Below are 72,089 nucleotides of genomic sequence, written 5' to 3'. Positions count from 1 at the left end.
CTGGGTCATTGATCAGGAAATTGATGGATCAAGTCTGTCTTTGAGAGACATCTGGCTTTGTGTTTCTGTATTGCTCAAGTATTATAGCAAATGTTTTCTCCAAAGAAGAAATTTGGAGCCATCAAAAAGTATTGATTTTGATGAACAACTTATCTACATAAAGTCTCAAGCAAAACTCCCTCTAAGTATTCGGTCTGACATGTTTGTCCTTATGAGTTTTAGGAGAAACATTTTAGACAAAGTAGAAACTATATATATATATATATATATATATATATATATATATATATATATATATATATATATATATATATATATATATATATACATATATATATATATAACATGTTATTCTGGGAAGTGGTGAAGTGGTTGTTTTGTAATCTATCGGCATACAGCACACTTGCACAGCCGACATAAAGTCTAATCAAACAGTATATGAGCCTGAGGCAATTTCACATGCAACGGAAGAAATAAATGCTCGGGAGCAGAGTAAAGAGTGTGTTGGCTACTACTTACGCATTCAGGCGGTCAGTAATGCTTTGCCACGCTTTTTGTCTTAGTTGAATAACTGTGGCGGTGTCTCCTCTGTTTTTAATTACATGTTTTACCTCCTCATACCCCTCCATGAGGATTTCCTGCTCCGATGGGGGGAAAAAGCCGCTATCATTGTCATGGTGAATCAGTGATTCTGTCATCAATTGTGGGGTCTGTTTAAAGAATCACGTGTGTGCACTGATCCAGGATTGGTTTCACCTGGCTTGGGGAATCCATGTGCTCTCATCCTTGCTTGGTCTTTTGTGCAACTAAATAAGTCTGAATCCCTTGTTTTGGATTCGATGAGCCAGGCTTAATCATAAAGCCCGGATGTCTGAATCCCACTTTTGTGCAACAGGCCCCTGGACAGGAAGTGAAGTAACCTGAAACAAGAGGAAAAACATAATTATGAAATAAAACCAGACATGACAAAAAAGGACAAGACTGATGGAAAAAGGTGAAACTTAACATAAGTGACAAGACGTGATGGACAAATCAGTACAGATATGTTTTTTTTCTCTTTGGTCTTTTCTTTTTTGGGGAGGGGATTGTCTGTTTTTAATTCACACTGAGTCACTGTGCCCTTGTGCCATGGAATGTTCAGTACTTCTAAAATCACTGCAGGTGGTTTTCTCCATCCAGGGTTGTCTATTGGCTCCTCTTCACTAAGACCGGAGAAAAAAGCCCAAACAGGTGGCAGCAGTGAGACTCATGAATGGAGAAAAGGAGCAGGACAGCCTGAGAGAGCAACCAGAGCTTCTGTTAGCGGACAAATAGTTTGAGGCTGGTGTTGAATCTCTGATCCACAGCCAACATGTCAATGTGAAATGGACCAACTCAGGAGAATACAGTCTGAAACTGGAATACTCTGTACACTGTGGTGGACTCAAAGTCCAATCAGGAACTGATACCCCAGGATCAGAGAGTCTGCAAAGGGAGAGACCCCAGGGACAGAGAGTTTACCCAGGAAGAAGAGTCCACACAGAGACAAAGAGTCCACACGAGAGCAGGGAGTTCACACAGGAACAAAGAGTCCACACAGGGACAAAGAGTCCACATGAGGACAGGGAGTTTACACGGGGGAAGAGAGTCCACACAGGGACAGAGAGTTTACTCAGGAAAAAGAGTCCACACAGGGACAAAGAGTCCACAAAGGGACAAAGAGTTTACTCTGGGGTCAAAGAGTCCACAAAGGGGCAAAAAGTCCACACAGGGTCAGGGAGACCACACAGGGACATAGAGTCAACACAGGGACAAAAAGTCCACACAGGGTCAGGGAGACCACACAGGGACAGAGCGTTTACCCAGGAAAAAGAGTCCACACAGGGGCAGAAAGTTAACAGAGGGTCAAAGAGTCCACACAGGGACCAAGAGTCCAAAAAGACACAAAGAGTCCACCTGGGACTGGTAGGCCACACAGAGACAAATAGTCCACACAAGAGCAGGGAGTTCACGCAAGGAAAAAGAGTCCACCAGGGACCAGGAGGACACACAGGGCAAAATGTCCACACAGGGGTTGAGAGTTAACCCAGGGACAAAGAGTCTACCAGGTACTGAGAGTCCACACAGGGACTGTGAGACCACACAGGGGCAAAGAGTCCACACAGGGACAGGGAGTCCACAGTAGGACACGGAGTTAACACAGGGACAAAGAGTCCACCAGGGACTGGTAGGCCACACAGGGACAAAGAGTCCACACAGGGACAGGGAGTCCACAGTAGGACACGGAGTTAACACAGGGACAAAGAGTCCACATGAGAACAGGGAGTCAACACATGGACAAAGAGTCCACCAGGGACTGGTAGGCCACACAGGGACAAAGAGTCCACACAGGGACAGGGAGCCCAAGCAAAGAGACACACTGTCCTTCAGACTGGATAATCAATCCAAAGACCTGAATGGTGAGCATCATAAACAAAAAACAGACAATGTGTGAAACATCAAAGCTCACTCAGTGATCATCTATGGTAAATGGTAAATGGACTTGAGCTTATATAGCGCTTTTCTAGTCATGGACCACTCAAAGCTGCTTTACACCACAGGTCACACTTACCCATCCACACCCATTCGCTCTCACATTCACACACTGATGGATCCAATCTTTACTGTGACAGCTATCCATCAGTACATCTAACACAGTCACACCCTTTCATACCCATTCACTCACCACTGACGCAGCAGTGGGAGCAACTTGGGGTTAATCTATCAGACCACACCTCTGATTTTCCTGTCTTCAGCTCCATCTAGTGGTCACACATGCTGCCTACAGATTAAGAAGATGTACACATAACAACAGGAGGAAAAACCAGCTGACTGTCAGAGACACAGAACAAAGGAAACCCACTCACCTGATGTTCACCTGACGCTGCTCTGGCTCTGGAGCAGGAAGTGGTCTTAGAGCGCATCACACTGACCGTCGGACTTAGCCATCACCACAAACACTCGCTGCAGCTCTTTTAGACTCCTTCCTGTAGAGGAAAACTCCACTGATGTTACTCAGAGTGAGTGATGGAGGTTCAACCACACACACACACACACACACACACACACACACACACACACACACACACACACACACACACACACACACACACACACACACATACACTGATCCTCACAGAGGGTTATTCAGGAAGATGGATTAATGAAGACAGGCTGTGTGGGCACTTATTTTACTGACTTAACTGACTATCTAGATCACCAACTAACTAACTAACAAGCTAGATCACCAACTAACTAACTGACTAGCTAGATCACCAATTAACTAACTAACTAACAAACTAATATAGTGACTGTGACTGACTGCATGACTGACTAATGAACTCACTAACTGACTAACGAACAAACATTGGGTATGACAGCACCATTGGCACTCTTAATTCTTATTATATTGTACTATTATAGTGAAATTAAACTTGACTTGTTTGAACAAGTTTCTTCCAGTTGTGGTTACCGGCCAAAGTAAAAGCATATCTAGACCATTGCGACTCCTTATTTGTAGGCCTTAGCCAGTCAGCTTTACGCCCTCTGCAGGTTGTCCACAATGCAGTAATCTTGGCCTTTATCTCTTTTATCTTTGTATCTTTTATCCCTTATATTTTTTTCCCTATCTGCTCTTTTACTTTTCTTTTGTTATTTTGTTCTTATTTTATTTCTGTTTTTATGAATATTTCATGTTTGGCTCATTTTTATTTATTTTTACTATGCTCTTTTTACTGTTTCTATTTTCATGACTGTTTTATAATCATTACTGGATTTTTAATACAAAGTGTATGAGAGATTATTTTGTACCCCTGCACAACACTTTGGTCAACCAAGGTTATTTTTAAACATGCTCTAAAAATAAACTTTGATTTGGCTTAGATATACACTGCTGCGTCCCCCCTCAGAGACACACTGCTGCGTCCCCCCTCAGAGACACACTGCTGCGTCCCCCCTCAGAGAGACACACTGCTGCGTCCCCCCTCAGAGACACACTGCTGCGTCCCCCCTCAGAGACACACTGCTGTGTCCCCCCTCAGAGACACACTGCTGCGTCCCCCTTCAGAGACACACTGCTGCGTCCCCCCTCAGAGACACACTGCTGCGTCCCCCTCAGAGACACACTGCTGCGTCCCCCCTCAGAGACACCCTGCTGCGTCCCCCTCAGAGACACACTGCTGCGTCCCCCTTCAGAGACACACTGCTGCGTCCCCCCTCAGAGACACACTGCTGCGTCCACCTCAGAGACACACTGCTGCGTCCCCCCTCAGAGACACACTGCTGCGTCCCCCCTCAGAGACACACTGCTGTGTCCCCCCTCAGAGACACACTGCTGCGTCCCCCTTCAGAGACACACTGCTGCGTCCCCCCTCAGAGACACACTGCTGCGTCCCCCTCAGAGACACACTGCTGCGTCCCCCCTCAGAGACACCCTGCTGCGTCCCCCTCAGAGACACACTGCTGCGTCCCCCTTCAGAGACACACTGCTGCGTCCCCCCTCAGAGACACACTGCTGCGTCCCCCTCAGAGACACACTGCTGCGTCCCCCTTCAGAGACACACTGCTGCGTCCCCCTTCAGAGACACACTGCTGCGTCCCCCTTCAGAGACACACTGCTGCGTCCCCCCTCAGAGACACACTGCTGCGTCCCCCTTCAGAGACACACTGCTGCGTCCACCCTAGGAGACACACTGCTGCGTCCCCCTCAGAGACACACTGCTGCGTCCCCCTTCAGAGACACACTGCTGCGTCCCCCTCAGAGACACACTGCTGCGTCCCCCTTCAGAGACACACTGCTGCGTCCCCCCTCAGAGACACACTGCTGCGTCCCCCTTCAGAGACACACTGCTGCGTCCACCCTAGGAGACACACTGCTGCGTCCCCCTCAGAGACACACTGCTGCGTCCCCCTTCAGAGACACACTGCTGCGTCCCCCCTCAGAGACACACTGCTGCGTCCCCCCTCAGGGACTGACATTAAGTCTGACATCAGAGATGTATTTAAGAGCTCAGCAGACAAACATGTCATTTCTTTTCATGAACATCATGTCTTATGAACTGAACCCTGCATGTTTCCTGTGTCCTCTCATGAACAGTTCACATTGAGCATTTTATTTTCCGACATCTGTTCAGTGGTACAATGAGCTGTACTTCAGAATCAACAGACAGTAAAGGGTTGATTCACTGAGTTATCGAATGATATAAAAACACAGGTGTTCAGTGTGTTCACAGCTGTCAGGTAATGTTTTACAACAGAGAGAGCACTGCATTAAACATTGTTGACTGTTGGTTATTTATACTGCCTCTCTTTATTCACCTTGCTGTCCTGTGTTTCAGATCACCATCACAGTATCTCCCCATGTCAGGACTCTGTGATTTTGACTCTTTGAAAACTGTTAAATATTAATGGACTACCTTTTGTTTTAGTTGTTTTTCTTTGATTTGTTTCTGTACTTGCATTTCTATATTTTTTAGGCTTAGTTAAATGTTATATTTTTACTTGCACTGTTAAATGTGGTCACTAGATGGCGTCCTCACTCAATTTTTATACAGTTCTAAGAAAGGGCTCACTGTGCATGCTGTTACTACACAGTAATAAGTAACCTATAGAATTTACCTGATAAATCTGAGGTAACAATTTGCATCAACTCTTTTGAGAAAGATGTAAATCCATGTTTTGAGTATAAAATAACTAAATAAAAGGCTATAAAGTAGTGAAATAAATTGGGTTAAATTTATCTTGCATGTACGTATTTCAGTCGGGAACACTCTCATCATAGATTGGACTATTTATTGCCAAATGGATAGAGTTAGAACTGTCATTAGAGCTCTGCTTTTCAGAGTGCTCCCTGGGTTAGCCGAGCAGCCTGCTCAAGCTTTTTTGGGAGTGCATAGCAAAACCCCATATGTACATACAGATTATAAGGATGCATACATATCAATTGGATACATACAGGGTCTTAATAGAAGGAGGCTTGGGTGGAGGAGAAATTATTAAGACTGCAGCAGCTGGGGTTAGAGATTAAACATCAGCCTGTCAGCTGATCACAGCTGGGCATATGACTTCCGTGTCCTGCATGAACTCACCCTACCTTCATTTCAGTCAGGAACACTCTTGTCATAGATTGAACCATTTATTGCCAAATGGATACAGTTAGAATTGGCTTTAAAGTTCTGTTTTTCAGAGTGCTACTTGGGTTAGCTGAGCAGCCTGCTTGAGCTTTCCAGAGAGTGCATTGCAAAACCCCTCTAACAGAGCCAAACACCAATTTGAATCGTATGCTGCAACGAATGGTGGAGGACTGATATGCGAGCGAGCATCCAGAAGGGAACTTGCAAAATGAGTAATATTAAACCTGTGACAGCAAACATACAGTAAACCCCCCAAAACCCCATGATGCAGCATGAATTCTAAATGGGTCATGCTACAGTTACCCGGCATAAGACTGGAATTATGTGTTACAGCAAGCATGTTGTAGACCTCTGCAAGATCTTGTGATGCAGTATGCATCCTACATAGGTCATGCTACCAATACCTGATTTGAGACTAGAATTATGTGTTACAGCGAGCATGCTGTAGACCTTTGCAAAATCCAAGATGCCAATGAAAATGTATCCTTAAGAGGTCATACTTCCAAAATCTGGTATGTAAATAATCAAAGTTATGCCCAGAAATAAATTACAGTGATTATAAATAAAACTCTTTAATACAGCAAATATGCTGTTGACCCTGAGAAAAAAAAAAATCATGCAGCCTGCATCTCATCAGGTCATATTAAATTTAAGTGATGTGAACATAAACTCTATGTGAAACATTAAGCGTGGTGTTAACCCAGAGAAATTTTATGATTCCAGCATGCTTCCTAAAGAGGTCATACTACCATAATCTGATATGTAAAAGATAAATGATATACAGGAACTATGTGAAAAACTAAAAATTGGATTTTCCAGTCCTTGACACATGTAATACGATACAGAGTTCAAGTAAGACTGCAGGGGGACCTCTAATCTAGGATGGTTTGGCTCAATGGTTGGCACCGCAAGCCTTGGGGTGCTGTGAAGGGTAGGAGGTCCCTGAACTCCTGGACTTTAAATCAGAATGAAGCATCTGTAATTTTATTATCGAGGCCTGGCACATGTGCTGCACAAAGGGTGAAATGACCACTTTTGTTACGATCGGCTCAAGAGCCACAACAAAAAGAGAGATGTGCACGCACAAATTAAAGTTTTTCATCTTACCCTGTGCAGGAGACAATTTGCTGCTAGCTTCCTCCTGTGCTCTATACAACCTGTAGCAAAATCCATTAACATAATCCAAAAGATTCTGGGGTTCTACCTCCTTACAATTATCCCACAGAAGGGCCAATGGACCCCTCACCTTATGCCCAAACACTAAGTAATTCGGACTGAATCCTGTGCTTTCCTGGACAACCTCCCAAGCAGCTAGTAACAGCCAGTGTAAGCCATCCTCCCAGTCTCCTATCATCTGAACACAATATGCCCGCAGCATAGATCCAAGTGCCTAATGAAAAAGCTCCAGGACACCCTGATGCTGAGCATGATATGCAGAGGACTGATTGTGGTGGATGTGTAACTGCTCAGGATCTGGGAAAACTGATGTGAGGAGAAGTTAGACCCTTGATCAGACTATACATTTCTGGGAACACCAAAGATGGCAATAAACTGTGACAAAGCACGCACCAACAACCTGGCGGTGATTGTGTGCAGGAGGTATGCAGACTGATACCTTGTGCTCTGGCACATCACAGTTAACAAATATTTAGCCCCTGACCTGGAAGGAGGCAAGGGCCCCACACAGTCAATGATAAGATGTTCAAAAGGCTGGCCTATTGCTGGTATTGGACACAGAGGCACAGGCTTCAAGCTTTGATTTGGCTTGCTTGTCAGCTGGTATGTATGACATGATTTAATGTATGCCGACACTTCTTTTTTCAACTTTGGCTAAAAGAAGTACCTCAATATACGGTTGTAAGTTTTCCGGACGCCCAAGTGACCCGACTCACCATGGGAAACCTGCAACACCAAGCTGCAAAAATTAGATGGCACTACCACCTGATAAACAGGATCACCAACATAATCATCCCATTGTGGCACCAACTTTCTCAGCAACACATTATTCTCAACGAAGTAACACTGAGAATGGTTTTTCACCTCACCAACAGGAAGAGCCATCTCCAGCAAATCCCCCAAGGACCCATCAGTCTGCTGCTCCTTCACCAACCCACAGAGGAACATGAGGAACAGACCAGGGAACATCAGGGCACATGACATCACTTTGATCTTGAGTATCAACTTTCACCTCAGATTTGGACTGCGCACGCATAACAGCACATGTGGCAAACACGTCAGGAAGCTCTGTCTCATTTACATCAGGTCTAATTCTAACCAGCAGGCCTGGTAACACAATAGCAGGAGGTGGACCCTCGAGCCAAACTCGACTCCCAGAAATGTCATTACCCAAAGTCATTGTTACCCCATCCAAGGGCAGAGCTGGACACACGCCAACTGTCACTTCCCCCTGAAACAGATCACAGGACAACATCATTTTATGCAAAGGAAAATGAAGAACTTTTAACCCCATACCTAGCACATGGATGAAGGAACCTGTGTAAGTGTCTTCTGAAAACAGTAATGCTGATGCTAGAATGAACGAACCAAATGCAGCAGTGTCACACAAAATTTTAATGTGCACTTTCTCATCGCTCCCAACTAAGGAAACCACACCTTCACAGATGAAAGGCTGAAAAGACCTGAGATCTGCACATGACACCTGTGGCTGCGCCTCACCACTTGATAACTAATCAGGAACAGGCACAACAAACATAGCCAGCTTGGAATCACCGGTGGGTCCAGCCTGCTTGGACCTGGATTTCAAAGCAAAGCAATCAGGCTTCCAAAGCCCCCAGTTTATGACAATATGCGCAACTTTTTGTCTGCCTCAGGAAACCCATGCCATTCATGCCTCAGCTTTAACTCACTCTGTTTTCATGAATGAACAGACCGCATGCCACTCTCCGAAGAACTGTCTCTGTGATTGCCTCCACTGCGCGCAACCAAACCACCCCCACCATGCACTAGAACAAGGTCGCCAGCCAAGGCAGCGGCCTCAGTTGCTCAGTTGCATACGCTCCGGCACAGAGTTTTTGAACTGCTCTAGAATGATTAAATTACGCAGACCTTCATGAGAATCAGCTCCTGCTGCACTACGCAAGCGATCAAAATGAGTGGACAGATCACTAACAAACTCTTAATGGGATTTCTCACCTTTTTTTCAGCTTCTAAACCGCTGACTGTACGCCTCAGGCACAAGCTTGTGAGCATTGAGAACAGCTGTTTTCACAAACATATAACTTTCACCCTCACTATTAGACAAAGAAGAATACACCTCCTGGGCCTTACCGGTCAAGACACACTGCAGCCACAATGGGCCCGTAGAGTCAGACCAACCACTAGCATCTGCCAGCCGCTAAAACATCACAAAAAACAAGTCTGGATCTCGCTTATTAAATTTGGGAACAAGTCTCAACTCACCTTAAACGTCACTACGAGGCCTCCCCGAAGGCCCAACTGAGGGCTCACCCGACACCGAAACATCAGCTAACTTACCTTCAGCAACCAGCTGCAACTTCTGCTTCTGCAGGGCCAAGGCCAGCTCTGCCTTGTCCTCGCTACGGACAATAACTGCTCTGTCTCCGACTGCATACAAGCTGCAACAATTCCTTCTGCTGCTCTAAGGACAAACTCGCCCTAGAATCCTGTAGAGGCGAACACGGGCCTCCATCAACTGCAGACATAACAGCAGACTCCTTAACTTGCACCACATTACTTTTAAACAAATTAACTTTAAATTTGCTTTTACCGTCTCCTTCATGCGCTTGTCGCCGACATCAGCTTTATAATCATCAGCTATCTTGAGCAACTGGTCCCTTGAACAGTCATCCAAATCCCTGCTAAGAGGGCTCAGCCACAAACAGACTTAGGCCTACCACTTCATCCATTTTAACTAATTTTAAAACCAAAACAAAGTTGAAGCTACTGAAGAATGTGATATGCTGGATCTGCTAGTGCACACCTAAGGAACAAGCAACCTCCACACTGAGTTTCCCCACTAGCTAGCTACCTTTTCAAGAAATCTGGCTACCTCACTCCCCCCTAGTCTTCATGAGGCGTAGCGGCAGGTAGTTATGCACTGCAGCCCGCTGGGTCGAGAGAAGCGACCGGAAACCTACCAGGGAAAACACGGACAGGTAACCCACACACACAGACAGATCAACACTCACCTTCCTCTGCTCCAACCCGAATCACAGCTGCAACAAGAACGGCTAAACAAACAGGAATATTAACCGTTGAGAAATTGAAACCTTAGCATGCTTACTACGCACCCTCCAGAGCACAACAATCTCACCACATAAGGTAATCTGCGTCACAAGGAAACCCTACACTTGACGTCACACAAGCAAGACAGCCATTTACCTTAAGAAAGGATTCCCACTGTGCAGTCACTCATTCAAAGTGACACACGCTTGTTGCCCCGCGAACACCGCACTGACAAGACTAACTTTTGTCATTACCAAATACTCATGAACTTACCAAATGATAAGCCCCCACTTTTGTTACCAGATGACAAGCCCCAACTTTTGTTACAAAAGGACGTGCCCTCACTTTTGTTATGACCGGCTGGAAAGCTGCAACAAAAAGGGAGATGCGCACCCACAAAGTAAAGTTTTACTGAACAAATTTTATTAATTAAATGTTAAAGAAAGAACAAATGGGGTGTGATTGACAGCATCAGTAGTGTGTGCGAGTGTATGGCTGCAGTGGATCATGTGTGGTGTACGTTGTCTGAGCAGAAACAAGAAAGAAGGAAAGAGTAGAGGAACGGCTGCTGCAGTTGACACCAGGGAGTGAGAACGAGAGTGAAAGAGCCCCAACGCCAGAGCAGTCTTATATCACCTGTGCACCGGCCAGGTACATCTAGTTACTAATCAGCACCTGAAAGAGTCAGACACACAGACGACCAGTAACCAGGGTAACTACAAACAGACCCAAAGACCCCCCCCATGGCCGTCACAGATGCAAGACCACGTGATGCAACAAAGTGATCTATCAATGAAATAAATTAAGGATGCCCTTTGATATTAACATTAAATGATATTGACCGTTGCCTCTTTATAGCAAAACTACAATCTGTTCCTAGACCAAAATATGTTGTTTTTTTTCCCATCGGACACATGCCACCATTAGATAAAGCTCCAGTAATGCTTTAGAATGCAAATCTGAGGGAAAAGACTGCAGCTCTTTTGGCCATGCACCTGCAAACCACTGGTGATAAAAAAATAAATAAAAAAAAAACGCTGAGGGAATGGTATCTGTATAAAAATTGAGGGTAATAGAAGTATCTACGATATCGATATAGAGAAAGAAATGCCATTCCAACTGTCACACAATATTGACCAGAATCTACACCCTTTATCCAGAATGACAACACAGTTCACTGTCTTAAGTAATGCCTAAGAATTCAGCAGATTTTTTTTCTTTTTTTTTTTTACCAATTGTTTTCTCAGGATAAATGGAGGACACTGAGTTTGTTAATAACGTCCTTAAGTGCACTGATGCAGCGATCTGGTTTAGACTGAGGGAAATCTACCACTAGAAAATCATCTAACAGATGGAGAACTAAAGGTAATTTGCAATTATTCAGTAGGATCCAAAACAGAGCTGCACAAAGAGAGTAAAAGAAGCATGGACTACTACAACAGCCTAATTGCTTCTTTCGCAGAAAAGGATTTATGATATTCAAAAACAGACTTCCGCCATAAGACATTGCCAAGTCAGAGATAATACTAAGTAATGTCCAGTTTAAATCTTCATTAAATTCACACTGATAACAGACAACAAGCCTTTATTGAAGGTACTGGGTCCAAAAACAGGAGTACCTCCTTTAGCTGCAGCCCGGATGCAGAGGTGGTCTCTGATCTTAGCAGGATACACATCTTCCTATTACTGCGAAAGATATAGGATGTGAAACACAGAAAGATCCTGTACTGTCAAAAGTGAAACAGTATGTGTTGTCAGGTTGGCCGAAGTATGTACCAGAGGAGGTGCTACAGCTGTATGTAATACGAAAGTTTGAACTGACGGTAGAGATGGACTGTCTTCTCTGGGGTTTCAGGGTTCTCATTCCAGAAAAGCCTCAAGACAGGTTATTGTCAGAGTTGCATGAAAATCACTGGGGAACGGTAAAAATGAAAGCACAGTCCAGAAGTTTGTTTTGGTGGCCAATACTTAATGAGGACATTGAGAGTGAAGTAAATCTGTGTGACATACTGTATGTAAATGTGATGGGGCCAGTTTTAACCTTTTTAGTGCATGGATTTTATTGAAGTTTGGTGTGTGTGTTTCCTGCAGGCCCTGAACGCATCCCCCTGATTTGGCTGCAGAGAGACCGGTGTGCAGGAGTAATCAAGACACCGGTGTGCACATTTAAGAAGTGCAGCAGTGGAGTCAATAGAGAATGAGAGGACAGGAGGAAGCAGCCTGGGTCGGAGGCAACAACTAAAGAGCAAGACGAAGCGTAGGACTGAGCTCCAGAGAGTGTCATGGAGCAGCAGACCGCGGGCAGTCTTTGGAGCAGCAGAACCGCTCACCAGGACGGATTGAGGGATCTGCAGCGGAGACGGCAGCGCGGCTGTGTGGAGAACCGACAGAGAAATGAGGGGACGCGCTGCTGTGAAGTAGAGGGGTGTAATTGTGATACACCCCTCTTCCAGTTAAGTAACCTCGGTTGACTTTAGTCGCGTTTCCACCAAGCAGTCCGGGTCGGTTCGTCTCGGTACGGTGCGCTTTTAGCGGCGTTACCACTGACTCATCCCGGGACGGATCCCTAAAAACCGAGACGAGCCGTCCCACTTTTTTGGGACCCTTTCGTATGGGTGCCAGACTGAACCGATCCGCTCTCGGGAGGTGGAGCAACACACTGCAGACGATTGATTGGTCAAAAGAATCACCACTTACCCCTACAGCGGCTGCATGTCTTCTGGTGGCACACAGTCTTCTCTGAAACAAAGCTTGATTGCACTTTGTAACAGAGAGTTACATGAAAATCCCAGAGAGGACGAAATGCTGCATGTCTTCCATCATTGCTCTTTGTTTACTGTGTCGTGTTTTCTTCTTTGTTGGATTTGATAGCGGGGTAAACTGTGTCACGCTGCTACGGCGTCGCGCTATTGTTTACCAGCTGTGGCTTCCAGCATCCAGCTTACACGCCGCCCACCACGAGAGGGCACAGTTTGCTGTGGAAACACAAACGGGATGAGACTTAACTGTCCCAAACCATCCTAAACCGTACTGAACCGTACTGAACCGACCCGTACTGCTTGGTGGAAATGCAGCTTTTGACCACTCTTATTTCCCTGCTCGAATAGAATTGTGAGTTGCCCTGAAAGTACCTGTCTTCCCCAGCGGAAGGACGAAGCCGCGCTGGTCGAGAAGAAGGCAGTGCACCAGCGCCGAGGCAACGCCGAAGCAGCAGGGGGACAGCTGTGTGTGGAAGTACAGTGGACAGAAGTGTGAGGGGAAGCGTCATTGGATCACAGAGGGGTGTAATTACGATGCACCCCTCTCTGAGCTAAGTACCCTCACAAGACATTCCTCACTTTCATCTTTTTCCCCAAAGTTTTATTATAGTCTTTTATCTTGTTTTAACTGGGTTTTTAGTTATTCGATTTTAGTGTTCTTTGTCTGGTGTTTTGGTCCCTTTTTGTACCGGTGTTTTTAGTCCCCCTATTTATCTGGGTTTTAGAACTCAGCAGACACGGTCCTGACCCTGTACCATGGGATGTTTTATTTATTTTGAAGTGTAGTGTTTTTAGTGTGATTGCTGTGTAAGGACTATATCTGGGATTGGTCACAGACCAAAAAGGGATGTCTGACTGTATGTTCTAATCCTTTAAAAGGGCGGAGTGGATGGACTGCTAGTTGTGGGATATCTAAGGGACCATCATCAAAGACACTAGACTGTGTTTTTATCTTGTTCTATAATATAACCTGTTGTAAACTCTCTGACTGTTAGTCTTGTGTAACTCTGCTTCTACCTGATACAAAGAACCTGTGCAGTTTTAACAGAGTCCTAGGCTCTTTTTAATCCTAGGTGGCGTTGTCGGCCCTTTTTAAATACTCCTTTTAAAATCCCTTTTTTTAATAGCCCTATAAAGACCTTTTTAACCCCACCAGGGGACAAATTTCTGGTGTTGCCGACAGGTACCAGAGCAGAGTTACAGAAGATTTTTTGTGCCAGCAACTGAGTTGCAAGAATGATGATGATGATGCCTGTTTTCCCTGGTGCACCATGGGTGCCTAAGTTTGGGGGCCCAGATTCTGAACTTAAGTATGGGGACTGGAAGGAGCAGTTACAAGGGTTGGTGCAATATGCTGGACAAACAGAGCTGCAGAAAGTGGGTGTTTTAATGGGAGCATTGACAGGGGAAGCTAAAAGGCAAATTAATGCAGAGGAACAGAGGAAAACCGCAATACTATAGCAAAAATTTTTACTGTACTTGATGGACTGTACCAAGGTCGTGTATCAGTGTCTCTAATTAAGCTGCACCACAGTTAGAGAATGCGCTTGGTCGGTGATCGGAAGGTTGCAGGTTCAAGCCCAGCTCTGGGCGACACATGGCGATGTGTCCTTGGGCAAGACACTTAACCCCAAGTTGCTCCCACTGCTGCGTCAGTGGTGAGTGAATGGGTATGAAAGGGCGTGACTGTGATAGATGTACTGATGGATAGCTGTCATAGTAAAGATTGGATCCATCAGTGTGTGAATGTGAGAGCGAATGGGTGTGGATGGGTAAGTGTGACCTGTGGTGTACAGCAGCTTTGAGTGGTCCATGACTAGAAAAGCGCTGTATAAGCTCAAGTCCATTTACCATTTAATTAGAGCACAGTTTTATGGGTGCAGTCAGAAGTTAGATGAGCCCATTCAATCATATGCCCTTAAATTAAGGGAGCTCCATTGCAGGTTGCAGCAGCATGACCCAGATGGGGCCCCCACCTACCAACACCTAAAGGAGCAGTTCCTTCTTGGGCTAGAGGAGGGACCTCCTACCCAAACCCTAAGGAGGTATGCACGGCAGCATCCAGATGGAACCTTGGATTCCCTTGTGCAGGAGGCCCTGCTGTTGGAGGAGAATCGACATGGCCACCGACCATCAGAGGTAGCATGTACAGCTGTTGGGAGGAATAACCCTTCCTCTCACCGACAGAAAGATGACTGGAGAACGGAGTTGAAGAGGGAGATTATGTCTGAGCTCAAGGACCAGTTAAGGGAATGGACATGAGAGATTGCCCAGGAACTCAAACCAAGGAGTCCACCCAGGCAAACAACCCCAGTGCAGCAGTGAGGGTCAGAATACCCTAGGCGTGCTGCCATGTCCTCTAACTTGTGATCAGAAGATGGTAAACCCATTTGCAGGCGCTGCCACCAAGTTGGTCACATCGCTCGTACCTGCAGGGATCGGAACCAGCCAGCACCGGCTTTAAACTAGCTTGCCCCACAACTGAGGCCCGGGCAGTGGGGCTGGGACAGAAGGAGGCTGTGGCAGGGCCAGAGGAAGCACTGATTGGACCATGTCCACAAGTTGAGGTAATCATGGGGGGAATCAAGATGTCAGGGCTGCTCGACACAGGCTCACAGACTACATTAATACGCCATAGTGTGTTCGCCCAACATTTCCCAGAGTGTGCTGTTAAAGAAGTCCCTGCTATGATAAAGCTTAAAGCAGCCAATAGCCTCCGTATCCCCTGCCTAGGCTATGCAGTAATGGACTTAGAAATTGAGCGCCACAAAATCATTGAACAGGGGGTTTTTGTAGTTGAGGATGTGTTTTCCTCCAACCCCTTAATTAAAGGCATGAATGTGAAGGCCTGTTGGAAAAAGTTTTTCCAGGACCCTGATGGCCCAGTAACTTTTGCTTGTCAGAATCCAAAGTTTCAAGATGCCTGAACGACAGCCTTGGCTGTGTGCTGCAGGACTGAGGTTACCTCAGAGGATGGCTTCCTAGGTTATGTCTGGCCAGCTTGCCGCCAGGGTGTCACCATACCGGCCAGGAGTGAAGTTGTGGTCCGGGGCCGTGCCAAGGCAGGAGGGCAAGGACGGGAGTACCATGGACTGGTGGTGGCCCTCCAGGAGCCTGGTGCCATCTCTGCTGCTCGGACCTTAGCAGTGGTAAGACAAGGCAGACTTCCCATCCATGTTCGTAATCGACATGATTTCCCTGTCACCGTAGGCCGGTACCAAAAACTGGGAAGACTGTTCCAAGTTGATGAAGGAGCTGTTTTTGGAGCACAAGACATCAGTCTGGAGCCTGATGCTGACAGTGTGGTGGAAGTGGGGTTGGTGGATGTGTGCAGTGAAGCAGAGCGAGATCCTGCCTTTGAGGTACTCAAGTTGGCGGACTGATCAGACCTGACCTCAGATGAACAAGGTCAGTTAGCAGCTTTACTGCGCAAATGGGAGAAGGTGTTCTCAGCCCATGAAGAGGACTTTGGAAGGACTGATGTGGTGAGACACTGCATCCCCACAGGTGATGCGGCCCCGATTAGGGACCGCTTTCGACCTCTACCACCCCTGCTATACCAAGACATGAGAGCTCTCCTAGCAGGTATGTAAAGGAATGGCATCATAACTGAAAGCTCCAGCCCCTGGGCAGCACCCATCGTCATGGTGAGGAAGAAAGACGGTAGCTGGAGGTTCTGTGTGGACTATCGGAAGCTGAATGCCGTGACTCATAAAGATGCTTTCCCACTCCCTAGGATCGAGGAAACACTGACTTCCATGACCCAGGCAAAGTGGTTCTCCACCTTGGACCTTGCCAGTGGCCACTGGCAAGTGGAAGTGGACCCTCAGCATCGTGAGAAGATGGCTTTCACTACCCCAATAGGTCTGTTTTAATTCCAGCGTATGCCTTTTGGCCTATGTAATGCCCCAGCCACTTTCCAACGCCTTATGCAGCAGTGCCTTAGTGGTCAAATAACAGACTCACTATTGGTATATCTGGATGATGTCATTGCTTATTCCCCTGACTTTCCCACCCACTTCAGGCACTTGGAGGAAGTATTTGATCACCTGTGGAAACATGGGTTAAAGTTGCGACCAGAAAAATGTAAACTCTTCTACCAGCAGGTTAAATTCTTGGGTCATGTGGTAGACAAGAATGGAGTCATGCCTGATCCCAAGAAGGTATCTGCAGTTGTGGATTGGACAGTCCCTGCTACAGCCACGGAGCTGAAAGCCTTTTTGGGCCTGGCAGGGTACTACAGACATTTTGTCCCTGGATTTGCAAGGTTGCAGCTCAGGCTGCCTTTGAGAAACTCAAGCAAGCATTAACACAGGCCCCTATTTTAGCCTATGCTGATTTTTCTCGGCCCTTTGTCGTCTACACAGATGCCAGCCACCAGGGTTTGGGAGCAGTCCTGGCCCAGGTACAGGAAGGTAAGGAGTGGGTCATTGCATATGCTAGTCGGAGTCTGCACCCTACCGAACAGAATGATGCCAATTACAGTTCATTTAAGTTGGAACTCTTGGCTCTGAAATGGGCAATTATGGAAAAATTCAAAGATTACCTGACTGGAGCTAAGTGTGTGGTCTACACGGATAATAACTCTGTTGTTAATTTACAGACGGCAAAGTTGGGTGCAGTGGAGCAGCTCTGGGTAGCCCAGCTTGCGTCCTTCGATCTTGAGGTCAAGTACCATGCAGTTAGGGAGAAGATAAATGCTGACGCCCTCTCCAGATTCCCAACAGCAGGCACGGCCCCATGTGTGACACTCAGCAGCACCAACAATGTCACAGCAGCTGTGGGTCAGGAAGAGGACTCAATACAGGGTAATGACTGGCTACTCGCACAACGAGACGATCCAGAGATCCAGGAAGTAAAGAGGTATATTGAGCATGGTGCCTTCCCCTCTGGATCTGATGGAAGAATGCTGTCCCCTGGTACCCTCAGACTGCTGAAACAGTGTAAAAGACTCTGTGTCCGCGAGGGTGTTCTATGTCGTAGGTTTGTTGACCCCAACACCCATGAGCAGATGTACCAGGTCGTGTGCCCAGGCCCGAAATGTCAGGAGGTGTGGAGGCGACACCACAAGGCTGCAGCCCATGCTGGGGCTGAAAGGACACTGTCAGCCTTGCGACGACGTCTCTTCTGGGTGGACATGGAGAAGGAGCTACGGGGTTTCCAGATGGGGTGTGTTGCTTGTAATCTGCAGAAAGACAGGGCAGAACCAAGAGCTCTCTTAAACCCAGTCACTGTCGACTACCCTTTAGAGGTCATAGCCCTAAACTTTCTTTCTTTTGGTAGGCCGACTGACACTTATCAAAACATTTTAGTGATGACTGACATGTTCACTCACTATTCCTGGGCTGTACCCACACGCGATCAGACTGCCAAAACCACAGTGCATGCAATTTGGTCCCACATCATCCCAACATTTGGTTTTCCAGCCCAGGGCCCAGCCCAGCTCCATTCCGACCAGGGCCCAAACTTTGAATCTGACCTTATGAAACAGCTTTGTGAGATGTACAGCAATGCTAAAAGTAGAACTACGTCATATCATCCAGCAGGTAATGGCCGGGTGGAGCGGATGAATCAGACTCTGCTTAATATGCTTCGGACTCTGGAGACAGACAAACAAAGTAGGCCTGAACACTTACCTGAGTTATTATTGGCTCATAACAACACAGTCCACTGTGCCACTGGTTTTACTCCTGCTTATCTGATGTTTGGCCAACACCTTAGACTCCCTTTAGACATTGGGTTGGGGGTTATAAGGGCAAGACCAAATTATGGGTTGGAGGGCTGTGTACAAGACCACCATCAGAAATTAGTTTATGCTTATGAACTAGCACGAGCTAAGATGACTAAAACAGCTAAGCAGAGTAAACAGCGCTATGACAGGAAAGCTGACGCTACCCCACGACTGACCGGTGAACGTGTGTGGACTAAAAATAGGAACAGGCAGGTACAAGGCAAATTACACAGTAGCTAGGACCCTGTCCCCCATGTTGTATTAGAGGCTGTAGGGAACACTTACTGGTGTACAGGGTGAGGCCAGAGCAAGGGGGAAGAGATAAGGTTCTGCATAGGAACTCCCTCAGACTGTGTACTGGCCCTCTGCCTTCCCCAGCAGCTACCACCCAGCAGAGGGATGAAAGGGGAACAGGGGAAGTTCCAAGACTGTTTTGTGTACCTGCCCCCCCCTGTTGAAGCAGTCCATATAGCTGAGGAACCGGTGAGGCGGTCAGCCAGGCCAAACCGAGGGGTGCTGCCTCCCCACTACAGAGACTAAGAACTGTTGCAGAGACTGCCAAACGTAAGCCATGGGGGGATGTGACGGGCCAGTTTTAACCTTTTCTAGTGCATGGATTTTATTGAAGTTTGGTGTGTGTGTGACATAAGCAGCAGCGTAGCATGCCTGCCACAGCACCTGCACACACATGGAAATGGGCAGAGGGTCCCTGGGCAAGAATACACCTTGATTTTGCTGAAGTAAACCAACAGATATTTCTAGTTGTTACGGATGCATATGAGCGGTGGTCTAAAATAGGTTATATGCCGACCACGACAGCCAGTAAAACTATTGAAGTTTTGAGAAATCTTTTTGCCTCATATGATCTGCCTAAAGAGGTTGTAACAGACAACGGTCCTCAGTTTACTTCAGGGGACTTTGAGTCCTTTCTCCTAAATGCAGTCAACCACATCAAACCGCCAGCTCATTGCCCAGCCTCAAATGGCTTGGCTGAACATTTAGTCCAAAACTCTAAAAAGTCTTTGGCAAAGAGCAGAGCAGCTGGTGGTATGTCATTGCAGCACTGTATCGCTAACTTCTTGTTAAGTTACAGAAACATGCCACGCACAACTGCCAAGAAAACTCCGGCAGAACTGTTTCTAACAAGACAGGTCGGTACTAGATTGTCCTTGGTAAGACCAGATGTATCACAGTTTTTCCAGCCAGAAGGTGTCTCAGGCCAGGTAGTAGCAAAAAAGAGACTCAGGTCTTTCTCTGTGGGGCAGGCGGTGCTTGCAAAAAACTACAGAGGAGGGGAGAAGTGGTTGGATGGTGTGATTACAGATGTATTGGGTCTTGTTACATATATGGTGACTGAAGTGGCAAAATTCAAAAAACAAAAAAAAACATAACACAAAAGGTTTCCAATAACCTCTCCAGGGTTTGATTTTACCACGTGGAGAAACAGGAGCAGTTTATTTCAACGCGCAGGCCTCTCCAAAAAAGGATCCATTTAAAATTGTGTGTACGGGAGACGAAAATCAAAGTTTATTGTACATCTGACCAAAGGTAACTTAAATACACTTAAACTTTCTGGAAATAAATCTTGAAGTGATACTCCGAGATGGAGCAAGCTGGGTCCTATCACAAGGTTTAGGGCAGAAATTACCCCTACAGCAGAGTTTTTGTGCAGCAGAAGCCCAGAGTGCTCGCACCAAACACCCCCTCCCTGCTCCTCTGCCGGTTTCCTCTGCACTCAGACGGAGCCATATTTACTTGACCAAAAACACAAATAAACGGACTCCCACCGAAAAAATCTGTTATCGGTCTGCATTCACGCTTTATTTAGAAAATTTTCAGCACGTTACTTTCACACAAAAACAACGCTAAATAAGGCTCTAGTTCTCATCGTGTCTCTTCGTCCTGGCAGACTACCTGCGTTTGTTTATATCTGGCACACCGCGTGCCTGCGTAGCCAGCTGTGGCTCTGCAGCGGAGGTAGCGCTGTTTTACGACACGATGAGGACCAAAGCCTTATTTAATGGTGTTTTTAAGTGAATGTAACGCACTGAAAATTCTCTAAATAAAGCGTGAATGCAGACTGATATCAGATTTTGTCGGTGGGAGTCCGTTTATTTTTGTTTGTGGTCAAGTAAAAATTGGCCCTACCTGAATGCATAGAAAACAGGCAGAGGAGCAGGGAGGGGGTGTTTGATGGGCTCTGGGCTTCTGCTGCACAAAAACACTGCTGTAGGGGTCATTTCTGCCCTAAACCTTGTGATAGGACCCAACTTGTTCCATCCCGGAGTATCACTTTAAGGCCTGCGGTCAATGACGATATGCGCTCTCTCTCCCGTCTCTCTCTCTCTCTGTTCCCCGGCGAGCTCTGCCTTCCCACTTATCACCTCACCTGGGGAGGGCGTGCACACAAGAAAGCAATTAATGTGACAAGTGAAACATGACCAAGTGTGGCTCCTACAGTGACTGTCAATGGAACATGTGTTGGATTCAAAAAAATTGATGGGACTGAACAGACTGTAACAGACATTGAAGGAAACTGAACACCATGTTCATCCAGAAGAGGATGTGCCAGACAGGGACACTGTTACTGAACGACCCCTTAAGGACTCTTAGAGCTCGGAGGAGCATGACAGAGTTTGGAAAAGTCCATCCAGTTTAGGACACAAGGAGCGTTCAAAAAGAAATGTGCGCCCTCCTTTATGTTTGGACTTGTAGTGGATTTTTTTTTGTGAAACAAAAATGGGCATATAAATCATTTGGCTAAAAAGTTTTGTGTTATTCAGATTTCTTTGTTTGGGAAATGTTCTTCCAAGAAAGTGTAAAACTTGAATTATAATAATGATGATAAAGTTGTAAGTTAAAGTCTACAGGCAATGGTGTATTAAAAGGAAAGCATGATGAGCAGTTATTCAAGTGTTGTTTTGGATGCCAGGTTGTGTCATATAAATGCCAGTAGAGGGCAACGGTGTGTTTTTGGGGTGCTAAGAACAAGGGTGTGAACTCTGTAAAGCTGCACTTTTCGCCTGGACTGAATAAAGAAGCCTTGTGAGTGAACCAGTCCTCTCCTGTTGTTTTTTAGGATGATAAATTCATATTTCCCACACTGTTATTCTGTTTAGACACAACACATAGAGGATAAAAATTATGTGTAATACAACTAGTATTTTAGTAGTTATTAAAAATGTAAATTACTAGTTTTAAGGATAAATAATCACTAAAATTACATTTATGCATTTGTTGATAATATAAGAGTTGTAGTATGATCTTGAGAAGTTGATTTATGTGTGCTTTGAGTGTGGTGTCAAAAAAAAAGAAATTTTATTGTAATTACACATTTATCAGTAGTTTTACAGAAATTAAAATCACTACAGTTACAATTATGCGTACATGACCAAACTTAGAATTGAGGTTTGATCTACAGGAGAGTAATGTGCTCTGTGAGCTTGGAGGCAAGACAACAAGCAATTTATTTGTTATTACACATTTTGTTACTATTTTTTCAGTACAAAAATCACTCAATTACATTTATGCATATATAACCAATATATGTGTTGTAGCATGATCTAGAGGAGATAATTCATGTGTGCTTTGAGTTTGGTGGCAATACAATAAGTAATTTAGTAGTTATTACCTCTTTTATTACTATTTTTAAGTATAAAAATCACTCAATTACATGTATGTATACATAACCAATATATGTGTATATTGTGTAGTATGATGTAGAGGAGATAATTTATGTGTGCTGTGGGTTTTGTATCACTAAAACTTTTTTTCGTTTTTATTAATTGTTTTATTGCCAATTTTAAGGAAAAAAAATCACTTAAATTACATTCATGCACACATAACTTATCCTGTAATTGTAGTGTGATCTAAAGAACATTGTTCATGTGTGTTAAGATTAAACATTTTTAGCTTTAGCAGTTTTAATGTTACCAGTTTTAATTGAAAAACAAACACAAAACAAAACAAAACAAAAAAAACACTTCAATTACATGAAAGCCTTTTACTCAAAGCAATACGGTATAGTTCAGAGTGCAGTTGGACATTTCTTCATTACTGAACTATTTTCACACTACACCATACAAAAGGGATTTTTATTGAACACTGGGCTATTTATAATCTCTTTAAAAAAAATCTCGTAAATAATTTTTAAGTATTATTTTCAAATATTATAAATGTGATATGAAAAACGTGAGATCATCTTCTAGTAAAATGATTTTGATGATACTTCACCTTTCCTGGGTGAAGTTATTAAATATTAATGTATCGTAATTTTTCGGTGCTGCAACTTGCAGACGGTCCCTGCGCACTCGAGCACCAGCCGCTTCAGTTCATCCTGGCTTGGCAAACATGCAACCAGTTAATCAGGAAAGCGCCTGCAAGGATCAAGCCGCACCTGCTCATTTGTCCTGGATGTCTTTATCCAACTTTTGTGCAATACCCCCCTTGAGGGTGAAATTTCCAGCTGCTCACGTGCAAACGTGTGCTAATAAGATAGTAAAGCTTCTTGAATCTTATCTCCAGAACAGGTGTAACCACCTGTAACATGAGAGTGATATTTAGTGAGTACAAGCAACCAAAGAAAATCATCCGCCTATTCAATTCAATAAAATCATTCAGCACAAGAAAGGCTGTAAATAACATCAGTATTAACAAAAATTAAAATACAATTCTGCCAATCCTTTTACCACGGGCTATTTGTGTTGATTATTATTATTATTATTATTATTATTATTATTATTATTATTATTATTATTATTATTATTATTATTATTATTATTTGTATGCCTGTTCGTATCAGAAGTGACAGTACTGCAGAGCTGTCTCCATTCTTTACTCTTTTTTTACCGTGAACCTTGCACTAAATGCTCAAGTGGAAATTAAAGTAAAGAATACATGCAAATTCAAATATGATCTCAGACAAACCCCTCTTCTAGCTTTGTTCGGCTTTTTAGTTTAACTCATTAGTATGTTGAGATATGTTCATCATTACCGTGACGTGTGCAGCATAGCCACTTGTGATTGACGTTCGTGTCTGTTGGAGTAATTACGGTGTTCGTTGCCGGGGAGTGACTCCAGTTTAGAGACACAATGGAGCTGCAGTGATAGAATAAATACTGGACCTCACACAGCCTTATTTATTTTGGACAGTGTAATGGTGAGCTAATGCTATCCATTAGCTATTAGCAGCATGCTAACTGTATTTCTAGCGCCTTGGAGACGACCACGTTACTTAGATATTTAGCCCACAGTGTGTTAGCTCTCTGAGTTAGCCTAGCTGAGCCTGAGTGTTTTGTCCTGTGGCACCTCCTGGGGTACCTGCTGTGGTACCTCCTGTAAGCCTGGTATTAACCTATTTGCGAGATCATGGAATTCCCCTTTGATATTAACCAGTTATTCTCTGAGAGAGTCTCGGTTCTGGATCAGAGCCTTGTAGCAGGTCGGAAATCAGCCGGACGGTGAGTTGGAGCTCATGTTGTACTGTATGCATGTTTCTGTGAACCTGCCACCAGGGGCGTGTCTAAGGGGGCTGGCTTGATTGGTATGCAGATATTGTTTAGTTCCTTGTTGTAAAGCAGTGTGTGTGTGGGCTGGAGGTCAAAGGGCACAGAATCACAGTGAGCAAATACCCACAATAATAACCTTAGGTGTTTATGTGTTATGTTCTAAAAGCAGCAACTAACAGCCTTTACATCCAGAGAGGGACACTGGAAGAGTACCCAACTATCAACAGACCCTGACACACAGCAGGCAGTGAAGACTACACAGACTGTATGCAGACTGTATGCAGACAATGCAGACTGTATGCAGACAATGTACAGACCTTATGCAGTCTGATTGCAGGCTGTATGCAGACTGTATGCAAACTGTACACAAACTGTGTGCAGACTATATAAAGTCTGTTTTAGTCTTTATGCAGAATGTATGCTGCCTGTAGGCAGACTAAGTGCAAGCCACAGGCAGACTAAGTGCAGTCTGTAGTTCTTCTGCAGGCTGGTAGTGCATAGAGTGTGAAGTAATGTTCCTTCCAGCTGTCTTGCTTCATTCTGTGAGATCTGACCTTTTTACCTCATGTGTGTGTCTTTGTAGTCCAGATCTTCAGGCCCACATCGCTACTGTCATAGATGAACTGGGAAGAGCTTCTGCTAAGGTGAGTCTTTGGACCAGCAGGACTTTGATTTTCACCTGATGTGGACTCCAACCCTGCCTGAGCCTGTTTTTGAGGGCTCATCTAATCTGCGTCTTATTTGAACACTATGGATTAGCTGGAGGCTCTCAGTTTGATGACTGTCCTAAATACATCTGATTCACAGATTGTTTGGTGCTGCTGCATGACAGTTTATCCACAAAACCATTTAGAGATTCAGATCAGCTCTGTCAGGTTTAAAAGGTACCAGGGCACACAGGAAATGGCTACAGAAGCTTCCAGTGTATGAGTGCAGGCTTCTGTGGTTCAGTGGTGCATATGTACCTCTGAACTGACTGATCCACAACCCCAGCATGGGGTCTGATTACAGGGCCTGTGCTGCTTTCCCGTCTCTCCTGAACTCCCCCCAGAGGACACATAAAGTCAAACCCTGATATAAAAGAGACAGCACACCTGGAATGTGCTTTCGACCTGGGCTTGATTTCTATCCTACACAAACCTAGCAGCACAACGCAAACACAGAGCTCTTCTGGCTCCAATCAGTGATCATCTCCACACTCACACATCCTCACTCTAGGTCAGGCCTGAAGAGACTTTATCCTGTCACTTCCTCCCTGAGAGCCACAGTAGCAAGCAGCGCTGGAGTTTCTTTGAGCAGCTCTTTCATCAGACCGACCCTCAGTTGCAGCATCATACTAAATCCTCCTTTCTGTGGTTGAAGGATTGAGATCAGCATGAAGACTCTGTCAGTTTGATCTGAGCGCTCTGGACCCTCCCAGCACAGTTTACGTGTTATTAAACAGGGGCCGATTATGATGAGTGACCCTTAACAGGAGCGCCACGTCAGCAGTGGGTAAACTGGAAATGTGCTGAGTCATCAGAGTTGTGTGTGTGTGTGTGTGTGTGTGTGTGTGTGTGTGTGTGTGTGTGTGTGTGTGTGTGTGTGTGTGTGTGTGTGTGTGTGTGTGTGTGTGTGTGTGTGTGTGTGTGTGTGTGTGTTTGTGTGTGTGTGTGTGCATGTGTGCATGCGTGTATGCGTTTGTCAGCATATTTGTCCTGACATGTGGACTCAGTAAGGATTGGAGCATCAACAAGAACTAACTTAATAAAGTCAGATCAGATTACTGCTCAGATTTAGTGTGTGCGTGTGTGTGTGTGTTTTGTGTGACAGGGGAATCAAAGTTTGTTTTTTATCTGACACACAGATTTCATTTTGTGTCAGAGTGACTTGAGAAGCTGAACAGGTGTATAAACTTACCAGGTGAGTTCAAAGGACAGCTGTCTCCTCGTCAGGACAGCCACTGCTTCAAAAAGAGACCCCACAGATAAACCAGTGTGTGATACACAGTGAACAAGCAAACAGTCAGGTGTGCACACACAGCTAGCTGTTCACAGCAGGGCTAACATGCTCATCAGCATGTTTCTGAGTGTATGAACTATGTGTGACAAATAAAGCATGCACACAAACATAATGTTTAACATCTCTCTCTTTCTCCCATACCCTCTCAGTGACTCTTCCTCTCTCTCTGCAGGCTCAGCAGCTCACGTCTCCGATCACCAGTGCTTCAAAGCTGCAGACTCAGAGACATCAGCTCTACCTGCTTAAAGATGGAGAGAGCAATGGGTAAATGTGTTTATTCCTTCTGACAGCAGCTCAGCTCTTATCACTCAGATCATGATGAGGCTGTATTCACAGTGTGACTCACTAACTTTACACACACACACTCTTACACACTCTCCCACACAGAGGCCGAGGGGTGGCTGTTGGCTTCCTTAAAGTGGGCTATAAGAAATTGTTCCTGCTGGTGAGTGGCATCCTTACTGTCATGTTGTGAACTTTGAATCAGCTGACTGTCCTCCTGTAGCTCCGATTGGGCCAACCTTCTGCATGTTGTAACACCTCTCAGGATAGACAGGGGGTGCACATAGAGGCGGAGCCGCTCTGTGTGTTGGATTTCTACATATCAGAGAACCTGCAGAGACATGGCTACGGGCTGGAGCTCTTTGACTTCATGCTGAAGGTAAATTTAATATCTTGAGGTCACCTAAGGGTCTGATGATGTCATCAGGTGTACAGGTCTTTGTCAGGTGTGCTGCATGTACTGTCTGTTTATACTGCACGGTAGGGCTGGACAATTTATCGGATTTTAATCGTGATTTCAATTTTGCCATCTGACAAACATAAAAACGATATAATCGAAGAAAAACAATTAATATGCCACACAGTGTAGATGTATGCAAGTTCCTGTGCTTCATAGCTCTTCTGTGTTCCATGTGCAGCCACAGCGAGTGTGTGTGACTTATGTGTATCAATAATACTGTATGTGCCACTTGCTGGTTCTTTAAAGTTGTGTTTACTGAAGTTTTTGAATAAATGAATAATTGTGTATATTAATCGTGATTTCAATATCACTTAAAATAATCGGGATTCTTATTTTTACCATAATCGCCCAGCCCTACTGCACGGATCAGCTGTCTGTGCTGCACAGACTGGCTGTTTGTGCAGTGCTGTATAGATGGGCCATCTGTGCTCCATGGATTATGCTACAAACCTTTAAAGATTCATGATTTATGTTTAATACATCAACAAATGAAATGTTTTAATGAGCTAGGCTTGGTTGGCCAGTTTAAAAATGAAGTGTAAAGAGATTAATTGGGCTCTTCTTTTTCAGTTACCTTTATTGTACCACCACAGGGACAGGATTTTGATCGGAGCATAGACAGTACTGAATTGATAAATAATAGTAAATGTTACCTGAGTTTGTCTTTTGAAAAAAACAAACAAAAAACTATGTGGGTAAAATTTACTGAAGATTCTCCTAAGCTAAGCTTACTTTGAATATGTGAGTGAAAAACTTTCCTTTTTTTTAAAGAAAAGATTACTTCAAATTCTTTTCAGTGTGACCTGATAACTGTGTTTTAGAAAAGATCATTTCTCTCTGCTTCTCTTCCCATCTCTGTCCCCATCCCTCTCACTGTCTCTCAAGATTCAGGACTCAGAAAGCTTTATTGGCATTAATGGAAAAGCATTGCTGCCAAAGCATAACAATTAAAAGTTATTTGCAATATTTATATAAATGTGGTATTATTGGGTGCTGGATTCAGTGTTATGTATGAGATATCATGACAAAGACATATTTACACACGGTTCATCTCAGATAACTTCATATAATCTGCCATAAATATGATGGATGCATGTGAAATCTGGAAGTTGTATTGATCGACATTCATGTTTTGGTCTTCTTTGCAGCATAAGAGTCTGGAGCCGGTCCAGATGGCTTACGATCGTCCCTCCCCTAAGCTCTTGTCCTTCCTGGCGAAGCATTACTGTCTGACTCCCAGTGTCCCTCAGGTACAATCTGTCCTCTTCATCGTCATCGTCCTCACACTCCTCTGTGCCTCACTTCTTCTGATTGCTCCACATCCTCTGGTTATATTTAGACCCTCTGTGCTCCCCGGGCTGCTCTGAGGCTCTCACTTTTGGTCCTTTGAAAAAAGCAAGAGAGGGCCAATGATCATATCAGGACTTTAGTGCTTATATTAGACAGAAATATTCCTAAAAACAGGACCAAGCTAAGACTTTAATGTGAAGCAGATGCCCAAAGACTCTAAACTCCAAACCTACAACCTGTCCTCTCGATCCTATACCTGCCAGTATCCTGCAGACCATCTTACCCATAATCAGTCCTGCAATCACACATATAGTCAATTCCTCCATGAATCTGGGCTCTTCCCCACAGCTTTTAAACAAGCTCAGGTCACCCCACTGCTCAAGAAACTTAATCTCAACCCAGCCCAGGTTGAAAATTACAGGCCTGTCTCACTACTGCCTTTCCTGTCAAAAATACTTGAGGCACAGTCTATAACCAAGACTACATAAGACATAAGATGGCAACACTAAACTTTCCATGTGGACCGGCTGGTTGCGATGTAACCTTTATCAGCTGGAATGTGAAATCCTTAAACCACCCTCTTAAACACAAAAAAATATTATCTCACTTGGAAAAACTTATTGTAGGTATAGCCTATTTCAGGAAACACATTTGGGTGTTTTTGGCCATTCTAGACTCAGAGGAGGATGGATTGGTCAGTCCTATCATCCAAATTTTCACTGTAAGTCTACAGGGGCATCCATTCTTGACAATAAAAACGTCCCCTCCTCAAGTTGGTGCATAGCTGTGGTTGGCAGACTATACAATACAACAGTCACCCTAGCTAATGTTTATGTCCCACACAGGGACAAAAGCTCCTTTTTAACAAAGTTTTTCTCCCAACTTCCAAACATGGATCTACACTATCTTGTTTTAGGTGGAGATATGAACTGTGCTATGTCACCTGATTGAGATCGCAGCTCATCTAGGCCCAGTTTCACAAACAAGGCTTATATTAAACCAGGAGTAGGCCTAAGTCAGACCAGCAAAGCTGAGTCATTTAAGTAGCTTGCATGAGCATAGCTTACATTTGTTTGAGTTACTCCCAGACTATGAAGTCCCGGAGTAAGCTTCAGTGACAATACCTGCATCAATTCTCATTAGCCTAAGTGGAAGCACAGCCCGTTAGCCTAACGGTGATTACAAAAACCTGGAAAGGAATTGAGGGCAGCTTTGCTGAAGGGAATTATGTCACCAAACATGAGTGAAGCCAGAAGAAAGAGCTCAAAGAACTTTACCAAGTTTGAAAAAACTGTACTTAAACAAATTGTGGGAAATCATGCTGTCGTTAAAAGTGAATGCCATACTGCTGCCATTGACAGGGCTTGGCATTAACTTTTTTGCTCACCAGCCACTGTGGCTAGTGGTTTCCCAGAGTTACTACCACTCAGCATTTTCACCAGCCACAATTTTGTTGTTGAATAATTATGTAAAGCCGACAATGACATGCAGAAGTTTACTTGAACTAGATTAAAAACCTTTTTAAATGTAAATGTCCCCTGTTTACTCTCAAATCAAGACTACATATATCTTTAAAGCTATGGCTCTTTATCGGGTATTTCATTTTGAAACAGTTGTGTGTAAGGTTGTTCTTTTATAGAATAGAACAGAAAATACTTTATTTATCCCAGAGGGGAAATTCAGGAGTCACAGCAGCAATCAAGAAAACAAAAGTAAGAAAGTGTATAGAAAGTGCAAAAAGGTCCACAAGAAAATAGATGACGACATCCCGTTCCCCACTCTCCAGCCCAGTCAGTCTCCACCTCCACAGGGTCCAGGACTGAGCCTCCCCAGCAGTCTGTTCAGTCTCTGTCTCCTGGATCCTGTCTGCTCACAGCAGGCGAAGCTCCTCCAATGTGGCACCGGCGTCAGATGTCAGCTCCATCAGCCACGTCCGTGAACAGCACGATGCCACTCTGCCCTCCAGCAGCCCCTCTGCTGCTGGGTTAGCACAGCTAGCTCGTCCATCCCACTGGAGATAGATCCCACATTACCAACAACGATGGATGGAAGGACAGGTCCACGTCGTCACCTCCCAGCTCACACCCGAGAACCAGCACGTTGTCCTCAACTCCTCCTCCTCACCTTGAGGGAAATCATCAAGCCCTACACTAGTTAGCATTGACATGCTACAGGCTGCTAACAGCTAATTTCGCATGTAAACAATGCAGCCATGGTTACATGTAGGATCTCCAGACAAACACAGGAGAAAAGTAGTAAAAATATCACTGAAGCCACAAAAAGTTTGGTGTCCATGACCAACAAATGAACCATACAAAGTAATGATCCACTCCAAATACAAAGATGATGAAAAAAGAGACGAAAAAAATTACAAGAAATGGACAAAGATGAGAGAGTGGGGCAGCGCCTAGCAACAAAACAATTATATTAAACAAAACAATTATATAAAAATATGCAGTCTATTAAGACAAAGTCATTAAGTCAGTAGTTTATTATTGAATTTAATGAAAGTTGTTGCTTTAAGGTTAGATGAAAAGATAAATAACTGAACTGAAAAAAATAGCAAGAAACACTGTCAGCTTAAATATTTATTTACAACAGTTACTTTTCAGTAATAAAGTAAGTACCATACTTTCTGGACTATGTCACCCTGTGGTATAATCATACATTTTTTGAAGTTGTATCCTTCAAGAAATGCGTCACAAAGAGGAAAACATCATATATAAATTACACTGGACTATACATCAGATTTGTTTATTGGTTTACAGTATTTCCAGAGTGAACTTTTTACATCAACCTCTGATAAGTGTTTGTATATTAGGAGGTTTAAATATTGTTTCTACAGCTCCTCACATCTGTGACCAGTTTCTCTTCTCTCTATGCGCTCCTCTCCTCTCCTCCTCCTCCTCCCCTCCTCTGCTCTGGGTGAGTGCTGCTGGTGAGATGGTGCAGCGTAAGCTTAAATGAGCTCCATCTGATAAATGTCCTCACTTTTAAAAAGTTACAGGAGATTTGACGTTAGTTTGTGACTTAAATCTCGGGATCTGCCCAAATTTTTATATGTTTTCAAGGTATTCCTGTGTCAAAGTCTTTCTTCATGTCAAAAGACAAACTAATATGACAGTTTATTTGGAATAAGAAAAAGCCTAAAAAAAGTAAAAACATGTAACAGTGCCATCGTCAAAATGGTGGTTTTTCCCTCCCTAACTTTCATTTCTACTACTGGGCCACTAACACGAGGAATATACTTTACTGCAAAGAATCCCCAGATTTGAATACAGTCCCCAAATGGCTACAGTTGGAAAATTTATCCTGTGACTTTACTTCTCTAGGTGCATTACTCAGTACAAAATTTCCATTACCTGATCCTATATCCTAGTACTCTTCAAAACTGGTTATAAAACACTCTTTTAAGGTATTGACAAAATTCAGAAGAATTTTTTCTCTGAAAGACATTTTAATCTATTCTCTCATAACGAAAAACCACCGATTAAGACAATCAATTATGGACAAAACCTTTGACATGTGTGTTAAAGGAGGAGCCACGACAATAGAAAATATGTTTATTATCAACTCTTTTTGGATCTTTTGATCGGCTATTATCGAAGTTCAATATTCCCCAAAGTTCTTTAGATATCTTCAAACGCATAATTTTATCTCAACATCTTTTTCCTCTTTTCCATCTAAACCAACTATATCTCTCCTAGACTCTATTATGAAAAATAATCCACCCTCTAAAAGGTCTGTCAGGCTTGTTTATTCCTTAATAAAAGATCATGGTCCATTTGCTTGACAAGCCATCAGCGGGGATAACGGATTGTTAGGGATGGTACCTTTCACATTTGGAATGATATGGTACCGATGCCCAGTACCTGGCATTCGGTATCGGTACTCAAGATACCAATTTTTGTTACTTTTTTGTGTTTAAATGGTTTTAATCATAATTTTTATTTTCTTACATATTTATTCTTAAATATATTAACTTGCAATGCTGTGTTCATGTCCAGCATGGAAAATCGCCTACTTTTCCACTCCCTCACAGTCACAAGGATGCATTGAGGTACCTAAACATGGTTCACGGTACTTTTGACAGAATTCGGTCGGCACCTATAACAGTACCTAATTTGGTATCCATCCCTACAGACTGTACAGTTTGTACCAACGTTGAAAAAATGCAGGCAAAATGCAGGCAAAATGCATGGCAACGCATAGCGGACTCTGTAAATGCTTAAGTTACTCATCAGTGGCTCAGTATGATAGTGATCACACTTCTAAATCTCATAAAATAATAAATGCTACTGTGCAAATGACTTGCACGTTTTCCAATTATCACGTCATTCTCCCAGATGTAATCCTTCTGGAGTTAGAAGAACATGGGAGCAGATAAAAAACAAATACAAGAACATCATCACGTCTAATGAGTCTGTTTCAAGCAGTGGTGATTGCTCTAAGACAAGGGAAGCTCAGCTTCCCCTAAAATGTTCCCAAAAAAGTGGTGATATACTGCTGTGTGTACATTTCATTGACAAAATCTGCGCTAGAATTCCTTCATCTTTTGTTCAGAATCAACTACCTATCACAGGTAACTGGCTCCATGTCCTCCTCATTCATCCTGGGAACGCTATGAATTCGTCCCTCAAGTTGTGTGAGAGCAGGATAGCCGTTAGGAGTAGGTCATCATGATGATCTACTCTGGTAAAAAAAGAACTGGCTTCGTGCTCTCGGTAATCAGGAGTTAACCTTCAAGTTATCTCGCTAAGACACTAATCCTGCTTTGTGATATAGGCCTCTGTTCATCCATGTGTATTCTTGGAATAAAATCTCCATTTCTCAGGCTAAAAAATGTTTTTCTTGATCTTCTCTCAGTCACATGTTACCGCTCGCCAGGTTTATTGCTGCTTATCAGTGGTAGGCAAGTGCAATTCGACTCTGTTTGATGGTGTTTTCAAGGAGGTTCCCTTTAAATATGATGCAATCTGCACCTGCGCCTCTTTCATGGTGTAATTAGTTAACTGCCGGATTATTTGTAGTTGTGCTTGCAGCTAGAGAGAGAGAGAGAGCGAGAGAGACGCGTTGCATGCTTGGGGAGTTGTTTGACTCTTACCTAGGGAAAGTAAAGTCCCATTTTGCTTTGTAACTCCCTCTAATCAACGAGTTGAACCATCTGTTCAGCATAAATCTATCTTTTGATGAGCGAAGCAACATAACGTACCTGCAGAGAGATTTGCGCTGACGTGCAGGGGTGTGTCCAGATATTTTAGAATGGGGTGCCTCGACCAGGGCACTCGCTATGAATTTATTAAAAATACAGGATTGAAAGGATACAGCTTTAACCAATTACACAAATAAATAAATAAATGATAATAATAATAATAATAATAATAATAATAATAATAATAATAATAATAATAATAATAATAATAATGATGATAACTATCATTAAAACAAAAGAAAGCAAATTAAAGGGACAGTGAGACTATCAGCATCAACATGGCTTATTTCCAAATGCTATTTCTCAGCTTCCCTTTTTGGTCGGACAGGACCGGATTGATTTACAGAATGTTGAAGTCTTTATGACAACACCACGCTAGCTGACGGAGTTCAATAGAGAGAAGAGAGGTCTGTGTTTTTCTCTGCTGAAAACGATTTCTGTGATTGATTTTGTAGTGATGGTGGACACTGGAGCCAAACTATCAGACAGAAAATTGACAGAAGAGCAGAAGAAAGATGAACCGGAGAGATAGAGTATCGGCTCAAACACTGGTTAAACTTTGTGCTAATGTTTCCTCCAACCCACAGTCAGCAGTTATTCTGCAGTGGTCTGTTCAAACTTGAGAGTCTCTCAATAAAATGAAAAGTGAGGTTACGTTAGCTCTGATTGGTGAGGCTGGAGTTGGTAGATGAGCTCTGGTAGGACAGAACCAGGATTCAGTAACGTTACACGTTACAGACACGTCTCAGAGCAATGGGCTGTGAGTAGAGAGAAATGTAGACAGCTGCTAAACTATTCGACAAACTGACAAAGTTAGCTTCTTGTCAGGTTTTAAAGCGTAGCTCTACCTAACTTGATAAATATCTTCACCTTGTTTAATATGTTGAATATGATTATTTAAAAAGACACTGGGCATTTTTGGGTGGTGTCAGCGCACAACTTCCTGTCTCCCTCCATCTGCTTTTTGTTAAATTAACACATCACTGCTCCAGCATCTGGCAAGTATAGAATTGTTGAGTATATGCCTCCTGCCTGAACTGGGACGCAGCCATGCCACGACGAACACATTAATTCACAGTTCACACACAAGACATTCACTGTCTCTGTACTGATATAATACAATTTTATATTTATACCATGCAGCTGAACCCCAGGGTGGTGCTTTAGCTCTTCAACTCATGCAGATTATGGTGTAATATTAACTCGACCTCTAGACTGTTTTTTTTTTCTTTTTTTCTTCTTTTGGTCTTGGTCTTGGTCTTGGTCTCGGTTTGACTAAGTCTTGGTCTTGGCTTTTTCTGTCTCGGTCTTAATCTTGGTCTTGGTCTTGTCTTGGTCTCGTTACCTTCTGGTCTTGGTAGTGTCTTGGTCTCGGCTGAGGCAGTCTTGACTACAAGTCTAGTACATTGGGGAAAGGGGCTCTGTTGGAGCTGTTTTTCACTGCTTATACTGAAACTAGGGATGTCCCAATATCACATTTTCACTTCCGATATGATACCAATACTACAGCATTGAGTATTGGCCGATACCGATATTAATCCGATATGATATCAACATTAAACATACATACTTTTATTACTTATTTTGTGGTATGTCTGACATGTTAGAAAAGGCTTGATTAAGTGATATTATTCAAACAAAGAACAGTAGTTAGCAACAGTAGGTTTGAGGAAAAACTGACCCATTTATTATTAACCAATGGGCAACAGAAACTGCTTTTATCAGAGATTTTAGATGCATTCCGATACGATACCGATACTTGTTTTTTTGCTGATATCGGACAGATATCCGACATCAATATCGGACTGGGACACCTCTAACTGAAACCTGATGTATACATGTTGGTTTTCATATAATTGTTAAAAACAATAAATAAAACCTTGACCAAAAAAAGATTTGGCTGAAGTCAAAGCGATAAAGCTGAGGTCTAAGTAATCAGCTGCAGTCAAAGTGATTTGCCCCTGAAGGGTTTTTAAAAATGTCCAAAGTGCTCTTAAACGGATCAGAGAATTTAACACAGCTTCTCCAAACATCCAGCTTTAATTCTGGATGCTGCTGTTATTCTACTTTTCACATAGACACAAAATGAAGAACTACATTAAAACCAGTACCTTGTTCCCAGCTCAGGAAGATGCTGTTCAAGGCCTTAAGATCTTCTCTCTGCGCACCTAGCATTAAGTATCATTGTTTTTATCCAATTTCCTGCTCTGTCATAAAAGCCCCTGCCAGTTTTATTATTGAACAAACAAAAAGAATGGAAAGTACCATGAAACATAAACATTAAGTGATGGACAGCAATGCTTTGACCTGACTGAATGCCCTCTGACTCATACATGGCTTATCTACAGTGCCTGAACTGGGTCAGTACTAATCCACTCACCTGACCAGGAGGGGGCATTGTGTAGTCAGCAGGTGGTTATATGATATACCAGCCAAACAGTCATGTGCTTTCCATCCTCTTGCTCATTACCCAGCTACCTCTGAAGCTATGTGGAAGTTTTACCACAGGGTAAACAGGCAGACTGCTTCCTGTGGGGGGTAAGGGGAGGGGATGTGGATCAGGGTATTTCTGGTGTTATCTCTGCTTCTTCATAGTTAAATCTTACTCATACCTTGTTTCTTGTGTTTCTGCTGTGTGTTTGTGTGTCTGTGGGTATTTTCCACACAGGTGAATAACTTTGTGGTGTTTGAAGGATTCTTCCTCAACAGATCAGGTACTTTTCTTCTCTCAACTTTGGTATTTATTTAACTGTTGTGACCCCCCACCCCCCAGCCTCCTATTTCTGGGGTGAGTGAAAGAGTGAAAGTAAGAATATGGGCAGTGTTTGGTATTTCTCTATCAGCCCTGGATCTCTTTGTGATGCTGTGTACAACTCCATTAACCTGGACTGGCTGCATTCTTTGGGCTCTTCATCATTTTTTTTAACCATGCCCTTATCCTTTCTGTAAGACAGGCCTTCATCCTTTCTTTAGCCTAGCCTTCATACTTTCTTTAAACCATGCCTCTATCCTTTCCTTTAAACCATGCCTCTATCCTTTCTTTAAACCATGCCTCTATCCTTTCTTTAAACCATGACTCTATCCTTTCTTTATACAATGACTCTATCCTTTCTTTAAACCATGACTCTATCCTTTCTTTAAACCATGCCTCTATCCTTTCTTTATACAATGACTCTATCCTTTCTTTAAACCATGCCTCTATCCTTTCTTTAAACCATGCCTCTATCCTTTCCTTAAACCATGCCTCTATCCTTTCTTTAAACCATGACTCTATCCTTTCTTTAAACCATGACTCTATCCTTTCTTTATACAATGACTCTATCCTTTCTTTAAACCATGACTCTATCCTTTCTTTAAACCATGCCTCTATCCTTTCTTTAAACCATGCCTCTATCCTTTCTTTAAACCATGCCTCTATCCTTTCTTTAAACCATGCCTCTATCCTTTCTTTAAACCATGCCTACACCTTTTGTTTAAGCAATGCCTCCATCCTTTTTAAGCCAGGACTTCATTCTATCTTTAACTGTGTTTTTAATTTTTCTTTTTACCATGCCTTTATTGTTTCTTTTAACCATGTCCTTATCTTCTTTTTTAATTAAGCTTTTATCTTTTCTTTTTACCATGCCTTAATTCCTTCTTTCAACCATCCCTTTATCCTTTCTTTGAACCATGCCTACATCCTTACTTTAGCCAAGCCTCCATCCTTACTTTAAACCATACCTTCATCCTTTCTTTAAGCCATGTGTTCATTCTGTCTGTTAACCATGCCTTCATCCTTTCTTTCAGCTAAGCCTTTACTCTTTTTTTAAGCCATCATTTCTTATACCCCTAATTCATCACTTGTTTAAGCAATGCCTTTATCCTCCCTTTAAGCCATGCATTCATCCTTTCTTTAGCAATGCCTTTTTTCTTCTTTAACATGCCTTCATCCATTTTTTAGCCAAGCCTTCATCCTTTCCTTAAACCATGCCTTCAACCTTCTTGTTGCTTCTGAGCTCTCCAGTTCCGCACAGTGTCCAGGTTTTGCTCCTTAGAGCTGTAAGATCCCTAGCTCCCAGCAGATCCTGACATGTCTTTATTCCACTGTGTGCTCATGCACTCTCCCAGGCTGTGTCTGCCCTCCTCTGACGGATCAGGGGATGATCGGATATTAGTAAGAACTTCTTTTTTTTTCTCCCCCCCCTCTAACCCCGTCCCATAAAGATCCATGTCTCTTTAACAAGCTCTGTGTTAATCTGTGGTAATGAACATGTTAAAGAAGCTCCTAAATCTTTAGCCTCACCTCCTCCTCCTATCACCTGCTTCTGTGCCTGCACGGTAACCATGTAAGTCAGCTGACCCAAGCTATAACTGTAACCACAGAGAACTACAGCCTGTAGACCCCTCAGACCACCCCACTCCCTCACACAGGACTCACACCAGATCCGTGACCTTTCTGTTTCTGCTCCGGTGTGTGTTAACTGCGTGTTTTCTCTCATCCATCCTCTCAAACCGCTTGTGTGTTCAGTTCAGCCTAAATCAGGGCCTTCAGACAGCTAGAATCACAGACCCAAGAGTTCATGACCTTGGCTCATGTCAGGCTGTAAAACTTCAAACCTGTTGACTACTGGTCTGGCTCCACTCATTATGTCAGTTTGTTTTTGAAGTCAAGATAAAAACCATCAGGGCCCCATTCCTTGATCGTGGTTCATAAACCTGAACCAAAGTCCTTTAAGCCTGATTGAATGAATGGGATGATAGAAGGTTGGCTAAGTCTTTTCCTCCATGGCTGAATCAGGCTGAATCAGTCTGGTTAATTGGATCCAGAAGTGAGCGATGGGCGTGCCAGCTCGACCTGAAAAGGGAGCGGGCAACCTTGTAGCCCAACGAGCGATTAATTACTTTCTATCATGAGTGAACTTTTTCACTCTAGGACACATTTACCTCAGGAAGCCTGATTGAAAGACCCCCCCACACACTTAAAAAAAAACGTTAAAACAAAGGCAGCTCCTTTCCTGAGAGACTAAAGCTGACTTAGGAGCAATGGGAACCTGTGTCGCATATTTAAAAAAAAAAACATGTATTAAAAAAAAAGTTACAGTGGCATCAAAACAGGGCATGGCATTGATAACGTTTTGCTTAAGTAAAACACAGGCACATCAACATTTTTATATCGTTTCATTTTTATACATTTTTGCATTCTAATGTTTTTGAATTCAAATCATATTTCATTTATTTAATGTCACTGTTTGATCAATGAAAGTTTCAATGTTTTTCTCACTTGATCTCCCTTTTTTTTCTTTTTTGCTTACTGTCCTTTTTCAGTTACAGCTTTTTTTCGCTTTTTTGGTGTGTGTGTGTGTGGGGGGGGGGGGGGGGGGGGGGGCACTGTGTTACTCTTTCACACACAACACTAATAGCCCTATCAGCTGATGCAATAACTTGGCGACCAAAACAGTAAATCGTCAGAAAATGAAGGATCTTGGTGAGCCCAGATCAGTCTTTTCCAACAAAATGTGTCTCGGATTTTTGCTCCTTAATGGATCTCTCAGGAAGGAAGCTGGGGTGTGTCTGAACTTGGGCCGCTTCTCAATCAGAAGGATGGGGGTTCGATTCCAGCTTCTGCAGTCACTGGCCGAAGTGTCCTTGAGCAAGACACTGAAGCCCACTGCTCCCGCTGTCAGTTTCTCCTTAGAAATCCCTCTACCATCAGCGTGTAAATGTGGTGAGATTGGGTGAATAAGACAAGCAGTGTAAAGCGCTTTGAGTGGTCCGAGAGACAAGAAAAACGCTATATACACACAAGTACTGGACCATTTACCATTTACCGTTTTTAGATCCAGCTTACTGAAACAAACTTGCCCTGGAGCAGGTTTCGGTTTGTTGATCTGTTGCTATCATGGTTTAGCTTAACCTGCTGGGAGGAATGGAACAAGTCTGACTGACATCTGGTTGATCCTCTGGCTTCCTGTCCCGTTTGATCTGTTCTGTGCACATTGATGCATCGTTGCTCCGGCATCCAGCAGAAACCAAAGTCTTGTTTGACTGGTCCAGAGGGCTCCGATCTGTCGGAGTTAACACATGGTGTGATCTGGCCATCAGCCCCCCTTGGATCAGATTACCTGACTGGAGAACACCTGCCTGTCAGCTGACCCTTCTCATATGTTATGTGAGTGTGTGTGTGTGTGTGTGTGTGTGTGTGTGTGTGTGTGTGTGTGTGTGTGTGTGTGTGTGTGTGTGTGTGTATACTACGTAAGACCATTGCCCCGAGCCCAGTAGGATTAAAGGGATAGTTCAGTTTTTTGAAGTGGGGTTGTATGAGCTCTATGTGACCACTAAGGACATTAGATACAGTAGAAAGGTGTCTCCTCTCCCTCAGTAAGACACAGACTGTAATCGATAGTGACGAGGAAATAGGCCCTAACAGGGACAGACCGTACCAAATTCAAAGGCTATTTTCTCTGCCTACAAGAACTAAAATCAAAAAGTAATACCACAGTTTAAGAGTATGATACATAAAATATTTTTTAAGTGCATTAAGTCTTCGGAAATATAAACATTTATCTGGACCTAACTAACTGGTCATGTGTCCTTCCGCGCAGCCCTAGTGCGCTCCGTCCCCCCTCCTCCTTTCAGCTGTAGGGAATGTCAACAAGCTATGCTTAGGGCGCTGGTTTTAGCCTCGTGTAAGTTTGATCAAGTATGGTAATTCTTTTGTTTGTCTAAGGATTGTGAGGCAGCGTAGGAAATTCAAAATGAGTGACTATGACAGCGACGAAGAAGTTTTATTCACTTTGGAGCCAAAAGGATACCTGTATGAGCCAGAGTAGCTACACAGAAGAAGAGCTGCTACAGATGGCGACTGAAAGGAATACAGAGGAAACATCCATGGACACTGGACATCAAGATGCTGAGTGTTACTGCTCCCACGACTGTTGTTGTTGTTGTTGCTGTTACAGGACACTCCAGATTTCAGAAGAGCAGGGAAATCTGTGTGATGAGTTACACAGACGGCTTGAGAGCCAGCAGTGTCCTCAGACAAATCCTGAAGAGTGTCTGTAACCAAGTTCCACTAGTGACAGCAGTAACACTCAGCATCCGTGGGCATTGAGTCACAGCTCAGACATTTACACCACTGAGTATTTCCAACTCTATCTTGATGTCCAGTGTCTGCAGATGTTTCCTCTGTATTCCTTTCAGTCGCCATCTGTAGCAGCTCCTCTTCTGTGTAGCTACTTCGGTTCATACAGGTATCCTTTTGGTTCCAAAGTGAATAAAACTTCTTCGTCGCTGTCATAGTCACTCATTTTGAATTTCCTACGCTGCCTCACAATCCTTAGAGTACAAACAAAAGAATTACCATACTTGATCAAACTTACACGAGGCTAAAACCAGCGCTCGAAGCATAGCTTGTTTACATTCCCTACAGCTGAAAGGAGGAGGGGGGACGGAGCGCACTAGCGCTGCGCGGAAGGACACATGACCAGTTAGTTAGGTCCAGATAAATGTTTTTATTTCCGAAGACTTAATGCACTTAAAAAATATTTTATGTATCGTACTCTTAAACTGTGGTATTACTTTTTGATTGTAGTTCTTGTAGGCAGAGAAAATAGCCTTCGAATTTGGTACCGTCTGTCCCTGTTAGCGTCTATTTCCTCGTCACCATCAGTTGCAAAGTCAGACACTCTGTATGATCATAATCGGGGACTGTGAACGGCCACAGTTAGGCACTCTGTAGCACCATGGTCAGGGATTCTTTAGGGCCACAATCAGGCACTCTGTAGGACCATGGTCAGGGAGTCTTAAGGGCAATAGTCACGGACTCTGTAGTACTTCTGTCAGGGACTCTTACAGACTATGGTCAGGGGCTCTGTAGGGCCATAATCAAGGACTCTGTAGGACCGTAGTTAGGAACTCTGAAGGATTATAACCAGGAACTGTGTGTGCCAAAGTCACAGACGCTGACAGACTACGGTCAGGGACTCTGTAGGACCATAGCCCTTTACTTTGTAGAATCAAAGTCAGGGGCTCTGTGGGATCATATTCAGGGCCTCTGTAGGATCATAGTCAAGTGCCCTGTCGGATCACAGTAGCCAAGTCTACATAGACCCAAAAATTCTGCTTGCATTCGGTATATTTACTCAAATGGAAAGAATTTAACCTTTGTATACACCTCATTTGGAAAGAAAAGTGCCAATCGAAATAGACATTCAATCGGTTTCACGGGAGTGGAATATTCCTTTCCCCAAACCAATTAAGGTATCATTTATCGACTCAAATGGAAAGTTGTCAGGGTGTGTTCTTTCGGCACATGCTCAAATTTGACGTAAGATACAACTAGAGACGTTCCTTGATAAATCTCGTGATGTTTACATTTTTCTGCGCATGCCCCATTGACTTTTCTGTTTGATTATAGCAGCGCATGTAGACCAGAGATTGAAATATTCCTTTCCATGTATACTACTGTTTTCAGAAAAGTCATTCAGAAAGATTCCATTTGAAAAGACAAAAAAACTCATCATGTAACCATGGCTAGTCAGGCACTCTTTGGGACCAAAGTCAGAGCCCTTTTAGGATTGTAGGCAGGGACCCTTTAGGATGATAGTCTGGGACTTTCTATGACTATGCTCATTGACCTTGTTGAGAACATAGTCAGAGGCCCTGTAGAGTCATTGTTTGAGACTCTGTAGGATCATAGTCAGGGACTCTGTAGGATCAAAAACAGGGACTGTGTAGGGCCGTAGTAAGGTACTCCGTAGGACCGTAGTCAGGGACCCCATAGAGCCATAGTTAGGGACTTTGTAGACTACAGTCAGGGACTCAGTAGGACTATAGTCAGAGACTCTTTGGGATTATAGTCATTGCCTCTGTAGGATTATATTTGGGGACTTTGTAAGACTACAGTGTAGCATATGTGTCTCCTTACTTTTAGCACAGTGTGGGTACTAAAAAAGATCTGGGCTAAATCAGAAGCTATAAGTTAGACTCTGGGAGTGGAGAGGGAGAGTCGGAGTTGTGAGGTTGCAATTGAAGAAAGATAATATATTATTTACAATAATTACAACATTCATGAACAAACAATTACAGAAAAAATGACCAGTCATTCACAAAAAATAACAATTCAATAATTCAGTTCTTTCGTTCATTTAAGTTTCTCCAGGAAGCCATATGTAAAAGTTTGGTTTGTAGTTCAGCTTATAGTTCAGCTTGTAGCTCAGTTTGTAGTTCAGTTTATAGTTCAGTTAATAGATCAGGTTATAGCAGCTCCCCTTTAACTTGGCACAGAGCAGCAATTGGGTCCTTGGGTAGAAGGGAGTGAAACAAGTCAATGGGGGAAAGTGCAGAGTGCAAATGTGGCTGCTCAAAGTGCCAGTTGAGGGAAAGTCTTAACTATGTTAGGAAAAGAAAAGGGTGGCTGCAAGGAAGCCTCCTACCAGCCCGACCAGAGCAGGAGGATTGGTCCACAGAGATGAGATGAGATGAGAGTCCTTCGACAGCAGGAGGACAAAGCAGCTGATGTTGAGATGAATAACAGTTTGTAACTGGGTTTATGGATTCAAGCTTCTTTTAGCTTGCCATCATCCTGGCCTGGATCAAAACAAGAACAGGACCAGTATAAAATCTTTGTGTGCACACACAGTTTCTGCACCATAAACAATGCAGGTTGCATCATTAAACACAGTGACTTTTCTTACAAAAATATCTCAATACATGATAACCAGATGTATCATAATTCAAATAGACAGTAATTTACTACATGAAGTCGTTCCTAGTAGCACTTCAGTGCATAAAGATGCATAGGACTAGACACAACCAACAGCTTCAAGTGTTACGGTTCAAACAGCATCAACCCTCCTTTACACTGTACTAACAGACATGAAACAATGTAACAGGGTCTCAACATACAGAGCATTAAATCAGTTTAACACATTTAGAGAAATAGGCATCAAATCCCAGGCCAACCGTTCCATGTTAAACAACGGAAACGGCGATGCTACTGTGCCAGCAACATTGAATGAGGAGCTAAGCTACTAGTTAGCGCGACTCACCGTTCATGGATTGTTCGAGGATTAACTTGAGAAAGAAATGCTCCGATGTCGGGCTCAGAGTCAGCCTCCTGTAGTGTAATGTACACTCTGTTATTTTAGAAGGTTTTAACGGTTGAGACAGCACACAAACAACTTTTAAGGTAAGATATACCTGCAGCCTCGGATTCAGTCAGCATGGTTCACAAACCTCCCCTCCCTGTATGTTCCAGTATGTGCTTAATATCTTATTCCGACCGGCTGCGCTCAGTCATGTGACCCGCTGACGTTATCATGTAATAGGAGAGGAGTGAGAACAGAGGGGTTTTTCCCACCCAGGTTACAACAGGGACAGGATCATAGTCAGGGAGTCTGTATAACCATAGTTAGGGACTCTGCAGGATTAGAGCCACAAAGTGTGTGTGTGCCAAAGTCACAGATACTGACAGACGATGGTCAGGGACTCTGTAGGACCGTAGCCCTTTACTTTGTAGAATCAAAGTCAGGGACTCTGTGGGAACATAGTCAGGAACTCTTTGGGACCATGGTCAGATTCCTTTTAGGATTGTAACCAGGGACCCTATAGGATTATAGTCTGAGACTTTGTAGGACTTCAGTCATGGACTCATTCATTTTCCTTTTATGATTTTTATTGTATTTCATTTTTATTTCTATTCATATTATTTTAAGTCTTGTGCATTTGATTACTTTTACATTGTCTAAAGCCTTTCATTTCTAGACATTTTATCACTATTGGCTGTTTTAATCTTTTAGTTTTTAGCTCCAGTGTTTCCTCATGGGGCCCCTCCCCACTGGGAGTTGTGTCTGGTCTGCCCACTGAGATGTTGTCGTGGAGATCCCTCAGACCTGGGGGACTGGAGGAGGCCCTGCACCATGTGTGGAGTCTGCCCTGGTCTTTCCAGGCTGTGGGGGGAGGTCTCTGTGAAGGTGCTCCCTGTGGCTGCAGACTATGGTGCCTTTAGGTGTGGATGGCCTCCCATGGGTGGCTTCTCCTCACCTGGATCCTCAGTGCTATGCCTTGTTATCAGTCCATTTACTGTTATCGTAAGTGCGGGTGTGGGAGTGTTTGTGTGTGTGTGTGTGTGTGGGTTGGGGGTGGGGGTGGGGGTTATATATGTGGGAGTGGGAGGGACAGGCCTTCAATTTCTATTCTTTTCTGTTTCGTTATTTTATTTATTTTTGTAAAGCACTTTGAGTTGCATTTTAATATTTTGGAAAAGTGCTATATAAATAAAGATTGATTGATTGATTGATAAACAGGGACTGTGTAGGGCCATGGACTAAACACGGTGAGGCTGCATTCCAGTTTTATGCCCCCAAAATCTGGAACAGTCTTCCAAAAGATGTGAGACAGGCCTCAACTCTGACAATGTTCAAATCCCGACTGAAAACAGTTCTGTTCAGCATTGCATACCGCTGAAAGTATTTTATCTGCACTCTCCTCTTTTAATCTAATTAATCATTTTTAATGTTTATGGTATGATTTTATGCAATGATTTTATTTTGCCTATCGTGATTTTATTTTATTTTAGCTGTAAAGCACTTTGAATTACCTACAAATAAACTTGCCTTGCCTTGCCTTGCAATAGTAAGGTACTCTGTAGGACCATAGTCAGGGACTCTATAGGACTGTAGTCAGGGACTCTTTGGGTTTATAGTTATTGCCTCTGTAGGATTATATTTGGGGACTTTGAAGGATTGTAGTCAGGGACTCTGTAGAATCATTGTCAGGTACTTTTTAGAACTGTAGTCATAGACTTTGTTGGGAACAAAGAAAGGGCCTCTGCGAAGTCACGTTTTGAGGATTCTGGAAGGTTCATATTCAGGAACTATTTAGGACCGAAGTCAAAGAATCTGTATGACTGTAGTCAGGGACTCCGTGGGACCATAGTCAGGGACTCTGTAGAATCATTATCAGAGACTCTGTAGGACTAAAGTCATTGACTCTGAAGGGCCATAGTCAGTAATCAGACTCTTTGGGACTATAGTCAGGGATCCTGTAGCATCACAGTCAGGGACTCTTTGGGGCCATGTTCAGAGTCCTTTAAGGATTAATGTCAGGGACCCTGTAGCATCATTTTTACAGACTCTGTAGGATTGTAGCCAGGGACCCTGTAGGATCATACTCGGTGACTGTGTAGGCCATAGTTAGGGACTCTGACAGACCACAGTCAAGGACTCCTTAGTACCGTAGTCACGGACTGTAGGATCAAAGAAGGGATCCTGTTAGACTTTAGTCAATGCCTCTGTAGTAGGGCTGTTCTGATCCCGATCCCTAGTAGATTGGGCAGATTTTGGCATTTTTTAAAGCATCAGTGATTGGGAATTCTAGCTTATCCTCTCAACCGATCATTCACGTTAGCCATCATAAAGCCAAAGTTGCTGCCGAAAACCAACTCATCAGTAAAAACGAGCATTATAAGTGCGCCCAACCTCATAAAGTTGACGAGAGAATGATAAAATAAGGTTTGGTACAATGAAGTAGAACAGCAGCCACACTTAGCTTTATTACAGAACACTTGCACAACCAGATACGTTACAGCAACAACATCGGCTTTACAGCACCCTTCGGTAACTCTATGGATACGAACGGCTCAAAAGGCGAAAACAAACACAGTAAAGCCTCTTGGTTTAGCACTAACAACTCTGTGGCTTCAGTGTCAGCAGTGTGGAAATACACCAAACTAAAAAGTGACAACAGTTCAACAGCAACATCTATGCTCTGCGATCTTTTCAAGAGGTGTTCAGTTTGACTAAAACACCCCAAAACAACATGCAACGTCGTTCACTTACAGAGGAATGGCTGCTCTGCAGTTTCTGAGCTTTAAAAGAACTGATAAATATCCACAGAGAGAGGACGACAGTGCCCTAAAAGCTCTGAGAAGAAAGTGGGACGCAGGTTTGAGCCATCTCAGTTATCCACGGTATGTCCTTCCGTTCAGACACTTGGTTTAACAGCCTGAAGCTGTACAGCACAGTCAGTAGTGACATGCACTGATGTCAAGTGAGGATGTGATGATGGGTTGATCAGTTTGATAAGAGAAGTTTGTCCGGTTTTTCAGCTGAGCCTCCCAGCACTCTAGATTGATCCCTTGCCATGGATAGTTCAGGTCAAGTAAGGCTATAATCCAGTTTGTAGCAAAATATATATTTACATGAAAAGGGAAAAACACAAGATAGTCCCATTGGTGTCTAATATATACGTTCGAAGCATATACTGTATAAAACATGGACATAGTCTCCTCGACGTCACCCGTCTGTTACTAAAACGGAAAATGAAGCACATCGTCAATAGCGGCCATATTGGTAGTGGCAGGGGCTTTGCCAACAGCCATAGGGCTCCAGCCGTCACGTGACCCTGAGCTGTGCCTCTGATTTGGGGGGGCAAGATCTGCCAACCAGAGAGCCCAGGGCTATGGCAGCCAGAGAGCCCAGCACACCCCTGGCCATCCCCACCTGCCACATCTCAGAGAGAGGAAAGGAATATTGATAATAATAAAGATATTACTTTATAAATTAATTATAAAAATAATAAATTATAGTAAGTGTTAAAGTATTAATTAATTAATTAATAATAATAATAATAATAATAATAATAATAATAATAATAATAATGAAGTGATGGTTATAATACTTAAAAATTATCTATGTCTGTACTTAAACAAACATACATTCACAGACCTACATACTTGTAAACATATTTAAACACATACACATACATGTACACAGACAGACACATATATACACACATACGCTAATGTACATGCACACGTGCACTCGTATGCATGTACAGGCACACACCAACACATGCCCGTGCACAGGCCAGTGCAGCCCCCCCACCCCACCATCCACCCTCCTACCTAAGCTCCATGGTCCCCAGAGCACAGACTGGAAGGCAGAGGCGTAATATGTTGGATAATATGTTCAAAGTGCTGAATCCCTTTATTATTGCACTAAGCAAAGTTGATCATTTTCTTATTCTGCAGGATGTCAGGGTTGTTCCAGATGGGTGTAAACTTAAACGGAATGCATGAAGACTTGGTTAATTTGAGAAACTTCCACCAGGCTGTGAGATTGGAGTGAGTGTTTATTTTTCAAAACATTTATGGTGTCTAAGAGTCAAACTAATAAATGGCAAATTAGAAATAACTAGGTCACCACATGGTGCTTTCCATACACCAAGCCACGGTTCATCTAGTCAGTTGGGATTAAGTTTGAGATATATTGCTATCTGTTTGCTAGGAAGTAGAGGTGAAATTTGTGCAAATCTAAACCACCTTTATTTTTAGTCTTTTGTAGAGTTCTTAAGCTGATATGTGGAGGTTTGGCTTTCCAGAGGAATTTATTGATGAATGAGTCCAATGATTTAAACCAGGTGGAAAGGGGTTTGGTGGGGATCAATGAGAACAGAAAATAGACTCTAGGTAGAACCATCAATTTTATGGTGGCAACTCTCCCCATGAGTGAGATGGCTAAGGATGTCCACCGTGTGAGGTTGTCCTCAACTGTATTTAAAAGCTGGACATGATTTAGCTTTATTAATTCAGAAAGACTGGGGCAAATGTTTGTTCCTAGGTATTTAATGTTCCCTGAAAGTAGATTAATATCTTGAATGTTCTGGAAAGTGCAGTTGATAGGGAGAACAGTAGTTTTAGATCAGTTTATGGAGTAGTAAGAAATTGCTAAAAAAAAAATTATCAATGAGTGTGATTGTATGAGAGAGAGACATCTGTAAGTTCTGGAGGAAAAAGTTTAAACTTCAAAACTAGCTGGACTAAGTTAAATGGACTTAATAAGTTTTAACTGTTATTTTTTTAACTATTCAGTATTGTTAACACACAAAACAAAAAAAAACTGCTGCTCCACTTTCTCACTTCTTCAGCAAAGTTTATCTCCAGACCAAAAAATCAGATTGGGACTCAGTATCAGCCATTACTCAATATTAAATAAACAGGATTGGGATCTGGGGCAAAAAATGCTGATTGGGACATCCCTACTCTGTAGGATAATAGTCAAGGACTTAGTAGGACTATAGACAGGGACTCTTTAGGATCATAATCAGAGACCCTGTAGAACCATCGTAATTGACTTTGTTGGAAACATAGTCAGGAGCTCTGCAGAGTTATTGTTCAGGGACCCTGTGGGACCCTGTGGGACTCTGTGGGACTCTGTAGGACCTATGCCAGGGACTCTATAAGGCTAAAGTCAGGGACTCTGTTGGATCATAGTCAGGAAGTCTGGATGACCATTGTCAGGGACCCAGTAGGATCAAAGTCAGGGGCTCTGTAGGACTATTGTCATTGAGATTGTTAGGAACATATTCAGGGCCTCTGTAAGATCGTTGTTTGGGGACTCAGTAGGATTATAGTCAGGGACTATGTAGTACCATAGACATAATCTAAAGAATAATAGCCAAAGACCCTGAAGGTCTACCACCAGGGACTATAGTTGGTAACTTTGTAGGATCATAGTAAGGGGCTTTGTAGGATAACTGTTGGAGGACTCTGCAGGATTGTTGTCAGGTACTCCTTTGTCCCATTATCAGGGACTCTGTGGGACCATAGTCAGGGACTCTGTGGGATCATTATCAGGGACTCTGTGGGACCATAGTCAGGGACTCTGTGGGATCATTATCAGGGACTTTGTAGGGCTATAGTCAGGGACCCTTTCCGATCACAGTCAGGGACTCTGGTGGCCCATAATCAGGAACTATCTAGGACAGAAGTCAGGGACTCTGTAGGACCACTGTCTGGGACTGTGTAGGATCATTGCTAGGGACTCTGTAGGACCATGGTCAGGGACTCTGTAAGGTCATGTTGGTCCATAAGCAGACTCTTTGAGCTCCTCTTTTGGTTTCTTTACGCAAGTGTGACGGTGTGCCGAGGACCTCATGCTTATGTTAAAGAGCATGCTCAAACGTCTTTCTTCTGTTCATTTGCTGCGTATCAGTCACTGATGGAGAGAAACCATGAACACCCTTTTTTCTCAAAGTCTTCTCAGTTCGCAGCAGTTTTCACTCCTGGCTGAATCTCTTACACACTGGTGTGAACTGAATGGAAATATTATGTTTTCTACAGTGTGTTGTTCTTGTTGTTTCTGTTTCATTCTTTAAATGGGTACTTCATCACAGCGGCCCAGCTGAGAAAGGTTCCCCCCAGAAAGCCAGACGGAGAGATCAAGCCGTACTCTCTAATGGAGCGAGAAGGTAAGCTGGCAGTCTGCAGTTTCAGAGTGATGCATTAGTGTTTATCAGCTGTCATGTTAATAACAAAGCCACCCCACCCCTACGTCCAGCTGTACGTCAAGAGCAGAAGATTCCTCCATGGCCATTTGTTCCCCCTCACTCCCCCCAGCGGTCGGTATCCTCCCGGTACTCCCCTCCCCTCAGCGTAGGATCCTCCCCCAGCAGGGTCGCCCCTCGAGCAGCTACACTGTCGGCCAGTCAGAGCCCCCAGTCCCCCCTCATCAACCGCTGCAGGGCAAGACGCACCAGGTGAGAACTCAATCGCTTACCCCTTCACCTCCTCAATATGTCACAACAGGACACTTCTGTTTCAGGTCTCTGATCTGCATCCAGACATTTTAGAAACCAGTTTTCTTTTCATTGCTCTCTACTAATCTCTGTCCACATCAGTGTTAGAAAACAGTGTCCACTGTCAGAACAGAAGAACACAGTCTACATGTAGTTTTCAGAGTCTCCATCTTAGAGTGTTTCTGTTTCTGTGACCTGAAACTCTAGTAGCGTCTGTTAGCACATGTTAGCATTAGGGATGTAACGATGAATCGTGAGACAGTTAAAAATTGATACAAATTGTGTGAAGATTCAAATCTGCTGAGATAAAAAAAACATGATACCGTATTTATGCAGCAGAGAGTTGTTTATCCTAAAAAACAAAACAAAACAAAAAACATGGAAATCCTAAACTCTGAACTCATGCAAACCTAAGATTGTTTATTTGAAGAGATTTTTGTTTATTTGTATCATTCATTTAGTTACCTCAGGGTTTCTGCTATGCCTAGGTGATCGTGGTGCACAGCCTCTCTAAAATATAAGCCGCCATGCCTTCAGAATTATGATCTCTGTTCAGATGATTCAAATATAGGGAGGGATCTTGTACACACATTTAAGGATTACATCGTTATCTAAACCAATACGAGACAGAGATTGGGTGGGTTTTTGCCGTTTACATATCTCAGCTCTACAACACGCACAGCAGAATTCCTCCCTTGTGTGCACACATAAGACACAGTTACTGGAGAAAATCCATTCCATTCCTACCACCTACTATCATTTACCGGAGTTTACAGATATGTGTTACTAGCTGCGTTTCCATTACACCTAAAATTGTGCAAAACGTAAATATCACAATAAAGAAATGGTAATGCAAAAACACCACATTATCCAAATACTGCTCAAATTAAAAAAAAGTGTTTACGCTCTCGTGAGGTGTTTTTTTCAGAAGTTTTGATATTGAATTTTATCTCAAAAGTGCAGTGGAAATACCTTTTTCGTAAAAATATGTCACGTTGTCATACAACGAACCTTCCTCACCTCACGTGTGTCTGCTGCCACATTTATGGACTACGGCTTTCAAATTTTCAACAGCTCAGTGCAGATGTTTGTGTTTTTGACCGACATTTGTTAAGGCATCAGGACAGCTGTGAGCAGGTCAGAGTCAAGAGAGCAGCAGGAGAGAGGGACGGAGGTGTGTGTGTGTGTGAGTGAGTGAGCAGACGAGCTAAGTATGAGTTTCATTCAGTGTTTTGTTCCTGCCTGTTTTGAGTTGCCGTAACCATGGCCTGACAGTTTGACCAGAGAATAACACCAATGTTCATGAATCGGCATCATTATGAGTGCAGCAGCATCCAGACAGGTGTTACGTTTTACTTGCTCAAGTTATGCCCAGTTCACGCTGTAATGGAACCACTGGCAAGGCACAATTGTTTTTTTTCTAAACTTCAGAAATATCGCTTTTATTTTAGGAAAAAGTCTGATGGTAACGCAGCTACTGATTAACTGTTTTGTATGCTTTTGGAGCTGAAACAGTTCCTCAAATAATTAAAGGTACTCGATTACAAAAAATAGTCGAGGGATTTTCTCTGCTTCGAGGGTTAGAAAAGATCAAAGAGTGGTATTTCAAATAAAGCTGACGCTATATTTAGAGAGTTTTCAGACCCCTCAAGTTACCTCTTTTTCAAATTAGTGACTGACAACAAATCTAGCTTCATTTCTGGAGTTTGGAGACTGATATGAAAGCATATATTGATCTGCATCAGCTGCTTGTCAACGAGCCACACATGCTGAGCCCCTCCCCTACCCAAAATCACTCACACATCACAGACGGACGTCTGGCTCGCAGCAGTCTCTCATCACAGTCACACTGAACTGTTTTCATACACTCTTCACAGTCCATTTTGTTTGACCACTGAGATCACAAGACTCACTTCACCTTGGTAGAGGTGAGCTTCATACACGTGCACAAACGCGGATACTCCATATGATCAATGACATACAATCACTGCGACCGCTTCTCTCAACAGTCATTTTAAACAAGAGCGGGGGTGTCAGAGGGCTGTGTCGCACCTAAAAGACTTAATATGAGCCTAAAAGTCACTGAAGTTGTAGCAGTGTTCTCTGCGCCTCATTGTGCAGGCGGGTAGAGTATGGCACGGCTTGAATGGTCAGTGTGACTGAGCAGGAGACTGCGTATGAATGAATAGTGCAGGAGGATCGATATTTTAACATCTCAAAGAGTCAACCAAAGTTTATTTGTAGCTCTAAACACACTAACAGGTTGCAGTGTTTCCCCTACTTTCCGCCCCCCTGAATGTTGAGTTAATTTTTTTTTCATACAGCGCCAGATCACAGCAGAAGTGATTCAGAGTTCCCTCTCTCATGAATCAGGTCCATACCTTGTTCTTTAATCTAGCAGACTAAATAACCTTATGTTACTAATCTAATTTCATGACAGGATGTCGTTGCTACATCGCTGGGTTCACATTTCTCTTCGCAGAACTTCACAGTGCGCGAAAGAGCGCGTGATCTTGAGTTCATCCCCTATAGAGGATTACAATTAAACCACACCACCACAAGAAACATCTCCAAGCTTTCTCTGTGAAGAGGCCACACTCGTTCTCCTGCACTCGCAACCCCACCCCACCCCCCTCTGCCGTCACGTGGCCGCCCCCCAAACGGTTAACCCAGGGGAAACACTGTTGTGATATTATACGCTTTCTGTCCCTCACACGATGTTATTCCTCTTTCCTTCAGTGTCCACAACCGTTACACACAAATGACTTGTTATGCAAATTAGTTGATTACTGATTTAGTGTTGAAGATAATCTACAAAACACAGCACTGAAGAGTGAAGAAGATTAAAAAACAAAAACATAATAGAGCTAACTGGGCAGGTGTCAGGGGTAGAAGGGTACAAATATCAAGTAGTAATGGAGCCATATGTGCTCCAACACAGCAGGGAGCATCATTATAGTCTGAACACTGCAAAGACTCAAAATCTTTCAAAAATGTCTCATTCCTAGTTAAAATGTCACATATGTAGTCAGAATTTAAAATTTATTACCCAAAGTGACTTGATTTTACACTTGCTTGAAACAAATTTCCATTTGAAAAATTTTTTGCTGTTTAAGTACGCGAAAATGTGTTTTATCCGATTACTCGATGGAATTTTCAGTAGAATACTGGAATACTAAAATATTCAAGAGCCCTATACACTTTAATGACGCACTTCACCACGTAAATATCCGGTGAGTCTCAGAGAAAAGTTTAGTTTCCATCACTTCTTCTCGGTGTCTATCCATATACAAAGTCAGCACCAGAAGAAGTCCCCCGGTCGCTCTGTGTGGTTTGTATTAACTTTAATTTCTTCCTGATCAGTTAGTGGAGACTGGAATGATGATTGGTGCTGTTCCTCAGCTGTAAAATCACTCACGCCTGTTACGCACTTGCTGCTGGTTACTCCTCCTCTTGCTTCTTGAGGAGTCACCTTTTTGTTGTGTCTTTAAGACAGGAGTTGTAGTTTGGCTATCTTTGCTCTCATTCTTTAAAAATCAAAAGAGGAGTTTTTATACCACAGTATAATGTGCCTTTTTGCAGGGATGTGTCCAGACTTTCAGACAGGGGTGGCTCAATGAGGACAGTGACATAGGTAGGGGGTGGCCAGGGTGTACAAATGTAAAAATCCAGACAAAATCATATTGTTCATTCAGTATCCGAAATTGAATCGTGAGTTGAGTGTAACGTTACATCCCTAGTTAGCATGTGTTAGCCTGTCTGAAACAAAACCCAGGCACCTGTGGACAGAGCACAGACTTGACAAAACACTGAAACAACACCACTCAGGAAATACACAACCCTATCACCTCTAAATCCTGACCAAACCCCCTTCACATGTTCACACTTCAAAAACACCTTCAAAAATAAAGACACCACCCACTCTGGTCAAAGTAGTCTTATCTTATCTTAATCCACCATGAGTACAGGACTTTGCAGCATTTAGCAAGTTACAATGGAGAGGAACAACTTCCCTTTAACGGGCAGAAACCTCGGACAGAACCAGACTCATGTTAGACAGACATCTGTCTCGACTGTGTTGGTGTTAGAGAGAGACAGATAGAGGAGAGAGAGTGGGAGAGAGAATGGGGGGGAAGAGAAGGAGGGGGGGGGGGGGGGGGGGGGGGATACACACACACGCACACACACACACACACAGACACAGACACACAGACACACACACACACAGAAAGGGAGAGAGACAGACAGACAGACGCAGTCCGAAGTTTGGTGCTGTGGCGACAGTTAAGGTGAAACCAGCAGGCCATTCCCGGCAACAATCCAAAGCCGTAGCAGCTGGAGTCTGACAGGAGCACAGCAGCAGGCCGTCTACTTCACCGATCCCCAGGAACCTACAAGACAAACTCAGAGCCTCCCAGAGAGGTGTATGGTCAGTAACTTTAACAGGACAGTAAGACTAGAAGTTAGACTGACAGAAAAAGAGGGAAACAGGAGCCCTGTGTGTCAGTTCCCCCCAGCAGTCTAAACCTATAGCAGCATGACTAAGAGCTGGTTCAGACCTGATCCAGCTCTAACTGTAAGCTTCATCAAAAAGGAAAGTTTGAAGTCTACTCTTAAAGGTTGAGACCGTGTCTGCTCCCCGGACCTCAACCGGTAAGTTATTCCAAAGAAGAGGAGCCTGATAACTAAAGGCTCGACCTCCCATACTACTTTTAGAGACCCTAGGTACAACGAGCAGACCTGCATGTTGAGAACGCAAAGACCTAGACGGATTATACGGAACGATCAAGTCTTTAAGATACGATGGCCCGATGCCATTAAGCGCTTTGTAAGTCAAAAGAAGAATTTTAAACTCTATCCTAGATTTTATAGGTAACCAGTGTAGAGACGCTAACACTGGAGAGATGTGCTCTCTCCTCCCAGTCCAAGTCAGTACCTGAGCTGCAGCATTATGAACCAGCTGAAGAGTCCTAATAGACTTATTAGGACAGCCGGATAAAAGAGAGTTACAGTAGTCCAGCCTAGAAGAAACGAAAGCATGGACCAGTTTCTCAGCATCGCTCCGAGACAAGATGTGTCTAATTCTCTTGATATTGCGAAGATGAAAAAATGCCGTTCTTGAGACCTGTTGGATGTGAGAGTTAAAGGACAGGTCCTGATCCAAAAGAACTCCCAGGTTCCTGACAGTGGTGCTGGAAGCCAAGCTGATGTCGTCAGAGGCGGCGATGTTGTTCAAGAAAGCTTCTCTGAGATGTTTGGGTCCAAGAACAATGACTTCAGTCTTCTCTGAGTTCAGCAGTAAGAAGTTTCTGCTCATCCAGGACCTTACGTCTTTGAGGCATGCTTCAAGTTTAGATAAGCGGTTGGTTTCTTCAGGCTTCATTGACAAGTAAAGCTGAGCGTCATCTGCATAGCAGTGAAAGTTTATGGAGTGTTTCCTCAATATAGTGCTGAGAGGAAGCATATACAAGATGAAAAGAATCGTTCCGAGCACTGAACCTTGAGGAACTCCATATTGCACCCTGGTGTGCGAAGAAGAGACGTTGTTCACATGAACAAACTGATGTCGATCCGAAAGATACGATCGAAGCCAGGCTAAAGCGGTTCCTGAGATACCAAGAAGACTCTCTAATCTCCGCAGAAGAATGCAATGATCAATAGTGTCGAAAGCGGCACTAAGATCGAGCAAGACAAGCACAGAAAGAAGACCACTGTCCGAAGCCAAAAGTAGATCGTTGGTTACTTTCAGCAGCGCAGTCTCAGTGCTGTGGTGAGCTCTGAACCCAGACTGAAAGACCTCAAAAAGACTGTTGCTATGAAGAAAATCACAGAGCTGACTCGCAACAACTTTCTCCAAGATCTTAGAAACTAAAGAGAGGTTAGATATCGGTCTGTAGTTGACCAAAGAGCCTGAATCAAGTGTAGGCTTTTTAAGAAGAGGCTTAATAACAGCAACTTTAAAAAGTTGGGGCACGTAGCCCGACAGTAAAGACGCATTAATCATCCTTAGTAAAGAAGATCCGACCAAGGGAAAGACTTCCTTTAACAGCCAAGCTGGGATGGGATCCAGAAGACAAGTTGATGGTTTGGCTGAAGTGACAGTTGAATCCAGCTCTGACAGGTCCACAGGCGAGAAGCAGTCCAGGAGTATATTAGCTCTAAGCGACGTTTCCGCAAATTCGCCATCGATCGAAGGTTCTATCACGGTTGCATGTAACACGCTACTAATTTTATCTCTAATTTTTTATATCTTATTGTTAAAAAAGCTCATAAAGCCCTCACTGCTAAGCGATAGAGGAACGCATGGCTCAGTAGAGCTATGACTGTTTGTCAGCCTGGCTACAGTGCTGAAAAGGAATCTAGGATTGTTTTTATTCTCTTCTATAAGAGTCGAGTAGTAAGTTGCACGCGCCATTCGCAAAGCCTTTCTATATTCATTTAGACTATTTTTCCAACGCGAGCAGGATTCGGTTGTTTTAGTCGAACGCCATATTCTTTCTAATTTCCTCGATTGTTGTTTGAGCTCACGAGTTTGAGCGTTGTACCACGGAGCGGAACGATGTCGTCTGAGAGTCCTCTGTCTGAGCGGAGCAATTGAATCGAGGACGGCTTGTAGAGAACCCGTGGTATCCGCAACAAGTTGATCAAGCTGAGAGGGAGCACTAGAGCTCTCTGCAAAAGTAGAGCAAGAATTCAAGGCAGCAGGAATTGCTTCCTTGAAAATGTCTACGGCTCTGTCAGACAAGTTCCTGGACAAGATGATTTTGTTCGCAGGTGAGAAATCCGACAGCAAGAATTCAAAAGTAATGAAGAAATGATCCGACAGAAGAGGATTCTGCGGTAAGACAGCCAAGTTGACAGGTTCCACGCCATAAGCAAGAACAAGATCCAAGGTGTGGTTAAAGCGATGAGTAGGATGGTTCACAGACTGTGTGAAACCAAAAGAATCCAGTAAAGACATGAAGGCAATACAAAGACTATTGTCAATGACGTCCACATGAATATTAAAGTCACCGACAATGATAATTTTATCTGAAAGAAGAACGATATTAGAAAGAAACTCTGAAAAGTCGGAGAGAAATTGAGAGTACGCGCCAGGAGGCCGGTAGACGATAACAAACAAAAACGGTTGCGCGGTTTTTACAGCTGGATGCAAGAAACTGAGAAAAAGACTTTCAAAAGAGCTAAAGCCTAGTTTAGGTCTAGTGCTAATATTAAAGCTAGAGTAAAAGCTAGCTGCCACTCCCCCCCCACGGCCTGTGTCTCGAGGGTTATGAGTATTAAGGTGACTGGGAGGAGTGGACTCGTTTAAACTAACATATTCACCCTCACACAGCCAGGTTTCAGTCAGAGCAAGTAAATCAATGTGATAATCTGATATAAGTTCATTAACTAGCACAGCTTTAGATGATAAAGATCTAATATTTAACAAACCACATTTGACTTTAACGTCATGTGGTTCATCCGCACCGGAAGTTTTAATTTTTATAAGATTATCATAATTAACTCCTTTATTATCATTATTATTATTATTATTATTATTATTATAGTTGTTGTTGTTGTTATAATAATTATTGTTGTTATTGTTATTTTTATTGTTATAGAAAAAGGGTCTCGGTCGGGGAACCGACACAGTCTCTATGTTACAACAGGAGTGGCTGGGAAACTGCACTAAGGGAAACGCAGAGGAGCGTGTAGGACTGCTGCTCTGCTGCCTGGTCTCCACTCTGAGTTGTCAGATGGGTAAACTAATAAAATCAGCCAGATTTCTAGTTAAACGAGCTGCGCCATCCAGAGTGGGATGAACGCCATCTCGGCTAATTAGACCAGGCTTGCCCCAGAAGGATCGCCAGTTGTCAATAAAACCCACGCCATTATCTGGACACACCCCCTTTTTTGTGACCACACCCCCTGAAAAAACATGACTCCATTCTACCAGAGTACATGTGTGTATGTGTGTGCGTGTGTGTGTGTGTGTGTGTGTGTGTCAGTGTCAAATCAGTCATCACTGGGTCTCAAAGCTCCAAAGTTGCATCCTTCCTACCATTTATGTCTTTTCCTCCGGAGCGTCACATGAAGCGACGTGTTTCAGTGATGACAGCATCAGCTGATCACCTCTGGATCATCTGTCAGTCAGCTCTAACAGCTGTTTGTGCGTCTGGGCACGTGCGCTGTAATAACTCTGATCAAACAGAAACAGAAACAGAGCTTTGTCTGTTCCTTTAACCAGTTTAACAAACACATTACCATGAAGAAAAGCTGCTCTCTGTTTATTCTGTGTGCTGTTTGGAAGCACACAGATCATTTCACCGGTAAAATGTGCCGTTATTAGATCATTTATGGATTATTTAGCCTTTCTAAAGTGTGATCTCTGAAACGGATACGAGTTATAATCACATCTCAGTGAAAATAGAAATAATATTACTTTTTACTCTTCATTAACCTCGTGCTTATGAATGCAGCTTTATGAACTCTAAAGGTCATGGAACACATGATTTGTTTTGTTTTGTTTTTTCTTGGACCAAACAGACTTTCCTTTCAGACAGAAATTCTCTCCTTAAGGAAAAAGAGAATCAACAAGAAAATGAATGAGAGATGATAAATCTGACCTAAACATTTATCAACTGAGTATTGATCCTCCTTTTTGGTGATTTGGTGATGGTTGTGTTCAGTATTTCGTTCTTCAAACTTGCATCACAGATATGCAGAATAGTGTGTGTGTGTGTGTGTGTGTGTGTGTGTGTGTGTGTGTGTGTGTGTGTGTGTGTGTGTGTGTGTGTGTGTGTGTGTGTGTGTGTGTGTGTGTGCATTTGGAGGGGTAAATTTCTATCACAAAGAGACCCCCATCCCTCAGTGTTTTGTACTTATTGTCATATTTATGAACTCCTTTTCTCTTTGTCTCTCTCCCTCTCTCTTTCTTACACCCTGTATTTATTTTCCTTCTGTGTGTCTGTGTGTGTGTGTGTGTTTGATCAGTTCTCTTAACAGATCAGAGCTTGGTTTTCATTGATCATAGTGTGTCAGATTGGTCAGACTGGATTGGAGGGCTGGAGGAAGACCAGGCGTGTCTCTGATGATTTTTTAGAAACCATTAAAGTCTTACCCTCTACCTTCTCCTGTCAGAGTTTTTCTTCAGCTGTCTAAACTAGAACACAGCTCTGTCCCTGTCCAGCCGTCTTAACACTTTACACTCAGGGTTAGGGTTAACTAAGGCAGTGCTTCTTTATGAAGCTATTACTGTAGCAAAATTATTTGTGTGTGTGTAAATGCATCTACAAATATGTGAACTGATCCACAAATTTGTGTGTCAATCCACAAATGCGTAAACTGATCCACAAATGTGTAAACAGATTTGCAAATTTTTGAAATATTTACAAATGTGTGCAAAAATCCACAAATGTGTAGACTTGTTTGCAAATAAATGGCTGAAAAGTCTAAGTGTTTCTTTCTGCAAGACCTGAAAATACACACAAATCATTGTTTACAGCTGACGTGGGCATAACCATTGGCTGTCTGTGTACACGTGATTTTTGCTACAGTCCTACCGTGGACTGAAAGGTTTGTCTGTCAGAGAAGAGCTAGTTTGCCCAAGGAGCCAAAGAGGGTGTGGAATGCAAAGTGACTAAGGCAGGGTGCTCCAATAGTAGCTCCACCTGGCAGCCTGCGCCTGGGAGTCTGAGCCCAGGGCAAACCAACCATCCTCTCACTGACAGATTTTTTTTCTACACATTTACAGATCACATCAGAAATGGAGCTAAATTGCACATCTGTGGTTCTGTTTACATATTTGTAAATGCGTATACAAGACAATTGGACCTGAGCCATAGAGACCCGACTTGAGTAGGACTCGAGTGGCAAATTTGACGACTTGCAACTTGACTCGACTTGAGGGTAAAAAACTTGAAACTCGACTCGACTTGAAAGACAATGACTTCAGACTTGGCTCCACTTGAGACAAGCTGACTCAGACGACTCGTAGCATGTTCACCACGCTATAGGTTCACACTGTTATTGATTGATTGATTGATTGGAGGTGTGTAGCAAGATCACAACCATGCAAGCAACCAATGGGCGCACACAACACATTGCGGTTGATGGCTAATAACGGCGACTTCCGCCAAGCCTGTAGCAAGTTCTGCTGCTCCAAAAGCCATGCAGTTTGCATTTAAAAACGTCCACTCAAATGGAAAAAGGAGGAACGCGCAATGCAAGATATGCAACACTAAAATAAACTAAAAAGAGGGAGCAACATCAAACTTTATCCGCTATTTAAAGACTGCACACTACGCCAAGGAAGTGAAACCAAGCCTCCACTATTAGAAGTGTGCATGCATGTGTGTGTGTGTGTGTGTGTTGGTGATGTGTTTGTGGATCGTTTTTGAACATTGCTGCTAATAATAAGACAAACAATTTCACTCACCATTGTTGCAAACGTTGATATGGGTTACCGTATCCTATGTGACTGCATAAATAATATCCATCCATGCAGCAAGCCCCTGTCTTCCAACACTTTATTCGTCTTGATAACATACATCCAGTCGTGACTCGTCAGCAGAGTAAATAACTCCCACACAAATCCTTTATTCCTTCTCATTTAGCCTCCGATAAGTTTTTCCTCTAGCTGAAGTTGCATTTAGTCCACTCTGTTATTCTTTTGGAAGGTGGGTAAAGGACCATGTGCCAGCAAATGCATGTGGCCAGGCACTATAGGCAGCTAAATTTGTGCCTGATGATAAATGACATATTAAAATATAATTAAAGCTGCAAGCAGCAATAAGCGGGCCCTTGCCGGGCCGAGCATGTCCTGGCCGCCACATGACCTGTCTGTCGCATGTGCAGCAAAATGTGGCCAGAGTAGGACTAACATCGTGTGTAAAACTGGGAACAAATGATATAGTCATACATTTCCAAAGGGTGGCACATGCTGTAGCAGAGATTTGAGGTTATAGAAGAGTTGTGAGGTGGAAGTTTATTGTGTGTGTGAAATCTGAAGAAGACGGGACCTTACAGCACAGAATAACTATGACTTCCTGGTTTATGACGAGTTTCTGAGTTTGAGATGGTGCCATAGACACACCCTTCAACTACAGGACATTACCTGATCAGGGTTGCTTTATGAAGGCTTGAGACAGATTTCTGAGTACAATTTTAAAAACGATATCAACAGTGTAAATCACATGGCTTCCTGTTGACAGAAGGGAGTGCTGTACTGTAACCTGAAAAGAAGCATAGTGATGCACTCAGGCTGACACTGAAGATGTGTTTGCAATTTGGTCCTGATCCAACATTGTATATAAGTGCTATTTAGTTCTCATGAAGCTGGAAAATTTGTCAAAATTTGCAGTCATTTGTGGCCACGCCCATTGAGTTACAAAAATTGTTTCAAAAACTTTTAATCATGATTGCGTCTCGTATACATAGGTCAAGTTTGGAGTTGATCAGATGTAAAACTTCAGAGAAGTTTGGTCAAATATGTTCCCTACAAACATTACTACTTCCTTGCCATTTGGGGAAGCTGTACTTTCGGGTAAAAATAATGACATGGATATATCTGGGCTGTCACATTGAACATGTGTGTCCATTTTTGTAGAGATTAGACAAAGCTGAAAAAATGTCGAACTTGAGGTGTTGGCTTGCCCGCGCCCATTTAGTTTGAAAAATTCTTGATCAAATCAAAAACCTCAGACTAGTTCGTTCAAATATGTAGCCTATAAATCGTCAAAAATTCAATGTTAAAGTCCAAATTATAAATTTCCTATTGGGTATTCACGATGGTGGCAGAAGACATTTTTGTAGTTGGGAGCATGATAAACCTGGCCAAAAAATTTCAGGTCTCTAGTTCAAAGTAGCCTGAGGGGCTGCATTTTTAGCCATATGGAACATATTTTTGGGCCAGACAGTGGATTCATACATTTTTTGCCGTGACTGAATTTTGTGTGTGTTTGTTTTATTTGTGTTTATCTCAAGTGAAAAGGTTAAATGCGTGGAAGAAGAAAGAAAGAAAGAAAGAAAGACAGAAAGAAAGAAAGAAAGAAAGAAAGAAAGAAAGAAAGAAAGAAAGAAAGAAAGAAAGAAAGAAAGAGAAAGAAAGAATAATAATCACTAAGGTTTCAAGGGGGCCTTCCTGCACCTGCGGTTGGCAGACTTGGGCCCTAAATATATGGTTTAATCCATGCAGAGTTTCAGACTAATCTGCATGGTATTTTTTGACATGTACTTTAGGATGAAAAGGTTTCTCTCTTCAAGATATAACCCTGACATTTAACCACTGACTCGACTCGACAACCTTATGACTTGAGTTGACTTGAATTGACAGCCTTTGTGACTTGACTTGACTTGCCCACAACAGAAAAACTTAAGACTTGCTCGAGACTTGGCCCAAATGACTTGCTCCTCGCTGTTAAGATGTTCATGTTTTGTTCAAATCAAACTCCTCACTCTATTTCACAGCTATCAGTGAAGCAGTGTTAGAATCAGAGCTTCGGGAGGAACAGAAAGAGGGACTGTGGTGCTGTGAGCTAATGCAGTCCATCCCCCAGTGTTGAAAGTCGATTTCTTTTATGTCATGTTTGATTTTTTCATTTGTTCTTTTCACATTTTTATCTCAGTTCTTTTTTTTAATCCATTTTTGATTTTATCCTTTTGACTTTTTGTTTCCATCTTTGTTTTCCTTTACTTTTCTCCCACATCCTTTGCCCTCTCTTCCTCTATCTTCTCCTCTATATTTCCTACTCCTCCCCTGCTCTTTATCCCCCACCCCCATGTCCTCCTCCTTCACTTCTTCCTATTCTCTGGTAGAGATCAGGGCCTGGTCGCAAGAAATAGCCTGTACAGTCGACACCTGGACATCAGAGCACCAAGCCCACAGGACGTACACCTGACAGGTGAAATAATGATGTAATACATTGTTTAACATGGGATGTGATGATTCCAGTAGAGTTTAACATAGGGACGTGATAGAATCAGTGTTTGACATAGTGATGTATTAGAATCAGTGTTTGACATAGTGATGTATTAGAATCAGTGTTTGACATAGTGATGTATTAGAATCAGTGTTTGACATAGTGATGTATTAGAATCAGTGTTTGACATAGTGATGTATTAGAATCAGTGTTTGACATAGTGATGTATTAGAATCAGTGTTTGACATAGTGATGTATTAGAATCAGTGTTTGACATAGTGATATATTAGAATCAGTGTTTGACATAGTGATGTATTAGAATCAGTGTTTGACATAGTGATGTGTTGATGAGAATCATTGTGTAAAACATAGAGGTGTGTAAGAATCAGTATTAATCACAGAATTGTTGATTAGAATCAGTGTGTAAAACATAACGCTGTGTTGATAAGAACCAATGTGTAAAACAGAAAGATGTGTAAGAATCAGTATTAAACACAGAATTGTTGATTAGAATCTGTGTTTAACATAAAGCTGTGTTGATACGAACCAGTGTTTAACATAGAAATGTGATGAATAGAATCCGTGTTTACAAAGAGATGTTTTGATTAAAATCATTGTGTTTAACATAGAGGCATGTTGGTTAGAATCAGTGTTCAACATAAAAAAGATGTAATAGAATCTGATTTTAACACAGAAATGTTAGAATAAGTAAAGAGATGTGTTGATTTGAACTAATGTAAAAACAAAAAGGGTGTGTGTGTTAAAATCAGTGTTAAACTGAATTGTTGAGAAAATCGGTGTGTTTCACAGAGATGTGTTGATAAGGATCAGTGTTTAACATAGAGATGTGTTGATTAGAATGAGTTTTTAACATAGAGATGTGTTCATTAAAATCGGTGGTTAACTTTAAGATGTGTTGATTAGAATCAATGTGTAAAACACAGAGATGTGATTAGAATCAGTGTAAAACACAGAATAGAGGATTATAATCAGTGTTTAACATAAAAATGTGCTGATTATAATCAATATGTAAAACATAAAAATGTGTTTAATGTGCCAAACGTGGAGATGTGATAGAATCAGTGTTTAATGTTGAGATGTGATTAGAACCAGTGTTAAACATAGAACTGTTGACTAGAATCAGTGTGTAAAACAGAGAGGAATGGTGATTATAATCAGTTTTTAACATAGAGATATGTCAGAATTAGTCTTTGACATGGAGATGTGTTTATAACAATCAGCTGCCCCGCCCACTCTCACCTGTCAGCTCTCTCTGTCTCTTCAGGTGGAAGAGCTGGGAAGGACCAGACACCTGGACATCTGGACACACACATGCTGACCACTGCTCACACACCAAGAAGCAGGTAACATTGGGTCATCAGTTCAGGCTATAACGTGGAGGAAAACCATCCTGTGTGTGAGTGAGTGTGTGTGTGTGTGTGTGTGTGTGTGTGTGTGTGTGTGTGTGTGTGTGTGTGTGTGTGTGTGTGTGTGTGTGTGTGTGTGTGTGTGTGTGTGTGTGTGTGTTTGTTTTCTGTGTGTGTGTGTGTGTGTGACTGTGTGTGTGTGACTCTGTGACTGTGTGACTGTGACTGTGTGTGTGTGTGTGTGTGTGTGTGTGTGTGTGTGTGTGACTGTGTGTGACTGTGTGTGACTGTGTGTGTGTGTGTGTGTGTGTGTGTGTGTGTGTGTGTGTGTGTGTGTGACTATGTGACTGTGTGTGTGTGTGTGTGTGTGTGACTGTGTGTGTGTGATTATGTGACTGTGTGTGTGTGTGTGTGTGACTGTGTGACTGTGTGTGTGTGTGTGTGTGTGTGTGTGTGTGTATGACTATGTGACTGTGTGTGTGTGTGTGTGTGTGTGTGTGTGTGTGTGTGTGTGTGTGTGTGTGTGTGTGTGTGTGTGTGTGTGTGTGTGACTATGTGACTGTGTGTGTGTGTGTGTGTGTGTGTGTGTGTGTGTGTGTGTGTGTGTGTGTGTGTGTGTGTGTGTGACTATGTGACTGTGTGTGTGTGTGTGACTGTGTGACTGTGTGACTGTGTGTGTGTGTGTGACTGTGTGACTGTGTGACTGTGTGACTGTGTGACTGTGTGTGTGTGTGTGACTGTGTGACTGTGTGACTGTGTGACTGTGTGACTGTGTGTGTGTGTGTGACTGTGTGACTGTGTGACTGTGTGACTGTGTGTGACTGTGTGTATGACATTGGTGACGGTAAATTAAGAATCTGTTGTTGATCAAACATTAGCTCTGATTCATGCTCAGTCACATATCAGACAGTCACTGTCAGGGGTCAGGGGTCACTGAGAGAATCAGTTTAAGTGTCAGAGGAGAGTTAGAGGTCAGTTAGAGGAGAGTTAGTGGTTAGTTAGAGGTCAGTTAGAGGAGAGTTAGTGGTTAGTTAGAGGTCAGTAAGAGAAGAGTTAGTGGTTAGTAAGAGGTCAGTAAGAGGAGAGTTAGTGGTCAGTAAGAGGTCAGTAAGAGGAGAGTTTAGGGGTTAGTTAGAGGTCAGTAAGAGGAGAGTTAGAGGTCAGTTAGAGGTCAGTAAGAGGAGAGTAAGAGGTCAGTAAGAGGAGAGTAAGTGGTTAGTTAGAGGTCAGTAAGAGGAGAGTTAGAGGTTAGTTAGAGGTCAGTAAGAGGAGAGATAGTCGTCAGTTAGAGGTCAGTAAGAGGAGAGATAGTCGTCAGTTAGAGGTCAGTAAGAGGAGAGTCAGAGGACAGTTAGAGGTCAGTAAGAGGAGAGTTAGAGGTCAGTTAGAGGTCAGTAAGAGGAGAGTTAGAGGTCAGTTAGAGGAGAGTTAGTGGTTAGTTAGAGGTCAGTAAGAGGAGAGTTAGAGGTCAGTAAGAGGAGAGTTAGGGGTTAGTTAAAGGTCAGTAAGAGGAGAGTTAGAGGTCAGTAAGAGGAGAGTTAGTGGTTAGTTAGAGGTCAGTAAGAGGAGAGTTAGAGGTCAGTTAGAGGTCAGTAAGAGGAGAGTTAGAGGTTAGTTAGAGGTCAGTAAGAGGAGAGTTAGTCGTCAGTTAGTGGTCAGTAAGAGGAGAGTCAGAGGACAGTTAGAGGTCAGTAAGAGGAGAGTTAGAGGTCAGTAAGAGGAGAGTTAGAGATTAGTTAGAGGTCAGTAAGAGGAGAGTTAGAGGTTAGTTAGAGGTCAGTAAGAGGAGAGTTAGTGGTTAGTTAGAGGTCAGTAAGAGGAGAGTTAGAGGTCAGTAAGAGGAGAGTTAGAGGTCAGTAAGAGGTCAGTAAGAGGAGAGTTAGGGGTTAGTTAGAGGTCAGTAAGAGGAGAGTAACTGGTTAGTTAGAGGTCAGTAAGAGGAGAGTTAGTGGTCAGTTAGAGGTCAGTAAGAGGAGAGTTAGTGGTCAGTTAGGGATCAGTTAAGCTGCGTTTCCACCAAGCAGTCTGTGTCGGTTCAGTACGGTTTGGGACAGTTAAGTCTGATCCCGTTTGCGTTTCCACAGCAAATTGTGTCCTGTGGTGGGCGGAGTGTAAGCCTGATGCTGGAAGCCGCTGGTAAACAATAGCACAACGCCGTAGCAGCTTACCCCGCTTTTAAATCCAACAAAGAAGAAAACGCGACACAGTAAACAAAGAGCACGGATGGAAGACATGCAGCATTTGGTCCTCTCTGTGATTTTCATGAAGCTCTCTGTTACAAAGTGCAATCAAGCTTCGTTTCAGAGAAGTCTGTGTGCCGCCAGGAGAAATGCAGCCGCTGTCGGAGTGAGTGACGATTCTTTTGACCAATCAATCGTCTGCAGTGTGTTGCTCCACCTCCCGAGAGCGGATCGGTTCGGTCTGGCACCCATACGAAAGGGTCCCAAAAAAGTGGGACGGCTCGTCTCGGTTTCTAGAGATCCGTCCCGGGATGAGTCAGTGGAAATGCCGCTAAAAGCGCACCGTAGTGAGACGAACCGACCCGGACTGCTCGGTGGAAACGCGGCTATAGAGGTCAGTTGGAGGTCAGTTGCAGGGCTGTGGGTGAAAAGTTGAACCCCAGCTCTGAAAATGTCAGTCTGATCTCCTCCTGGCTGTTCACAGATGACTTACTGGCTGGAGTCATATACATGTTGTCTCCTCTTTCTCACTCTGACTCTGCTCTGTCCTTCATCAGCTTCCAGCTCCTGTCTTCTTATCCTCAGTCTGTGTCCAGCACAGAGGACGTCACAGAGACACAGCAGAGTCCAGCTGAGGAGGACAGGATGAAGGACAAACCTCAGCTCCCAGCAGGTGAAGGAGTCGGAGGCCAAGGAGGAGGAGGAGGAGACATGTTGTCCCCTCATAGAGGTCTGCCAGTGGACAGAGGGCTGGGGTCGTGGATTGTAGAAGGGAGGACTTTGAGTGCTCAGTGGGTCAAACAGAAGCAGGAGCTGAGGAGCACTCGGCCCTGGTGACCCAGCACAGAGACCAGGCCCAGATTGAGGACCGCTATCCTGGTCGTCCTCACAGGTCTGAACTCAGAGAAGACCTAATCAGCTGCTGTGACCTGTCAGTCTGAGTGATCAGAGGGTTTAGGATCACAGTAACAGGTTCAGGGAGATGAGAAGCGGAAGTCTGTCTGCAGTGTCACCAACACTGAGTCATGGTTCCTGGAGTGCTGGATCCAGTGTGACAGTGAACCAGAGGAGCAGCATGTGTTCAGGAGTCATCCTCACAAAGCTGCTGTGCCTTTTCTCAGAACACTGCAGCTCAGGAGAGTCCTCCAGACTCTCAGGCTGAAACCTTGGGAGGAGTCTCCTGAAACTGTGGGTGGAGCATCAGGGCAGGACGAGGTCTGTGTGACCCTGGTTCGAAATAAAAACCTGAATCCACTGACACAGAGAGTTCATGGTGATTTACTGAGCTGAGGGGCTGGTCCACCTTCACCCATAGATCTGAGGTCTGCTCCAGATTAAAAGGATTCTGATCAGACTTCAGACCAGGACTCTGATCAGGATCCAGATCAGGATTCAGATCAAACTTCAGATCAAAAATAAGATCAGGCTTCGGGGACATGGTGAGGATGGTCTCGAGGTCCGGCTCAGAGAGTTTGATTTATGTGTCTGAATCTTGCTCTGTGTGTGTGTGTGTGTGTGTGTGTGTGTGTGTGTGTGTGTGTGTGTGTGTGTGTGTGTGTGTGTGTGTGTGTGTGTGTGTGTGTGAGTGTGTGTGTGTGTGTGTGTGTGTGTGTGTGTGTGTGTGTGTGAGTGTGTGTGTGTATGTGTGTGTGTGTGTGTGTGTGTGTGTGAGTGTGTGTGTGTGCACTCTCGAAACATGGTGTACACTGACTCTGATAGATGTAATAAATAGAAAGCCTTTAATAAGCACACTGTACAGGTGAGTTCAGGTGCTAGTGTTCCAGGATCTATAGACCAACATAAAGGCAGGGGAGCAGAGGGGCAGCAAGTCTGGACCGGGGTCCTCAGCAGGGAGCTGGTCTGCTGGAAGCTCTTAGCTCTGAGGCAGCTAGAGACCTGGGGCCTCATGTGCAAAGACTTGGGTAGATTTCCCACTGAAACTTGGTACATGCTCAAATCCAGAGTTGTATGCAAAAATATCCAGATGTATGAATCAGTGGGCAATCACTAACCCAAGCACATTTCCTTTGTTCATCCCAATCAGCGTGGGATCAAGCCCACATGTTGGAGTCCCGGACCCTTCATTGTCTACCCCCCTATTTTAATACACAAATCATATGTAAATTAGCCCCCCCATCTCAGATTTTCCTCTCTGCATGATCAGACAACTGAAAAAAAGTGAAACAAAAAAACCCCAAAACCCTTACTTGAAGGGGTACTCACACAGAGACGATCAGTGGCCCATTATAAATATCTGAAGCCTGAGCACAGACGGCCTAGTGGTCTAGGTTGTGCTCCTTGGAGCTGGCCCTGAAGCGTGTGACCTGGGTTCATATCCAGCCTGTGGCCTGTTTCCCACATGCAAGATTTCACTCTTGCCCTGTTTCCTGTTCTATCCACTGTCCTTTTAAAGGCACAAAACCCCCCAAAAAGAACTCAAAAAAGAAAAATAAATACCATGAGCTTTAGTTTAACCAGCCAAAAACAGCAAGTCATGAACTTTAACCACTGACTGAAGATGCTGTAAAGACAGGATAGAATTTGAAGCGCACACGCTCAATGCACATCACTTGATTAATATTACAGTTTTTCTTGATTGTTTACACACATTTTTTGGTGCCTGAGACACAATGACCACAACATATAACCAATGCACCAACTCCATGAACCAAGTCTGCTAAACTATAAGCACAATTCCTGCTTTACACTCAGACTGCAGATCTACAGCACACTTTTTTCAAAACACTACACACAGTTCTCTGAGTTTTGGCACAATTTTCATGAAGTAAACTTCTTGTTTTCACAAAGAACACAATGCCACTCAAAAAAGTACAATTAATATTCCTATTATGCACACTGACTCATCACATGGGTAAACACCTGTCACACAATTTTACAACTAGCAATCAGAGCTTTAGCATAAAAGGGCAACAGGTGAGTTTCTCTGTTTTGGAACAATGGATGCCAACATTGAAATCAGAGGGAGAGCCAGAGGTGTGAGAATGAGAGGAGGAGGACAAGGAGGACAAAGAGGACGAGGAAGGATGAGGGCCATAATCTCTGATGAGATCAGGGTCACTTTGGTTGACCATGTGGTAAACCATGGTCTAACAATGAGGGAGGCTGGGCAAAGGGTGCAGCCAAATTTGAGCAGATACACAGTAGCATCCATCATCTGGACTTTCCAAAATGAAAATAAGAAATTTAGTCTTACTAGTATTAGGAAATTGTTGTACTGCAATTCAACACAGCACTCAATGAGTACAGTATTACAGTATTGTTAGTGGACTGTTCTGAAGGGCTGTAAAAAAGTAAAGTGTTTATTTGAGAAATGTTTTCCTTCTTTTTATCCCTTCACAATATATATATATTTTTTTTCCCCTTGTCCTGTTCAGCGTCACGACAACAGAATTATGGTCTGGCTGCCGTATTGTGCAGAACACATTTGCTTTTCCAAAGGGAGCCGTTAATGTATAAAGCTGCCCTTGAGTGTTAAAATGGTACTCTTTATTAGTGTTTTTAAAAAAAAAAATATATATATATATATATATATATTTTATACATAAATACACATACATATATATACATACACACACACATACGTATATATGCACATATATATACATACGCATACATGTATCCATACAGTTTCCCTCCCGTATATTTCCAAGTTTGAAGATTACTGCTTAACCAGAACAAGGTGATATCAGGAAAGAAACAGTGAAAAAGGAAAAGATTGTAGAGAAGAGACTAGACAGAGGGGGAGAGAGAGACAACAAAACAACAGTAGAGAACAACCACAACAACTGAACAGATGACTACAGACAGGAGAAATAAACAACCAGCTACTGAGCCTGAAAGGAGACAGTATCCTGGGGTCTTTGACGTCATAATCACAAGAAGAACCTGGAGAGATGAACTGGAGAAATCATGAGTAGCAGTGAGCACAACAACGACAATTGCAAAGAGGTACATATACATATATAGATCTATACATAGAAGCATATACTCACCTACACATATAGGGCTACAGGTGGCAGTATAGAAAATTGGGTTTGATTTGGGTCAGGTGATCATGCCAAGGTGTGATCATGCAGATGTGGCCCCGCTGCTCCCAGAGGCCAGACATGCACTGAGATAGCCTTCATCCCCGGGCGTCCCGCAGCCACAACAGAGCACAGGTCCCAGACAGACCACCATGGAGACAGCAGCACGCCAATCCAGGAGGAGGCAAGGAGGGAGCGTCCCGGGAAGGCTAGAGGCAGGCCCCCGACACTGCGGAGGGAGGACCCCAGGGGGCCAGGGACTGAGGTCTGCAGGCCCCGCTAGACGCAGGGCCCCCGATCGAGTGCAGGGGGTAAGACCAGGGGTCACCTGCGCCCAAGGGCCACTCACCCCCGAGGAGGGGGGGTTCGGCCAGGCACCCGGGAGGACGGACCCAGCCCAGGCCACCACCTATCACGAGTCGGTGCCAGCCCCCAGCGCACCCAGCCAGACACCAGAGACCACAGAAGTCCTCTCCCCAGAAACCCAGTGTCCCCCGTACACAGCCTCCTGTCCCAACCCACCCCTATCCCCCTCTCATCTTTATCACAGCTCACCAGCCCTCCACCGTGGACCCTGACACCCGCACATAAACATTCTGTCCATCCATACCCATACGTTCACACAACAGCACAACAACACCACAGCACCACAAGACGACCACACAACAACATCACAACACGGCAGCACCATATCATTACGCACTCAGAACCTCCAGCCACTCAGGTGGGAAATACCCCTCCTTTTCCTCCTCACTCACCAAAAAAATAAAAAATAAAATAAAATAAAAAATAATATATATATATATATATATATATATATATATATATATATATATATATATATATATATATATATATATACACATACATATACATATACATACATATATATACACACATACACATATACATACATATATATATACATACACATATACACACACACATATATATATATATACATATACACATATACATACACATATATATACACATATACATATACACATATATATATAAATAATTTTAAAAAGAGGATTAAATAAATAAATAAATAAGTAAATAAGTAGATATAAAGCCATGGGCATCCTCCGGGGCGCCGCAGGACCCCTGCTGTGCCACTCGCCCAGAACCCAAGGCAGCGGATCCCCTTTTACCCCATGCCCCAGGGGGCATGGTAGAAACAGGGGTGTGAGAAGAGCCCCCTACCCTACCTCCCCCGCTCTGTAGTGTGTGGATGTTTGTGATCCTAATGCAGTTAAAAAGAAAAGTTAAAATTGGGGAGTGGACGGCCTCGTAGCTCATGGGGCAGTGCCCTTCAGGTGGTTAGCTCAAAGTGCCCTGCCTACCATGTACCACTTGGCCCACCCCAAGGGTCTCTGTGTGTGTTGTGTAGAGTAGTTGGCATCATGTAGGGATGTCTAAGTGTAAGTAAAATTG

At 43.3% G+C, this 72,089-nt stretch overlaps 1 protein-coding gene across 4 annotated transcripts; it reads left to right on the top strand.

Moving 5' to 3' along the window:
* The first annotated feature begins 23,859 nt into the window (after positions 1-23,859).
* atat1 (alpha tubulin acetyltransferase 1) lies at positions 23,860-69,921 on the top strand. 4 transcript variants are annotated; one of them, XR_012599556.1, is made up of 12 exons: positions 23,860-24,304; positions 24,936-24,996; positions 26,526-26,617; positions 26,741-26,798; positions 26,901-27,014; positions 28,244-28,345; positions 36,266-36,311; positions 37,705-37,750; positions 49,753-49,827; positions 49,917-50,115; positions 62,953-63,038; positions 64,342-64,420. XR_012599556.1 is itself a non-coding variant. In XM_074687355.1 (12 exons), the coding sequence occupies exons 1-12, from the start codon at positions 24,213-24,215 to the stop codon at positions 67,438-67,440; spliced, it is 1,284 nt and encodes a 427-aa protein (XP_074543456.1). In that variant the 5' UTR covers positions 23,860-24,212; the 3' UTR covers positions 67,441-69,921. The 4 variants fall into 4 exon arrangements, 3 of the variants coding, with proteins under 3 accessions (XP_074543456.1, XP_074543457.1, XP_074543458.1); XM_074687355.1 differs by lacking the exon at positions 37,705-37,750 and adding an exon at positions 67,161-69,921; XM_074687356.1 differs by lacking the exons at positions 62,953-63,038; positions 64,342-64,420 and adding an exon at positions 59,131-62,946 and having other exon boundaries at positions 23,861-24,304.
* Positions 69,922-72,089: the final 2,168 nt, after the last annotated feature.

This window comes from Halichoeres trimaculatus, unplaced genomic scaffold (assembly GCF_033239565.1).
Source record: "Halichoeres trimaculatus isolate MK-OKI-2021-1 unplaced genomic scaffold, fHalTri1.1 fHalTri1_scaffold_14, whole genome shotgun sequence".
NCBI classification, from domain to species: domain Eukaryota; kingdom Metazoa; phylum Chordata; class Actinopteri; order Labriformes; family Labridae; genus Halichoeres; species Halichoeres trimaculatus.
Note: the sequence above shows the minus strand (reverse complement) of the source record. Positions and strands in the feature narration are given on the sequence as shown.

Coding starts and splice junctions, on each gene's coding strand:
- atat1 (XM_074687355.1), top strand. CDS start 24,213: ATGGAATTCCCCTTTGATATTAACCAGTTATTCTCTGAGAGAGTCTCG. Junction 36,312..49,752: donor ATTCTTCCTCAACAGATCAG/GTACTTTTCTTC, acceptor ACTTCATCACAG/CGGCCCAGCTGAGAAAGGTT. Junction 63,039..64,341: donor ACAGGACGTACACCTGACAG/GTGAAATAATGA, acceptor CTGTCTCTTCAG/GTGGAAGAGCTGGGAAGGAC.